Raw genomic sequence first — 72,089 nt, 5'->3', positions numbered from 1 at the left:
GTGTATCTGTGATCGGATGTGTGTATCTGTGATCGGCTGTGTGTATCTGTGATCGGCTGTGTGTGTCTGTGATCGGCTGTGTGTGTCTGTGATCGGCTGTGTGTATCTGTGATCGGATGTGTGTGTCTGTGATCGGCTGTGTGTATCTGTGATCGGCTGTGTGTGTCTGTGATCGGATGTGTGTGTCTGTGATCGGCTGTGTGTGTCTGTGATCGGCTGTGTGTATCTGTGATCGGCTGTGTGTATCTGTGATCGGATGTGTGTATCTGTGATCGGATGTGTGTATCTGTGATTGGCTGTGTGTGTCTGTGATCGGCTGTGTGTGTCTGTGATCGGCTGTGTGTATCTGTGATCGGCTGTGTGTGTCTGTGATCGGCTGTGTGTGTCTGTGATCGGCTGTGTGTGTCTGTGATCGGCTGTGTGTATCTGTGATCGGCTGTGTGTGTCTGTGATCGGCTGTGTGTATCTGTGATCGGATGTGTGTATCTGTGATCGGATGTGTGTATCTGTGATCGGATGTGTGTGTCTGTGATCGGCTGTGTGTATCTGTGATCGGATGTGTGTGCCTGCGATCTGCTGTGTATATCTGTGATCGGCTGTGTGTGATCTGCTGTGTATATCTGTGATCTGCTGTGTGTGATCTGCTGTGTATATCTGTGATCTGCTGTGTGTGTATCTGTGATCGGCTGTGTGTGCCTGTGATCTGCTGTGTGTAATCTGCTGTGTGTATCTGTGATCTGCTGTGTGTGTGTATCTGTGATCGGCTGTGCGTGCCTGTGATCTGCTGTGTGTGATCTGCTGTGTATATCTGTGATCGGCTGTGTGTGATCTGCTGTGTGTGATCTGCTGTGTATATCTGTGATCGGCTGTGTGCCTGCGATCTGCTGTGTGTGATCTGCTGTGTATATCTGTGATCTGCTGTGTGTCTGTGTGTGATCTGCTGTGCGTGTCAGCTAGCAGCAGGGTAGGACGGCGTGCAGCACCGACTGGAGATCTCAGGAGGACCTTGGAACCACGCAGACGTCCAGGTCTGGTGAGTATGAGTCTCCTGGGAAGTGGGGGGGGTCTGCTTTTTTGGGGGGTAAACTTACCCCCAACCGTGCTTCTCCAAGAATAAGACCTCCTCCAAAAATAAGCCCTAGTGCTTTTTGGGGGGGACAAAAAAAATATAAGACAGTGTCTTATTTTTGGAAAAACACGGTATGCACATGTGAAAAACATGTATTTACACTGTTTTGTTTTTTCCTTCCTTGCAAATTGTGTTCCTTGTGTATGGGTTCTACCTTGTAGAAACTTGTGGCTATATTGTCCAGAACAGATATGTGTTACAACCCACACCCTACATACAAGGGAATGTCTGTCCTTCCTGAGATATTGCTCGGCCATGAATATAGACGACGCAGCAGAGTTCCTCTATCCAAAGTAAAGCACCATTCTCCAAATTCAGGCTGAGACCGCTCTCGGCCCCTCTCTGACTTATCTCACGATAAGTGAAGTCATAAGACACGTACAGTAAGTCATTTCACGCCTACCTGCATTGCATTTCAGGGGTGCGCAGATTTTATCCGGAACACAGGCAGAACTCATTATCCCGGGAAGACTATTATTTACAATGCACAAGTCACTCCGCTCCGGTATCTCTCCCTGCAGACCCTAGACATATATATTGTAAACGGTAATGGCTAATAAAGAGCCAACCTTCTCCCGAGATGGATCTCAAGATCAACGTGAAGAAGTTATGATTAATATACGTTCATGTGTCGAGAGAGAATACCGCAATCACATTATAATCTGCAGCCGACGAGCCAACACAACATTGGAAGAGGTCGCATTGGATATTTATGGAATGGTCTGTTGTCTCGTGTAAATATTAAATCCATCTATTACCTATTTTTTTGCTTCAAATAATTAATCTTGCTCCAAATTTAGTTCTTTAGGGGGAAACAGAATAACATTTCAAGACCAGGTCAAACCCGTAAGATCTCAGTCATATCAAAGGCAAAAATAAGGTCTAACTATACAGATGACAATTAACACATATGAGATGCATTTCTTTACATAAGGCTAAAGGCCGCTTTACACGCAACGACATCGCTAATGAGATGTTGTTGGGGGTCACGGAATTTGTGACGCACATCCGACCTACTTAGTGACGTCGTTGCGTGTGACACGTACGAGCGACCGCTGACCATCAAAAATACTCACCTAATTGTTGATCGGTGACACGCTGTCCAGTTCCCAAATATCGTTGCTGTTGCAGGACGCAGGTTGTTCTTCGTTCCTGCGGCAGCACACATCGCTACGTGTGACTCCCCAGGAACGAGGAACCTCTCCTTACCTGCGGCCGCGTGCAATGAGGAAGGAAGGAGGTGGACGGGATGTTTCATCCCGCTCATCTCCGCCACTCCGCTTCGATTGGGCGGCTGCTTAGTGACGTCGCTGTGACGCCGAACGTCCCTCCCCCTTAGAAAGGAGGCGGTTCGCTGGTCACAGCGACGACGCTAGGCAGGTAAGTAGTGTGACGGGTCCGAGCGATGTTGTGCGCAACGGGCAGCGATTTGCCCGTGACGCACAACCGACGGGGGCGGGTACACTCGCTAGCGAAATCGCTAGCAAGATCACAGCATGTAAAGCGGCCTTAAGACTCCCACCCTATGCATTTACATACACATACCTGTAACTTAAAGGGAATCTGCAATTAGGATCAACCCCCCTAAGCCGTCTATATGGGCATATAGGTCATAGAAAGTTGAATAAAATGAGACTTTGATATCTGTGATCCGATATCTTATTCCAGAGAAATCCACCTTTTTCCTAATATGTAAATGAGCTGTTAAGATCTTTGAGCCGGGCATAGATCACCCCAAGAGTCTGCCTAAAGAGCTTATTATAAATAGCGGATGTTAACAGTGTGAGACATGTGATGACTGACAGTCTGCTCTCCTGAACTCATTTCAGAGATATGTGTGATTACAACTAAAGCAGTACAGTAGAGCTGATCGTTATCTCATTACAAACACATCTGGACCTGCAGCTCTCCTATCGTAGTGCTGTCAGTTTAGCTCTGCTGACTCTCCTCTCACACTGACTGCTTGTGAGATGGAAGCTGAAGAAGTGTTGGTTGTAATCAGGCAGAGCTCTGACAGCACGAAGAGAGGAGAACTGCCGCGGCCGATGTGTTTGGGAGATCTGTGTTTGACCCAGAGACCTTATCAGCTCATTTACATATTACGAAGTATGTGGATTCCCCTGGAAGAAGACAATGGATCGCAGATACCGAGGCATCACTTTATTCAGCTTCCTATGACCTGCATGGCTATGTAGACGGTTTAGGAGGGTTTACAGATTCCATTTAGCTAAATCTGCACCCCTCCCAGTGTGTATATATACAGTACAGACCAAAAGTTTGGACACACCTTCTCATTCAAAGAGTTTTCTTTATTTTCATGACTCTGAAAATTGTAGATTCACATTGAAGGCATCAAAACTATGAATTAACACATGTGGAATGAAATACTTAACAAAACAGGGTGAAACAACTGAAAATATGTCTTATATTCTAGGTTCTTCAAAGTAGCCACCTTTTGCTTTGATTACTGCTTTGCAAGACTACCTCTTGAAGCTCATCAAGAGAATGCCAAGAGTGTGCAAAGCAGTAATCAAAGCAAAAGGCGCCTACTTTGAAGACCCTAGAATATAAGACATATTTTCAGTTGTTTCACACTTTTGTTGTTAAGTATTTCATTCCACATGTTTTCATTCATAGTTTTGATGCCTTCAATGTGAATCTACAATTTTCAGAGACATGAAAATAAAGAAAACTCTTTGTATGAGAAGGTGTGTCCAAACTTTTGGTCTGTACTGTGTGTGTGTGTGTATATATATATAATATATAATATATATATATATATATATATATATATATATATATATATATATATATATATATATATATCATAATATCATCAAAAAGTTGATTTATTTTAGTAATTCAATACAAAAAGGAAACACATATATTGTATAGGGTTATAACACAAAGAGGGATCTATTCCTCTATATTATATGGAGTCATTACACACAGAGGGATCTATTCCTTTATATTATATAGCGTCATTACACACAGAGGGATCTATTTCTATATATTATATACAGTCATAACCATTTTGAGAATGCTACAAATATTAATTTTTACAAAGTCTACTGCTTAAGTTTTTCTAATGGCAATTTGCATATACTCCAGAATGTCATAAAGAGTGATCAGCTTAACAGCAATTACTTGCAAAGTCAATATTGGCTAAGAAAATGAACTTTAACCCCCAAAACACATTTCAACATCATTGCATTCCTGCCTTAAAAGGAGCAGCTAACATTATTTTAGTGATTGTTCCATTAACACAGGTGTGGGTGTTGATGAGGACAGGGCTGGCGATCAATCAGTCATGATTAAGTAAGAATGACACCACTGGACACTTTAAAAGGAGGCTGGTGCTTGGTATCATTGTTTCTATTCAGTTAACCATGGTTATCTCTAAAGAAACACGTGCAGCCATCATTGCTCTGCACAAAAGTGGCCTAACAGGGAAGAGTATCGCAGCTACAAAGATTGTACTTCAGTCAACAATCTATCATATCATCAAGAACTTCAAGGAGAGAGCTTCCATTGTTGCCAAAAAGGCTCCAGGGCGCCCAAGAAGGACCAGCAAACGCCAGGACCGTATCTTAAAACTGTTTCAGCTGCGGGATGGGACTACCAGCAGTGCCGAGCTAGATCAGCAATGGCAGCAGGCTGGTGTGAGTGCTTCTGCACGCACTGTGAGGCGGAGACTGCTTGAGCAAGGCCTGGTTTCAAGGAGGGCAGCAAAGAAGCCACTTCTCTCCAGAAAAAACATCAGGGACCGACCGATATTCTGCAGAAGGTACAGGGAGTGGACTGCTGAGGACTGGGGTAAAGTCATTTTCTCAGATGAATCCCCTTTTCGATTGTTTGGGACATCTGGAAAACAGCTTATTAGGAGAAGAAGAGGTGAGCGCTACCACCAGTCTTGTCTCATGCCAACTGTTAAGCATCCTGAAACCATTCATGTGTGGGGTTGCTTCTCAGCCAAGGGAATCGCACCACTCACAGTCTTGCCTAAAAACACAGCCATGAATAAAGAATGGTACCAGAATGTCCTCCAACAGCAACTTCTCCCAACTGTCCAAGAGCAGTTTGGCGCCCAACAATGCCTTTTCCAGCATGATGGAGCACCTTGCCATAAAGCAAAGGTGATCACTAAATGGCTCATGGAACAAAACATAGAGATTTTGGGTATATGGCCTGGAAACTCCCCAGATCTTAATCCCATTGAGAACTTGTGGGCAATCATCAAGAGACGGGTGGACAAACAAAAACCAACAAATTCTGGCAAAATGCAAGCATTGCTTATGCAAGAATGGACAGCGATCAGTCAGGATTTGCTCCAGAAGATGATTGAGAGCATGCCAGGGAGAATTGCAGAGGTCCTGAAGATGAAGGGTCAACACTGCAAATATTCACTTGCTGCATTAACTCATTCTAACTGTCAATAGAACCTTCTGGTCTCATAATATGATTGCAATTATATTTCTGTATGTGATGTAAACATCAGACAAACACAATTAAAAACCAGAGGGCAACAGATCATGTGAAAATATAATTTTGGTGTCATTCTCAAAACTTTTGGCCATGACTGTAGAGTCATTACACACAGAGCGATCTATCTATTCCTATATATTTCATAGGGTCATTACACACAGAGGGAACTATTCCTATATATTATATAGAGTCATTACACACAGAGGGATCTATTTCATGTGTTTATTCCTGTTAATGTTGATGATTATACCTTACAGCCAATGAAAACCCAAAAGTCAACTGCAAAGGCTTCCTAAGCGTTTAAAATGGTCCCTTAGTCTGGTTCAGTAGGCTACACAATCATGGGGAAGACTGATGACTGGACAGATGTCCAGAAGGCAGTCATTGACACACTCCACAAGGAGGGTAAGCCACAAAAGGTCATTGCTAAACAAGCTGGCTGTTCACAGAGTGTTGTATCCAAGCATATTAATGGAAAGTTGAGTGGAAGGAAAAAGTGTGGTAGAAAAAGGTGCACAAGCAACCGGGATAACCGCAGCCTTGATAGGATTGTTACGAAAGGGCATTCAAAAATTTGGGGGAGATTCACAAGAAGTGGACGCTGCTGGAGTCAGTGCTTCAAGAGCCACCACGCACAGATGTATCCAGGACATGGGCTACAAGTGTCGCATTCCTTGTGTCAAGCCACTCATGACCAATAGACAAGGCCAGAAGCGTCTTACCTGGACCAAGGAGAAAAAGAACTGGACTGTTCTCAGTGTCCAAGGTGTTGTTTTCAGATAAAAGTAAATTTTGCATTTTATTTGGAAATCTCGGTCCCAGAATCTGGAGGAAGAGTGGAGAGGCCACAATCCAAGCTGCTGGAGGTCTAGTGTGAAGTTTCCACAATCAGTGATGGTTTGGGGAGCCATGTCATCTGCTGGTGTAGCTCTACTGTGTTTTATCAAGAACAAAGTCAGAGCAGCCGTCTACCGGGAAATTTTACAGCACTTCATGCTTCCCTCTGCCAACAAGCTTTTTGGAGATGGAAATGTGATTTTCCAGCAGCACTTGGCCCCTGTCCACACTGCAAAATGTACCAATACCTGGTTTACTAACCACAGTATCACTGAGTTTGATTGGCCAGCAAACTCATCTGACCTAAACCCCATAGAGAATCTATGAGAGACACCAGAGCCAACAATGCAGACGAGCTGAAGGCTGTTATCAAAGCAACCTGGGCTTCCATAACACCTCAGCAGTGGCACAGGCTGATCGCCTCCATGCCACATTGCCGCATTGATGCAGTGATTCATGTAAAAGGAGCCGCGACCAAGTATTGAGGCATTTACTGTACAGACTTTTCAGTAGGCGCCAACATTTCTGAGTGTAAAATCATCTTTTCAGTTGGTCTTATATAATATTCTAATTTTCTGAGATAATGACTTTTGGGTTTTCATTGGCTGTAAGCCATATTCATGAACATTAACAGACATAAAAACTGGAAATAGATCCCTCTGTGTGTAATGACTCTAAATAATATATAGAAATAGATCCCTCTGTGTGTAATGACTCTATATAATATATAGTAATAGATTCCTCTGTGTGTAATGACTCTATATATTATATAGGAATAGATCCCTCTGTGTGTAATGACTCTATATAATATATAGAAATAGATCCCTCTGTGTGTAATGACTCTATATAATATATAGTAATAGATCCCTCTGTGTGTAATGACTCTATATAATATATAGTAATAGATCCCTCTGTGTGTAATGACTATATAATATATAGGAATAGATCCCTCTGTGTGTAATTACTTTATATAGTGTATAGGAATAGATCCCTCTGTGCGTAATGGCTCTGTATAATATATAGGAATAGATCCCTCTGTGTGTACTGACTATATAATATATAGAAATAGATCACTCTGTGTGTAATGACTCTATATAATATATGAATAGATCCCTGTGTGTGTAATTACTCTATTAATATATAGGAATAGATCACTCTGTGTGTAATGACTTTATATAAGATATAGGAATTGATCCCTCTGTGTGTAATAATTCTATGTAATATATGGGAATAGATCCCTCTGTGTGTAATGACTCTATATAATATATAGGAATTGATCCCTCTGTGTGTAATAATTCTATATAATATATAGGAATAGATCCCTCTGTGTGTAATGACTCTATATAATATATAGGAATTGATCCCTCTGTGTGTAATAATTCTATATAATATATAGGAATAGATCCCTCTGTGTGTAATGACTCTATATAATATATATACGTTCGAGTCAATGCAACAGTAGCATCAATCTCCACCCTTAATATGGTACTTAAAATTATGTTTTAAATGCTAGTCAATCCCTTCAAGAGGTGGATTCTGACAACTATGAGATAATATAAAGAGGTCCATCCTCCTGGATTTTATTATGTTTGAACATTGGGTTAACAATTTATTCCATATTGTGTGGTTATAGGGGGGTTGTAGACCTACTCTAATAACCAGGTGTGAAGAACATTGAACCTTTTATGCTCCATTGTGCGGTCTACTACCTGGCAGACACTATACAATTTGTGGAATCAATGCTGACCATAGAGATCCCTTGGTGCAGCGTCTTAATGGTGCACAGCATTCCGGGTACGTCGAGACAGGAAGAGATTAAATGCTGCACATCTACAGAACATCACACACTGGGTTTATTGGATTTAGTTGTTTCGTAATATGCCGAAGCCTCCTGACAAACAAGGCTCTTTACTCCAAAGTTTAATTTCTTCTGAGTGAAGGTTTTCAAGACCAGTAAGGATTTTTGTAAATGATCTGGAACAGAGCCTCAAACGAGACTTATCTCTATAATCACAATGCTAATCCCCTGGACCATGGGAACGACGGGAGACATTAACCTTTAGGGAAAGGAGGAGAAAAAGCCAACTCGCGGCAAAGTCGGTGTTTGTCTTGTCTATTATATTGGAAGCAGATACTTTGCTGACTACATAGATGACTTATAAGATACAAAATAACCCATACTTCACTGATATTACCATCAGCAATGAGAATTATACTCTAAGGGGTACTTTGCACGTTGTGACATCGCTACTGCGATATCGTCGGGGTCAAATCGAAAGTGACGCACATCCGGCGCCGGTAACGACGTCGCAACGTGTAAAGCCTAGATGCGCCGATAAACGATCGCAAAAGTGTCGAAAATCGGTGATTTGTGTAGCGTCGGTCATTTTCATAATGTCGCACCAATAGAAGATACGGTGTTGTTCCTCGTTCCTGCGGCAGCACACATCGCTGTGTGTGAAGCCGCAGGAGCGAGGAACATCTCCTTACCTGCCTCCACCGGCTATGCGGAAGGAAAGACGTGGGTGGGATGTTTACGTCCCGCTCATCTCCGCCCTCCACTTCTATTGGCCGCCTGCTGTGTGACGTCGCTGTGACGCCAAATGACCCGCCCCCTTAGGAAGGAGGCGGGTCGCCGGCCAGAGCGACGTCGCAGGGCAGGTAAGTGCCTGTGAAGCTGCCGTAGCGATAATGTTCGCTACGGCAGCTATCACAAGATATCACATGTGCGACGGGGGCGGGTACTATCACGCTCGGCATCGCTAGCCGATGCTAGCGATGTCGCAACATGCAAAGTACCCCTAAGTATGGGGTATATGTTTCGCTCAGGGTTATGGGGTACTCGGTCCCGGGCGGTGTGTAACTGGGAGAATGTCACTTGGTGGCCGTTGCCCGGTTCCGTGCCATTGGTGCTTTTTAAAAGGGGAATATTTGCAGGGGAATTAAATGAAATTTTATCACATGACTCCACTTGCGGGTTGCGGCTATGTGGATGGAGCCTTCACTGCACAGTTCTCACTACTGGGGCTGGTGTTAGTGGCAGCCCAGAGGATAGGTGAGGTAGACGGGTGTTGAAAGAAAATAGGTCACACAAGGGGTTGCAGTTTAACTGGTTCCTTTACTCACGGCAAGATGTAAACTGGTCACCCGAGGAAGGCTGGTGCTGACCGCAGGTCCTCTTAGTCCCAGTGCCGGTTTAGTGACCTGGTGGCTTCTTTCCCCTGCACCTCTCTTTGGTTGTTGGGTCCCCGTGGCTTGGAGTGGCTGGGGGTCCCCTCCTGGTAGTCTCTTAACTGGCAGTCCATATGACGGTAGCGTGAACCCTGTGGGGTTGGAGTCTCTGGTCCTGTTGCTCGGTTCTCCCATGGCCACTGAGTCCAGATCTTCAAGGTCAGTGAGGTCCTTGATGGTCCCCTCACTGTGCAGATTTTATCAGGTCTGCTTGCAGCGTTTGCCTGACCTAGGATTCTGTACCCCGTCAGTGCTGTGGTTCCGGGAGTACTCCACCGTACTCCACCGGTAACCAACCGCCTGGGCCCTCAGGTCACTGTCACACTCCTGTCAGTACGTTCGCTCACTTCCTCTCTCTGTTACCGACTCCTGCAGACTGACTGTCTGACCGTCCATGTCTGCCCCTCCCACCTGGTTATCTAGTGGACTGGATCGGCTCCACATCTAAGTGGCCATCCATTGGTCCAACCCTAGTCTGATACCAGTCTTATGGGAAATTTGGGGAAAAACAGGGATGAAATGGAATGTTTTTGTTGTTACCGGCACTGGTCCTCTGGGTCCCTGAGGGTAGGCCCTGCATCCTGGTGGGGATGCAGCACCTTGTAGCTCCCTGATGGCTTTAGGGGTGCTACATATGCAACTCAACTTTCAAGGCCTGAAGACTGCCTCTCACATCCAACACTACCATTACAGGAGGATTCTCAACCACAAAAGTGTGATAGATGCTGGTCACCGAAACGAGAAATGTCCCCTGATCTATCTGGTAAGGTCGTCCACTGGCCTGAATTTGTCCATATAAAAGTGGGACCCGCATCTATCAGACATTCAGGGCATATTTTACGAATATGTAAGGGTGTAACGACCTCAGTCGCAGAGATCGCGACTACGACCAGGCCCGGGTATGCAGAGGGCCTGCCTGGCACAACAACTGTTTCAGCTGTATGTGTGTCTGAGTGCACGCATCCAGCTGAAATATATCGCAGGACAGAGACCCATTGGGTCCCTGCACAGCAATGTGTCAACCACCGAGTAAGGCCATGAATATTCATTGCTCCCCAGTCCCCACACACACAATCCTGGGCATGGGGAGCAGAGAATATGCTGACAGCGGCCGGTGCTCTAAGTGGCCGTGCATGACACTGAAGTAATGCGCTGTGTTGCTTACATGCTAGTCAGTTGCCAGCATGCCAGCTTTGCAGGAGGACGTTGGGGAAGTGCAGGGTAGGTGAGTACAATCGTTTATTATTATTTATTTTTTTATTGTGTGCAGTGCTGTGAGGAGCTATACACCAAGATAAGGGGCTATATATCAGGATAGGGACATGCTTGGGACATATACCAGGATGGGGCTATATACCAGGATGGGTACATTATCTAGCCATATAAACCAGGATAGGGACATGATGGGAGAATATATACCAGGATGGGGCCATATATACCAGGATGGGCCATCATGGGGCTATATATAGCAGGATGGGCCATTATGGGGACATATATATACACCAGGATGGGGTCATACATACCAGGATATAGGCAAGATAGGGGTCATACATCAGTATGGGGCCAAGATGGGACATATACCATGATGGAGTCATGATTGGGATATATTCCAGGATGGGGAACATATTTACCAGGAAGTGGCCTAGGATGGGGGACATTAGTACAGGATAGGGGACATTACTACACAATGAAGTCGGGGAGGGGCAACTTGTGCATTTTTATAGGATTTAAAATGCTATAATGACCCACAGATCTGACCAACATATGGGGGGCCCAGGCTCAAACTCTGCACTGAGGCCCATCAGACTCTAGGTACACCACTGTGAATATGCCATGAATATTGGAATATAAACACATCCACATATATTAAATGTAACCAAAGCTGCTGATTTTTGCTTTTTGAATGGTAGAAGATGAGAAAGAAGATAGGGCATGTTGTATTTTGACTAAAGATGAGTAAATTGGTTCAATGCAAACTGAATTTCAGTCAAATATTATGAAATTTGGACATTCTGATGAATTTGAACAATTTTCAATTTGATTTGTGCAAACTGTTAAATAATTAATGCCCACTTCCAGATTCCATTAGTCACAGAAGCCTCACATTACCTCAGGTGGGCTTCCTCATAAAGCCTGGCTGCTATCACATCACATGGTATAAAACAGCCAATCAGGATGGACTGACATAGCCTGTACAAAAGCCAAGGCAGGGAATGCAGCAGCCACTTTAGAGTGAATTATGATAGTGAGAAGATGTTAGAGCTCAGTAAAAGAGATAGAAAGAGAAAACCTTAAAACATTGGACAAATACTCCAGGCAGTAATGTGTTGTTTAGTTGCAGCAGTGAAAAATATGATTGTAGTATTCTGTGAATAATACAGAGATTCAATTGGTAGGGGGAGAGACATAGTATTGGTGCCAGCAGCAGTGCCAGACTCAGTATGATTGAACACTGATTGCCACAGCTGAGATTTGGGGCTATACCAGCCATATAGGACAACACAATGGAAGGGGGAAGGAATGCCTTATTGCTAGGGAAAGGGTGAAGTGGTGACCCCTGACAACAACCTGCAGCTCATCCTTACTGCTCTACCTGACCCTATACAAGTTCTGCACCTGTCGCTGAGCTGGATACCTAGAGGCCTGTCTTCCCCTGGCAATAAGGCCCTATGTAAGGATTTTGGGTATGAGCGTTAGTCAACAGCTTTATCACTGAAGGAAGACACAAGGAAACAATACAGCGGAAACATGTATGCTATTACCAGCCCCAGATAGCAAAAGTCAAACACTTATCTGAGGAGCAGTAACCATAGAAGTCTCTGGAGCAACAGGAGACAAACACTGCAGACCATAACAAGGAGCAAACTATAAACCGAGCCCAAACCACCCCAGGGTGAGGTTAATAAAAGAAGTCAGAGGATAGCAACTGAGATGAAGAACTGACAGTTTTCTAGGCTCATACATTTCACTGGCTGCAAAAACAGGAAACTGTCAGATAACAACACATGCCGCCAATCTCTGTGATCTTATAGCACTTGTTGCCATTGGATTGTCAGCCGGCAGAGATACCTTCGTGACAGGCCATGACACATCCGTGACAGTGATATGGTACAGCTGGCATCTGTTCTGCTACAATTGAATTACGATTACAATTTATTTTTTCTTCATTCTTGAAACACTTGAAAGCATAAGCAAAGAGCACAATATTTTCCATTAAAGACAGTTTGTTTTCTTGACATAAGCAACTGTAATGAGTTTTTGTATTTCTTTTGCCATCCTTTTTGTGAAAGGGGAAAATCCCCAAAATCCAGAAATGTTAAAGTTATCCTTTTTAACCCACAAAGTATGAATGTTGCAAACATTTTTTTTTTCACTTTTTTTTTAATTAAATTTTGCATCCATAGATATGTCTCATCCATACAACGCCTTATAGCAGGTGCTGGCTTTTTGGATGTGTGCTTACAAAGCATTTCTTACCAGGTAGTTTTTGGGAATGGGATTGAACTTTGTTAAACAGAAATGAAAAAAAGTAGACATTTAGCAGTGCACATCTGTTTTTGCACATCTATTATATTAGTCTAATTTGCAAACTGTACATGCTACACCTATGCTGTGACCTGCTGTCACATTTTACTTTCTGTATATATACCATCCTATCTAGCATTTCTTGTTCCTTTTTTGTAGGGGTTGAATAATTGGAGTTGAAAAGATTATCAAAACTTAATTATAGTGTACAAAATGTGTAAAAGTAGCAATGGCAATGGGTGAGGTAGTGTAAAGGAGAAAAATACAACAACCTACCACTAAAAAGAATGTGGGATCCACTAGCAGCAGCAGAAGTACCATCATCACCAGTGCTACAAAATGTATGTCAAAATTGGGCACCTTTGCCTTCAGCAAGTGTATCAGTGGGGAGAAAGAGAAGGACATTGTGGGAAATATGGCATATTACTCATCTTAGTCACAGCAGCATGTTACCTCTGACATCATTAATGATGAGAAAGTGAAGGAAATTCTAGAAAATATGGCACATTACTCATCTGGGTCACAGCAGCATGTTACCTCTGACAGTATTAGTGGAGAGAAAGTGAGGGACATAGTAGAAAATATGGCACATTACTCATCTGGGTCACAGCAGCATGTTACCTCTGACGGTACTAGTGGAGAGAAAGTGGAGGGCATAGTGGAAAATATGGCACATTGATCATCTGGGTCAGAGCAGCATGTTACCTCTGACAGTATTAATGATGAGAAAGTGAAGGAAATATGGAAAATATGGCACATTACTCATCTGGGTCACAGCAGCATGTTACCTCTGACAGTATTAGTGGCGATAAAGTGAAGGACATAGTAGAAAATATGGCACATTACTCATCTGGGTCACAGCAGCATGTTACCTCTGACAGTATTAGTGGAGAGAAAGTGAAGGACATATTGGAAAATATGGTACGTTACTTATCTGGGTCACAGCAGCATATTACCTCTGACAGTATTAGTGGAGAGAAAGTGAAGGACATAGTAGAAAATATGGCACATTACTCTTCTGGGTCACAGCAGCATGTTACCTCTGACAGTATTAGTGGCGATAAAGTGAAGGACATAGTAGAAAATATGGCACGTTACTTATCTGGGTCACAGCAGTATGTTACCTCTGACAGTATTAGTGGAGAGAAAGTGAAGGACATAGTAGAAAATATGGCACGTTACTTATCTGGGTCACAGCAGTATGTTACCTCTGACAGTATTAGTGGAGAGAAAGTGAAGGACATAGTAGAAAATATGGCACATTACTCATCTGGGTCACAGCAGCATGTTACTTCTGACAGTATTAATGATGAGAAAGTGAAGGAAATTATGGAAAATATGGCACATTACTCATCTGGGACACAGCAGTATGTTACCACTAACAGTATTAGTGGGGAGAAAGTGAAGGACATAGTAGAAAATATGGCACATTACTCATCTTAGTCTCAGCAGCATGTTACCTCTGACAGTATTAGCGGTGAGAAAATGAAGGACATATGGAAAATATGGCACGTTACTGATCTCAGTCACAGCAGCATGTTTCCTCTGACAGCATGATTCCTCTGACAGTGTCGCTGTCAGTTTTAGTGAGTGTTTTTCTGTTTTAAATAGAATTGTTTTGCATGGTGAAATATCTCATCAGTTTTAGTTGAGAAATCTTTATCTGTCACACTCAAGGGTGTATACAGTACAAGATTAAGTATCTTCATTAGTCATGAAGTGAAGATCTCCACTATGGAGTGGGACCTCCACCAGTTGCTGGAATTATGTGGCATTAACAGCGTGTTCCCTCAGCTTAATGCTATGTTTTGTGTAAAGCTGGTAATTCTATTACAGTAAATTGCAAAGTAACATTTCTGCATTACTGATTTATAAGGAAAGCAGAAAAATAGAAGGGCATTTCTTTGTGAATTATTGTGTGGGCAGATGGAGTGTGAAAAACGCAGTGTACCAATCTTAGATGGATGTGTAGGATTAGGCACAACACTAGGGAAGGATGTAGCTGGGGAAAAAACACCACCTAGGCAGTGTGGGCTGTTGCTCCCTATGGCTGTAAATCTTCACCATTTGAATAAGTTGGAATCTGGTGGAATCTTGGGATTAATGGAAGCTGAGAAAGAAAAGCCAAAGGTCGGGCACCAAACCGGAGCAAGAGCCTTCTCTCGATGTGCCAAGGCAGCTGAGCGTGTGTTCCTCAGCTTCCATTAAAAATACTTTCTTGAAAATAGATTTGCAAATGATCAGCACTGAACATTTGTGTGTTTTCTACTTGATGCTCAAATGCAGTAGACCAAAAACGTAAGGCTTTAAGCCACATCTGATAACTTTCCTGGAATGTGTGGGATACTCCCGGAAAAGGAGATCATCACACACAAGCCTTCTACAAGGAGGGCACATCCCAAGATTTACTTTGTTATAATGCTAGAAAGCTGGAGCGCAGAAGATTTTACCTGTTTACAAGGGTGGTACTCGTGCCAAAAAGACAATTAAGAGAAGAAAATTGTAAATTTTAGCAATTTTACTTAAAGGGAACCTGTCACCAGATTTGGCCCCTATAAATTGCGGCCACCACCTCTGAGCTCTTACATACAGGATTCTAGAATGCTGTATATAAGAGCCCAAGCTGCTCTGTATAATGTAAAAAAAACAGCTTTTATAATACTTACTTAAGGGGCGGTCTGGTCCGATGGGCGTCGCTGCTCTCCGATCCGGTGCTGCCCCTCTGCGGCGATTGCTGTCCTCTTTCTTTCCAGCCCAGTATGGGTGACGCATCTACGTCATCCACACTGGCCAATATTGCGGTCCTGCGCAGGCTTACTTTAATCTGCCCTGCACAGGCGTGAGGAAAAGTTAAAGGTTAAAGACTGCCCGCACATGCACACTACAATACTTTAATCTGCCCTGAGCAGGACCTCAATACCAGCCAGCATGTATGACACAGATGTTTTATGCACACAGGCCTCTGAAAAAGGAAGATGGCAATCGCAGAAGAGAGGAGGTGCCGGATTGGAGAGAAGAGGCACCGGACTGGAAAGAGGAGGCACCGGACTGGAGAGAAGAGGCACCGGACTGGAGAGAAGAGGCACCGGACTGGAGAAAAGAGACACCGGACTGGAGAGAAGAGACACCGGACTGGAGAGAAGAGGCACCGGACTGGAGAGAAGAGGCACCGGACTGGAGAGAAGAGGCACCGGACTGGAGAGAAGAGGCACCGGACTGGAGAGAAGAGGCACCAGACTGGAGAGCAGCAACGTCCATCGGACCAGACCATCCATTAGTTGAGTATTATAAAAGTGTTTTTTACATTCTACAGAACGGCCTGGGCTCTTATATACAGAATTCCAGAAGACTGTATATAAGAGCTCACTGGTGGTGGCCGCAGCTTATAGTTGCCAAATCTGCTGACAGATTCCCTTTAAGGCCAGTTTCATGCGAGCATCATAGGGGTTTATTGCTGTGACACTATTACAGCAGAGCATTCAAACCTACCTAGATCCATATGTTACTATCAGTTCAGGTGATTAAACCTGTGGTCAGGCCGGGTCACTCAGCTATAATACAGATACATATTACACTTACTGTATGTGAAACTATACATTAGTTATATGTATGTCTGCAAGCTCTATGGCGTCCATCATGAAGGGGGGCATTGCCCTTCTGAGGATATATGTTATGGGAACATAGCACGGTACTGTTATGCCCATAATTCCAACTCACTTTATTTAGTGCAAAGTCAGACTACAACATCCCTATGTGAGCAAAATACACTCCTTCTATGCTATTTGAACTCCAAATTAGTAAGATTTGTTTTACAAGCGCTTGGGAAATCATTGCAGCACACACACTTTGTGGTGTACTAAAAGTTTCTGCTTTATTACATCATGTGACCATTTTATATAGTATCCCAAACAAAGAAATAACTCTTCAGAACTATGCACCAATAGGAGGTGCAGGGGTGTGTATAGAAATGTAAAACTTCCCGCCCAGCAGTGTTAGCTGAACCCTATAACATCAGTTATAAGACAAGATGGTTTCTATAAGAACAAAATTGTATTCTCTCACACCTAAAAATTAAAAAAAATATTCAAATGTGTATTACCCCGGAGAAAGAGAAAATGCAAAGTCATTTTTTATAACAATGCCCAAATCTTGGTCATTCATTTTATTAGAATTGGATCCCTAAATATTTCCTTTATTTTATGATTACAATCTTTTACATAAAACTTTTTTTTAAGAGATTTTCTCAATAGGTTAGAGCTTTTTTTTGTAGGAAAATCATGGAGGGACCAGATCCCAACATAGACGAATAGATTATCATGTCTCATGTACTGGGACCTTCTAGTTTTGATGCTTTCAGCTCCATCTACAACATGTTCTCTTGTACTTTCATTGGAAGAGCAAAGTGCACTGTGCTTCATGTCTCCTCGATAAGTGGGACAAGTCTATCCATGATGGTTTAAGATTTTGGGGATATAATTTATTTTATTGACTTGTTTCATCCACTTAAAATAAAATCCCATGTATCTCCTATTTTAGATGTAAGTCTATGTCGCTTGATGTCCTTTTTGTCCAAAGGATAAAGCTACTTCTCGTTAACTTTTGTACTTTTTTGATAATACTCTTTTTCTTCCCATGGTTTTCGGTCGATAGCCTACTCCCAGTGAAAGTCTTGTCCAACAGTTTCATAGAATTTAATGTTATGGGGTCTATAGAATTCTCGTAACTGTTCTATATCCTCAGTGTTGATCTGTACATGAGACCGACCCTTAGATTTACCCAAACAACGTGGTGCTCCTCCACCACCCGGCTTTTTGAGACATGGAAAACCCTTTGTTTTGTTAAAGTAGAAATGTTTCTCTGTAACCAGACGTTTGAGACCAAGGAAGTCCTGTACTCTGGCCATTTCCCCGGATGGATCTGTGATCAGTCGTTCTCCACTTACAAAGTGCATTTGGGATATTGGAAAATGATTAAGCCAGGGCTGCAGATGTAAGGCATAGAGTCCAATTCGAATGGCATTCCAAGAAGTATCCACCTCCCCACTTGTCCTATTAAGGAAGGCCAATTCACTGAAACTGGGGATATCCGGCTTCTTAGATAGAGTCTGGGTGTAATCGGAGATTGCCCGAGTGACAGGATTACGGACAACCACAATCAGTTTGACTCTAGGTGACATGTGGGAAATTCGATGAGGGGCTTCCCTTGTTACAAAGTAGCTGGGGGTCTTCTCCACTGTAATCTGGTGATCCAATGATCGAGGCATCAAATTTCTGTAAGGAAAGAGAAAATCAATTAAAATATTAAAAATACAAATGGTCTCTTACAATTTAAACCCATGTTAGAAACACATTGAATGTATGAACTTAATTTATAGCGTTAAATACCCCAATTATGTTTAAATTTGTCCCAGAGACATTAAAGTTGAGAGATCTTGTGTCACACTAGGTATCGGGAAATAACGAGCGAACAGCAAAAAGGGAGGGGAGGGAAGAGGGAAACTCTGTGTCTAGAGGACCCCTGATAAAACCTTCTGCTGGCCCCTGGCTCTCCTGACGTCCCTAGATAGGTTCCACACCTATGCGCCGAGCAGGATACCTGGCCTTGGCTGACCCTGATTTGGACCTTAGGTAATGAACGAGAAGGATGAGTACTAGTCAACCCAACTAATTCCTAAATAACACACAGGGGAAAGCAAACAAACAACATGTCTCCAAGATGAGGTAGGGAGAAGAACAGCAACATACAACAATGGTTCTCCAGCTAACTACAAGCCGACTGCTTGCAATCAGGACTGTATAGAAACTATCACCAGCAGTATATCAATGGGGAAATGCAAGTACATAAAGACACAGAGGGTGAGTGATAATGATTAGCAGGTAAGAGGACAAGATCTCCGCAGGGTCCTAAAGTGAAAGAGTAAACCTTAACAGAAAAGACACACAAAACTACATTCACACCAAAGAGGAAAGGATGGAATATCAAGCAGCAGTTTGTGTACCTAAACGCAGCCACCTTCTACAGCCGGACACCACAGGGTTGTCTGTCAACTATGACACTCCCGTGACATTTTGGGTCTCTCTACCTTACATAGGAAATACCAATGGCAATTTCATTAGGGCTTCTTCATCTTTCAGTTGGGGTACAATAGTACCAGGTATAGAGTGCACCTTGATGGGTCTTCTTCCTTGGCATGACCAGAGAGACTGAATGTTCAGAATGACATTAGACCTTCACCTAAAATGATTTTGCTTTTATTTTATTTGACCTTATCACTTAAATAAATATTTTAATCTTGGCAAAGTTAGCGTGAGTGATGATTATTTAAAGATTTATTCCTAATTTGGCAAGTTATTAATTGTCCACATCTGTTTATTACTGGAGCCCTACCGGTGGGATGGAGCTCTCAGATGATATATCTCCATCAGCCAAAGAGACATTAAGTAGAGTGTTGTCATGCATGCTCTATTGTAATGGACATTTAAGAAACCCATTCTTGGGATCAATGGGGGTCCCAATGGTCAGAGCCATAATGGTCAGTAGGATAACTTGCACAATTGGGAATAACTCTGTCTGTAGACCGCCAGGTGCTGTCCCTATGGGTATTATTGTCAGAGAAGAGAAGACTGCAGAGCTTTGAAAGGTTCATGCATACGACAGAGTTCAGACCTGACCGGCAGTACATGGAGGCTTTCCAGCTACTACCGTAAGTACTTAACTGTAAGCTGCCATGTTCTGCTGTAGGGACTGTTGGGTATTACACCTAGCAAAATGAAAGGAAAACTTCTATGTAGAATCTAATGTAGGATATACACATAGAAAATACCCTCAAAATTATGTATATGAAATCGGTATGGTAGAGGCCACAGAGACTTTGAAAGAATCCCTATGACAGCTTAGTACAAAACCAGACCATAATATAGTTGAAACCTTACAGTGTTAGTATTAATTGGTGACCGGATTGGTTTTCCGATCACAAAACCTATCATCATCAATAGCTCTATTGTGTACCTGTCACAAGTGTGTCAAGGGTGACAGACAGTTATGTGGTATCTGGCCATAGAAGGTCACAGCGTTTGGGTGCGCAGAATGCTCCCTGACTTTCCATTATTCTTGCTGTCAGTATTCATTGTTATAGGTAACTTTCCTCATGGATTCATCTCTCCCCCTTTTGGACCCTGAAGGATCTCGCCTTCCACCCAGCTGATGATCATCAGCATTCTTTTGGTGCTTATATATCCCTTCCTTTGGACTGGTGCTAGTGATATTCTTTTGTTTATTCAAGGAAGCAGGTGGCTTGCACTCCTCTGTGGTATCGTTGTAGAAAGCTCTGCTGAACTTCTACCTGAATCATCTGTGGATAAGTAGTTCATGCATTTTCCCCCTATGTCCCCCTTGTGTCTATAGTGGTTAGTGGAGTTGACAAAGAGATCATCCTATCCTTTCCCTATTTAGGGCCCAGCACTAGGGATACCTAGGGTCAGGTATCCAGCCTCGGCGCATAGGTGCGTAACCTATCTAGGGTGATGAGGGACCCCAGGGGCCAGTAGTAGGTTTAGTCAGGGGTCACCATCTACCCCTTCCCAGGGCACAGGGTTTCCCTTCCCTTTTCCTGTGCACTTGGTACTTCCCCGTACCTAGCATGACAGGTAGACAAGTTAACGGTAAGCCCTGGGTTGGTCTTGGGTAACATCTTTAGGGAAAAAACATTTGTTGGACCTATCTGTAAGGTGTCAGCTCTGCTCACAAGAGATTTTAGCATTAGTATATTTTATATATTTCCCTTTCAACATGCACTTGGTATTTCCCCGTACCTGGCGGGACAGTACCCATACACCAGGGGCGGACATACCATTTGTGCAACTTGTGCTGCTATACAGGCGCCTAATAGTTAAGGGGGCCTATTTCTACCTCCAAAGCAAGTGGACTTGTCCATTATAATGACGGAAAAGCACCCATAAACTGTTCAAGGACATGGTCACTCTTTTTTTTCTGACCGCCCTTGACACACATGACATACAGTATACATTGAGAACGGCGGCAGCTATAGGCGTAGAAGTGGTGTCTAGGTATAGTAAAGTAGCCATGCGCTACGCAATGAAACCACCTATAGCGCCACCTGGTGGAAAACAACGGAGCTAGCATTTTTATCTCAAAAACGGAACGAGATAGAGAGAAAAAAGTGAATTACAAAGTTGTAGGGCATCATCAATTCAATACGAATCGACACCTTGCATACAGAAATGCTGTTATTAGAACGTGTAAAACTCACAAGGCTGCGGACGTGAAGCGATACCTCATGGAGACCTTCCTACAAGTCATTGGGTATGGTGGCTGTGTGGAGTGGCCTCCGCTCACCTGACCTGACCCCATTGGACTTCTTTCTGTGAGGTCGCATCAAACAGCAGGAGTATGCGACCCCTCCACCAACATTGCAGGACCCACGACGACGTATCACAGAGGCTTGTGCAAACGTGTCACCTACCATATGTAAGGGCCGGGGAGGACTGGTAGGCCCAAGAGGTGGATCCACTGGACCGAGCACCCCACCTGGAGGGCAGGGTACACGGTAGCTGGAGCACTAACGTGGCAGGAACGGGTGCAGGTATCAGGAAACAAAGACAGGACCAGGTCACAGCGTACTTTAAGGCAGTAATAGGAAACAGGAACAAAGACCTGAGCACCTCGCTCACAAGACAAGGCATAGAAACACAAGCGATGATCAGGCCCCGCCCACATGGAGAGGCCAGTCTTATATACTCAGCACAGCCTCAGGTCATTTCCTGTTGCAGCAGTGCTGGGGCTATAAGACCAGGTGAGTGGGCGCGGCCCGGTCCTATACAGAACATTAGTCAGAATCAGACTCCTGAGACAAGGAACAGGACTCTGGGGAGCATGAGCGGGAATGGCAGGCGTGACCGGTGGACGCATGGACTGGACCAGTGAGTAAGGAGTGGTGGTACGCTGGCGAGGCTGGATCAGTGGGTACAGAGTGGTGGCGTGACGCAGGTGTGACTGGCTCAGTGGTTACGAAGCGGTGCCTGGATGGTGAGACCAGCTTAGTAGGTAAGGAGCGCAGCTGGGACACCGGGAGCGTGACACCATATTGCACAACGTGCTGCAGATACAGTATGCTGTGCAGAGGCCAGATGTGCATTGCAGCTGACGGGGGCCACTTTGAGCATCAAAGTTAAATGAGCGCCATATGCGTGACCAGCATTCAATGTTTTTTGGGGGGGTCATGGGTTTCATATCATAGCATCTCTCTATGCAAGGTGTCGATTGTATTGAATTGATGATGCCGTACAACTTTGTAATTCACTTTTTTCTCTATCTCGTTACGTTTTTGAGATAAAAATGCTAACTCCGTTGTTTTCCACCAGGTGGCGCTACAGGTGGTTTCATTGTGTAGCGCATGGCTACTTTACTATACCTAGACACCACTTCTATGCCTATAGCTGCCGCCGTTCTCAAGTTAATGGCAGTGGACAGGATATGGGTGGACACACTGTATGTAGTACATTGCATAGTTCCTAGCAGGTTAATAGAAAGAATATTGTTCAGATTTTAAAGGGTCCAGATCCGCGTGCCTCTCAGACATAACATAGGACTGTCAAAGCTATTGTTCCCGGCAATGACAGCTGCTTCGCTCCCGTGACTTGGGCTAGTCCTAATTAATCAAAACACTGCCAGTCTGCCACCCGAGAAGCAGAATTTAAATACATAAAGCCCTCTCTGCACCCGACGGAGCTAGAAATCATTAAAACAGACAGAGTATGCACTATAGATGTATGTGCGCTGCCATCTACTACCCCGGCCTCTGCTTTACGTAGACAGGCATTTATGTGCAGTTAATTTGACTCAAAGTAATTAATCTGAGGTGAAATTCCAACCTAGATAAAGCAAGCTACATTCATTAAAAAACCTCATAATAAGCTACAGCTGCTGCAATTATTTCCTAATCAAAAGCTTGTCGGGATGAAGATTTATCCGTGTATTGCGCATCCGCACTGTGCAAGAAGCAGAATGGAAATTACTGCAGCCGCTCATGTGAAGCCATCAGTTAGGGCGATATTTGCTTTCTCCGCTTGAGTGGCACAATAAACAGGGATTCTTCTTCAGCAATGAGGGGGTGGACTAAATCAGCCCGATAGCCCTTTACTCCTTCCCCGTGGACTATCGGCCAATACCGTATATTAAAACCACTGCAATAAAGCTCGTCAAAGTCAATGGTCAGCGAGGGTTTCATAACAAAATCTCTGCATAACAAATATTGGAATGGCTCTCTGGTACTCTTAAAGAGGATGTGCTGTCAGGTCAAAAGTGTTCAATGTTTGCTCTTATTTTATTCTTTTCGTTCCCCTTAGTATCCTTTTTTATTATTTAAATTTGGCACTCAGTTCCAGAGATAAGGTCCTCTTTATTTACTAACTTTTTATGGTCTTTATAATAAAGGTGTGGTTAACAGGATCCTCAGGGGCGGGTCTTTAGACTGCTCAGCATTATTAACTTTTCAGCCCCACCCAGTTGATAAATGACATCACAATTTCCAGAAATTATTATAGGGAACCTGTCACCAGGTTTTTCCCTTATAAGTTGTGGTCACTACTATTGAACCCTTATATACAGCATTCCGGAATACTGTATATAAGAGCCCTGGCTGCGCTGTATAATATAAAAAACACCTTTATAATACTCACCTAGGGGGCGGTCCGGTCCGATGGCTGTCTCAGCTCTTGGTCTGGTGTCTCCTACATCTTGTGGGATCACCGGCCTCCTGCCAAGCCCCGTCAGCATGACACATCCTGCGTCATTCACAGAGAGACTTCCATTGCGCTCCTGCACATGCGCAATTCTCTCTGCTCAGCTGAGGGCAGAGCAAATAACTGTAACGCTCAGACGCTAGAAAAGGTCAAAGACTGCCCGCACATGCGCACTACAGTACTTTGATCTGCCCTCAGCCGGGCAGATCAAAGTACACATGCGCAGGAGCACAATGGCGGTCTCTGTGTGAATAACGCAGGATGGGTCATGCACATGGGGCTGTGCCGGAGAGTGGTGATCCCATAAGATGGAGGAGGTGCCGGACCGAGACCAGCGACACCCATCGGATTGGATCACCCTCTCTAGCACAGCAGAAAATCCCAGCCCATTTTTAGGCAAAATAAAGAAAAATAAAAAAATAAAGATAAAGTAAAAAAGAGAAAGTAGAGCTCATCCTGAAATCTTCTATCTGACTTGTTTGCTGTAGAGATATTAGCAATTGAAATATTTGGCAGCTAAAGTGTTAACTTTTGTTAATTCCAAGTAGGTGTTATCAAATAGTTTTCACTGGGGGCGTGTCCTTCTTCTCCCTGAATGACATCGCCCAATCATAAGCAGGCAGCAACACAGGAGAAAAAGAACACGCCCCCACCATAGCTGAGAGCAGCTTCTCAGTGTGTGAGATGTATGACAGACAGTGCTGATCTCAAGGTCTAACCTCCTGCATGATTAGAAGGTGCTGGGAGTAGAGCACAGATAAGGCACAGCAGTCAGCGTGGGCAGAGGGCAATGCAGCTGAGTTTAGCAGTGTCATATTGCAAAGCTTTCCTCCTCTCATATTCGTCACCTTTGCTGTACTGACCCTCCCCTCACAATGGCTGTCCACAGCTGAGAACACAGAGGTGTGATTATCAGGTACGTCTGCAATTGATCACCCATGAGATCTGTCAGTACATCTCACAACAGAGAAATCTGCTAGTTCCGGGCTTCTCCTATGTGCGATATAATGACAGCCTGCTCTGATCTCACTGTCGAGAGAGTACAAGTTGCTGTGAGCACAACAGAGATAAATGTGATTATTGACAGGCTGTATAGGGGGTGGGGGGGCAGTACAGATGAGGTGACAGTGCTACTGTACAGGGGGAGTGAGCTGTGACATCACCTATTATGCATGGTGGCTCCTATGTTATCTACTGTATATAGAGGTTTTATCAGTCAGTGTACAGGAGGAGGTGAGCTGTGATATCACCTATTGTGAATGGTGGATCCTATGTTATCTACTGTATATAGAGATGTTATCAGTCAGTGTATAGGAGGAGGAGGAGGTGAGCTATGACATCACCTATTGTGATTGGTGGATTCTTTGTTATATACTGTACATAGAGGTGTTATCAGTGATTGTACAGGAGGAGGAGGTGAGCTGGGATATCACCTATTGTGAATGGTGTATCTTGTGTTATCTACTGTATATAGAGGTGTTATCAGTGTACAGGAGGAGGAGAAAGTGAGCTTTGTCATCACATACTGTGACTGATGGATTCCTTGTTTTTTACTGTATATACAGTGTGTCCACCCATATCCTGTCCACCGCCATTAACTTGAGAACAGCGGCAGCTATAAGCATAGAAGTGGTGTCTAGGTATAGTAAAGTAGCCATGTGCTACGCAATGAAACCACTTATAGCGCCACCTGGTGGAAAACAATGGCGTTAGCATTTTTATCTCGAAAATGGAACGAGATAGAGAAAAAACGTGAATTAAAAAATTGTAGGGCATCATCAATTCAATACGAATCGACACCTTGCATACAGAAATGCTATGATTAGAACGTGTAAAACTCACAAGGCTGCGGACGTGAAGCGATACTGTAGTGGCCCGGTCCAGATTGTGTCTGTTTATTTAAGTACATTTACTTATATGTAATATTATGCTATATGTTATAAGTAAAGCATTTTTCATTTGCTGTGTTCTAGCACCATCTACTGGTGAAAACTGTAAGAATCTGAAGTGTTCATTGGGTGTTATCCTATTGGCTAGTTCTTGGTCACATGGCTCAATAGGTGGAGCTATTCTCCAGCCTCTGTCTAGAAACAACTGGAATGTTCTGGTTCTGGCTGAGTCTCCTCTGAGGGAAGACATTATGTGGAGAATCTCTTCACCACAAGACTCCTGCTAGGCCCGAGGCCTAGAATTTCATCATTTCCTGATTTTTACAGCCAATATGCTGAAGGCTTCCTATCCTGACATTGTGCATCTCTTCAGACAGTAGGGCATACTGACTATATACCAGACCCTACTGCACGCAGATTGGGGAAGTTTGAGGGTCTCCCACCCCACTGCAATATTAGTGGCTTTCATGCCACTGTCCACGCACCAGCCGTCCGCTCCCCGTAGCACGCTGGGCAACTGTCTTCATTTGCTTACAAGTACTGCACGTGTCTGAACTAGCAGTGAAATTAACCCCAGGACTCCAGGTCTGTACAATCTTATCATATCTACCCTCTAAACTCAAGAGACTATGAACCTAAAGCATACCAGTATTAATTCTGAAACAAATCGTGCACTTAAAGCTCCAGTACCCTAATTGCACTTCAGCATTCAACTCCAAGCTGTATTTGCCGTGGCCTACCCACGAGAGACTGTGAAACATATATTCCGTATTGATTTGCTTTGTTCCTGCTATATTAAAGCAACTGTTATCCCCAAGACCGTGTCTGTGGACTGTCCATCAGCTGTGGATACTGTGTGGGGGTGGATAGCAGGGAACATCTGGGCCCTTACAATACCTCATGGAGACCTTCCTACAAGTCATTGGGTATGGTGGCTGTGTGGAGTGGCCTCCGCTCACCTGACCTGACCCCATTGGACTTCTTTCTGTGAGGTCACATCAAACAGCAGGTGTATGCGACCCCTCCACCAACATTGCAGGACCTACGACGACGTATCACAGATGCTTGTGCAAACGTGTTACCTACCATATTGCACAGCGTGCAGCAAGATACAGTATGCTGTGCAGAGTCCAGATGTGCATGCAGCTGACGGGGGCCACTTTGAGCATCAAAGTTACATGAGCGCCATATGCGTGACCAGCATTCAATGTTTTGGGGGGTCATGGGTTTCATATCATAGCATTTCTGTATGCAAGGTGTCAATTCGTATTTAATTGATGAGGCCCTACAATTTTTTAATTCACTTTTTTTCTCTATCTCGTTCAATTTTCGAGATAAAAATGCTAACTCCGTTGTTTTCCACCAGGTGGCGCTATAGGTGGTTTCATTGCGCAGCAAATGGCTACTTTACTATACCTAGACACCACTTCTATGCCTATAGCTGCCGCCGTTCTCAAGTTAATGGTGGTGGACAGGATATGGGTGGGCACACTGTAGAGGTGTTATCAGTTATTGTACAAGAAGGGGAAAAGGTGAACTGTGGCATCACCTATTGTGAATGGTGGATTCTTTGTTATCTACTGTACATAGCAGTATTATCAGTCATTGTACAGGAGGAGGAGAAGGTGAGCTGTGACATCACCTCTTATGAAAGGTGGATCTGTCATATCTACTAAATACAGAGGTACAGTATTATCAGTTACTGTAAACATGATGAGATTATTGAAAATACTTCTGTACCAAACAGGGCTCATTCAGACGTCGGTGTCAATCAATCCGAGCATGGAACGCTAAAGCACAGAAGTCCGCAGCTCTCCCAACTGGAGTGTGACAGCTTCATATATTCTATGAGGCTGTCCTGCTCGGGTTGGGAGACCGGTGGATAGTCCGTGTATTGTGATCAGAGATCGGACCGAAATCCATTGACATCTGAATCCCCAAGTGTGCGTCTAACATTAGACTTAAGGGGGCTTTACACGCTGCGACATCGGCAACGAGATATCGTCGGGGTCACGTCATTAGTGACGCACATCCGGCGCCGTTACCGACATCGCAGCGTGTAACGCAAATGAGCGACGATCAACAAGCACAAAAACGTCAAAAATCGTTGCTCGTTGTCACGCCGCTCATTTCCATAATATCGCTGCAGCGACAGGTACGATGTTGTTTGTCGTTCCTGCGGCAGCACACATCACTATGTGTGACACCGCTGGACCGACAAACATCTCCTACCTGCGTCCAACGGAAAAGGAGGAAGGAAGGAGGTGGGCGGCATGTTCCGGCCGCTCATCTCCACCCCTCCTTTTCTATTGGGCGGCGGTTCAGTGACGCTGCTGTGACGTCGCTTTGACGCCGCACGACCTGCCCCCTTAAGGGAGGTGGATCGCCGGTCACAGCAACATCGCAGAGCAGGTATGTACGTGTGACGCTGCCGTAGCGATAATGTTCGCTACGGCAGCGATCACAACATATCGCATGAGCGACAGGGGGCGGGGACTATCGCGCTCGGCATCACTAGCATCGGCTAGCGATGTCGCAGCATGTAAAGCACCCTTTAGAGGCCAGTGTGAAAATGATTACGATTATTCATTATTTTTTTAGGTATAATCATAACTAAAACTAAAATATTGAAATGTTTTAAAAAAATACATTTAACTTAAAACCTGATTTGAACAATGGTTATTTTTTGCTGACACTCCATTTAAAAAAGCTAAAAAAAGACACTGAAACAATGGAATACATTTGTGATATCCAGTTGCATTTTACGTCTCTCCCTTCTTCCTACATAGCCGTGCATGGAGCAAGCTCTGGGGAATGGATGTGTTTGAGCAGTGGATCTTCTAATTATATAAACCACATTGTTACTGTAAATGAGGAAACAAGAGGATGACCCAAGGGAGAGCGTCTTATATTGTTTCCAAAAATATTTATCTGACTCCCAGACAGCGAGTGGTATAATACCAATGGCGGCAAGGCCGGTACTGCTGTGGGGGCCGTAGGTGTGAGGTAGCCTGATGCTGAATGTTCCACAGCCTGGCATCTGCCCACTTCTCCCAACAGGGACCAAAAGACATACCCCCCAACCGTCCTGGATTAAACGGGACTGTTCCGATTTGAGGGCTCTCTCCCACAGTCCTGCTGTTCACTACTTTTGTCCCGGCTCCTCCTCTCGGTTTAGTGAATAAATTAACTCAAGAAGAGCAGTGCATAAATTAAATTCTCATCTGCTCTGGTTTATCACAATGGGACCTCTTTCTCCACAGACAATAGCACTACCATACTGAGGGGCATAAGAGGATTTGGTAATCTTGACCTGTATTGTAGGCACAGAAGCCAGAAGAAGACTATTCAGCTACATAGAGATAGAGATAGATATATACTGTATTTCTATGTAGGTAAAGAAGTCATATTATTTTGGTCTTATAGAACTACTATAAAAAAAATAGAAAAACAAGACAAAAATATAATTTTATCTTTCACCCCCTCTTGGGATCAAACCAGCATCTTTCAAACACAGCTCAGCAACCCTAGCTGTTAAGCCACATGCTCTGTTAACACAAGACAGAGGATTTTACATAGACGAACCTGCATTGCAGCCTCTGACTCCACAGCAGATCACACAGGACACAGAGATCCATTATACAGAGCAGCAACTCTATGTGCCGTATTCTAGAGGGAGAGTATAAGATTTTTTTTCTTCTAATAAAATGACTACAAATAATAAAAAAATGATTTTTTTTTGCGCTTTTTTTTTAAATAATAAATATCACAAATCAGAAAATAACCTGGACATATTTGGTGTCTTTGTAATCGTAACAACCAGGACAACACAGCAATCAGATTATTCATGATGATCAGTAAATAGAGGAAAAAATGGCTCAATTGATTATTTTTCTCTATTAACACCCATAAAAATGTTCTGTCTGTAAGGCCATCTTCTTTCCTCAGCTTCTCTGGTATTTCCTGTATTGCGTCATATACACAGTGAGGATAGCAGCATGAGCAGCCTCTTCTTACCTCAGCACTCCTGATATCTCAAGTATTAGATTGGCTAGACATGATGGACAGCAGTGTGAACAGCTTCTTCTTTCCTCAGCCTCTCTGGTATTTCCTGTATTGCGTCATATACACAGTGAGGATAGCAGTGTGAGCAGTCTCCTCTTACCCCTGCTACCCCGTGTGAGCACATCTTCCACTTGAAGGGTTGTGGAGCTTCCTACTACATATACTAACATTCTAGGACAGCTTACTGCCATGTAACAAAACAAAAAACATTTTAGTTCCATATTGATTAGCTCCCTAGGATAAATATGTATTTAGGTATTTATTTAGAATGACATTTATTTGAGTTTTAATTTTTTTCTGTCCCCGGAGAACCCCTTTAAGCATCCAGGGAAATGTTGGAACCTATGAAACCCTCAAATCCCTAGTGGCCAAGTAGGAAAGTATCTTTTCTGTGGTGACCTAGTGGTGCATTGTCTTGTCCCTGGTGGCCAAGTGTTTCAGTTCTTCCAAGTCTCATATTAAGTTGGTTATGAAAAAAAATCTCTTAAAGCTTCTTGTAATTAATTTTACTCCTACAAAAATGTCTTTTGTTTAACAAATATATTTCTTTAAAATGTTCATTCATTATATTGCACTCGTGAATGCAGAATGTGATGGCATCAGGGACTTTGAGAGCTATTAAAACTACTATGCAATGCGATATGTACCGGAAATGGACTGCACAGAGGGAATATTTCCATTCAGGTGCCGCACAATTCATGTTTACCAGAAGAGAACCGTATGCCGAAGAAATGAGATCCCTTTCCTATATATTCCCTGCCAGTATATACAGACCTACAAGAAAATGCCAAGGAATGAATAATGGTGAAGTCTCCTGTGGACCGGGTTGACTTTTAGTTAATTATTTATAAGGTACATCTTGACTAGTAAATGTGCATGACGTGCCACCGAAACTCAAAAATTTGCAGATACATCCTAAATTAGGCTCCCCTGGCAAAACCATCCTCCCAGACAAAGCTTTGGATGGCACAAGCATTGCGGAGAAAATACAACTTAGCTCGGAGACATAACAAGTATGCCCAGAAAGGGTTCTCCTAGCATAGGTTGTCCTGCCTATTTGAGCCGTAAGATGTTCGGTAAAACATCTCAAACCAAGTACAATGGATGAACCTCAGGGTTAAAAGTGTTCTGTAGACTCCATAGCTTCCAAAATATTGATAAACCTAGTCTCGTCTTTAAAGCGTACTTAGAACTGGTCATAATCTAATTCTAAAGAAGAGGAGGTAGACGTTCACAAGAACCTTCAAAGCTTTTCGATACAAGATCGTGGTCAAGAGAAGATCCTACACCATTAAGATTTGTTTCTAACTAAGCAAGTGCAATACTTGGACCTGAGGCCTAAAATCTCTCTATATATCATTTTAGCTTCCAAAATATTACTAAATTTAGGCTTGTCTTTATTTAGAACTAGAAATATCCATTATAACCTTAGGTGAGGAGGTTGGAAAGCCTACAAATTTTTCATTGCCAAATGGACATTCTACAAGACAACTCTCTAATGTACTTTGCCCTGGTTGACAGTGTGATACCAATACAAGGATCTTCGTGATGATCATATCTTTTATATACCCCTGGGACATCACATTTTGTCAAATCCCTTCTAAATATTGTACTATTGAAGCCTAAATTTATGAGTTGTTAAAGGGGTCACCACCACATCACATAATAAGCTTGTGTCACGCTAGGTATGGAGAAGTACCAAGCACACGATGAAAGGGAAGGGAAAGGGAAGGTGGTGACCCCTGACCGAACCTACTGCTGGGCCCTGGGGACCCTCACCACCCTAGGGAGCCGGATACCTGGCCCTAGCTATCCCTAGTGCTGGGCCCCAAATAGGGAATGGATGGGATGAGCTCTTCGTCAACCCCATTAAACAGCTATAGAAGACACAAGGAGGACACAGAGGGAAAATACATGAACTACTTATCTACAGATGACTCAAGCAGACGTTCAGCAGAGATTTCAGCAACAATACAACAGAGGAGTACAAGCCACCTGCTTGCAACCAAGGCTTGAAGGAATTGAAAATATCACCAGCACTAGTCCAAAGAAGGAAGGAGTATTTAAACACCAAGGAAATACTGATGATCAGCAGCTGGGTGGAAGGCGAGCTCCTGCTGAGTCCAAAAGGGAGAGAGATGAACCCAGCAGGAAAGCTACCTATACCAATGAATACTGACAGCAGGAACAATGGAAAGTCAGGGAGCATTCTGCGCAGCCAGACACTGTGACCTTCTATGGCCAGAAACCACATGACTGCTGGTCACATATGACACACAACTTTAACAGCTTTTAGGGTATTTCTGTCCTATAATGTTACTGGGAAGAGCCACGTCAGTGCTGGGTCCACTCAGCCCCAATTTCCATAGACAACATCCCCTAGAAATGTAGATGTTCAAATTACAACCATTGAGCGAGCTCAAGAACAATATTATAGGACTTGCACCAAGTCTAACAGCTAGGATCAGAGCTGGCTCCAATCACTAAAGCTTTACACCTTATCAGTTGTGGATGGGAACAATTGTGAGCGTTGCCTTCTGACTCCCTTTGTCCCCCGTGGGGTGCTGATGTCATTGTGGCAGATGGGGACCTTCAATGCCTACCATGTTTGTAGACCTCTAAAGCCCAGCCACAAGCAGGGCACCCTAGAAAATTGGTAATTGTTGCCATACATTGATGTATTACAGCATTACAGTGTACTGTACAAGCGAACAATCCCCTACAGGAACCTCCAAAAAATTGTAAACAGAAATTAAAAGTATTTTGGAAAGATAAGAAATATATAATTTCATATCATTACTCTTTTTCCCAAAATGTAGATACCGTATATACTCATGTATAAGCCGACTTTTTCAACACATTTGTTATGCTGAAAAAGCACCTCTCGGCTTATACTCGAGTAAGGGTTTTACCCATGGCCGACCACCAGACTGGATGGGGCACATTGCTACAGGGCACAAGGATGGGAGAAATTACTACAGGGCACAAGGATGGGAGACATTACTACAGGGCACAAAGATGGGGCACATTACTACAGGGCACAAGGATGGGAGACATTACTACAGGGCACAAGGATGGGAGACATTACTACAGGGCACAAAGATGGGGCACATTACTACAGGGCACAAGGATGGGAGACATTACTACAGGGCCCAAAGATGGGGCACATTACTACAGGGCACAAGGATGTGGGACATTACTACAGGGCACAAGGATGGGGAACATTACTACAGGGCACAAGGATGGGGACATTACTACATTGCACAAGGATGGGGCACATTACTACAGGGCACAAGGATGGGGCACATTACTACAGGGCACAAGCATGGGGCACATTACTACAGGACACAAAGATGGGGCACATTACTACATGGCGCAAGGATGGGGCACATTATTACAGGACACAAAGATGGGGCACATTACTACATGGCACAAGGATGCGGCACATTACTACATGGCACAAGGATGGGACACATTGCTACAGAGCACAAGGATGGGAGACATTACTACAGGGCACAAGGATGGGGACATTACTATATTGCACAAGGATGGGGACATTACTACAGGGCACAAGGATGGGGACATTACTATATTGCACAAGGATGGGGCACATTACTACAGGGCACAAGGATGGGGCACATTACTACAGGGCACAAGCATGGGGCACATTACTACAGGACACAAAGATGGGGCACATTACTACATGGCACAAGGATGGGGCACATTACTACATGGCACAAGGATGGGACACATTACTACAGGATACAAGGATGGGGCACATTACGACAGGGCGCAAGCATGGGGCACATTACTACAGGACACAAAGATGGGGCACATTACTACAGGGCACAAGGATGGGGCACATTACAGTTTATTAGTATCTATTTTTATTTTGGAAATTTACCAGTAGCTGCTGCATTTCCCACCCTAGGCTCATACTCGAGTCAATAAGGTTTTTTTGGGTTTTTTTGTGGTAAAATTAGGGGTCTCGGCTTATACTTGAGTATTTATGGTACATTTTTTTCTTAAGAAAAGTTAGATAAATTGCTCTTGGCACATGTGCATCCCACTAAACTAATGAAATAGCAGACATTTATCCTATACACAACGCTAAATTAGAAAAAAACAGTTTGTACAATCGCTGTTTTTTTGTCACTTTGCCTCCTGAAAAATTGTAACAGTAAGAGAAGAGAAAGTCATATGGACCCTACAATGGTAATGATAAAAAATAAGCTTGTGTAACATAAAACAAGTCATACAATTTTAATGAACAAATATAAAAAGGTTCTAGCTCTTTGCAATGAGGAAAAATCAGAACCATAGCGGGGCTCAAAGGGACTCTGTTGACCTAGGCCAGTGATGGCGAACCTATGGCACGCGTGCCACCAGGGGCATGCAGAGCCCATTCTGCTGGCACGCGTGCTGTCGCCTGATCCTGCCGGTTTGATCTGCTGGTGCAGTCGCGCCGGCAGATCAAAGCTGTGTTGGAGCGGAGGAGACATTTCTCCTCGCTCTGACACTCCTCCTCCCCCGGCTGCAGGTGTGTTGCCTAGGAGACGGAGGAGCGTCAGTGAGCAGCGCCGGCGTAATGAGGTCTTCTGGCCGCGTGGGAACTGAGGACCCAGCGGCGCGCAGCGGTGGAGCGTGTCCAGGAAGGTAAGTTGTATGTTGTGTTGTTTTTTTTATATAACTCGTGTGCGGCTGTGCCAAGGTGGGGATGGGGGGGCCAGTGCCAGAACCAGCATGGGGTGGGGGAGAACACACATGCCAGCATGGGGTGGGGGAGGGGGAACACATATGCCAGCATGAGGTGGGGAACACACATGCCAGCATGGGGGGGAAACATGCCTGCCAGCATGGGGGGGGGGCATGCCAGCATGGGGGGGAAATATACATGCCAGGATGGGGAACAATGGATGCCAGGATGGGGAACAATGCATGCCAGGATGGAGGAAACATGCATGCCAAGATGGAGGAAACATGCATGCCAGGATGGAGGAAACATGCATGCCAGGATGGAGGAAACATGCATGCCAGGATGGAGGAAACATGCATGCCAGGATGGAGGAAACATGCATGCCAGGATGGAGGAAACATGCATGCCAGGATGGAGGAAACATACATGCCAGGATGGAGGAAACATGCATGCCAGGATGGAGGAAACATACATGCCAGGATGGAGGAAACATGCATGCCAGGATGGAGGAAACATACATGCCAGGATGAAGGAAACATACATGCCAGGATGGAGGAAACATGCATGCCAGGATGGAGGAAACATACATGCCAGGATGGAGGAAACATGCATGTCAGGATGGAGGAAACATGCATGCCAGGATGGAGGAAACATGCATGCCAGGATGGAGGAAACATACATGCCAGGATGGAGGAAACATACATGCCAGGATGGAGGAAACATGCATGTCAGGATGGAGGAAACATGCATGCCAGGATGGAGGAAACATGCATGCCAGGATGGAGGAAACATACATGCCAGGATGGAGGAAGCATACATGCCAGGATGGAGGAAACATACATGCCAAGATGGAGGAAACATACATGCCAGGATGGAGGAAACATGCATGCCGAGATGGAGGAAACATGCCACGATGGGGTACATTTACCAGGAAGGGGTACATGCTAGGAAGGGGGACATTTACCTGGATGGGGGTAAATTAACCAGGATTGGGAACATTTACCAGTATGGAGGACATTTACCAGGAATGGGGTACATGCCGGGATGGGGGAACATTTACAAGGATGGGCAATATGTCAGGATGGGGTACATTTACCAGCATGGGGGAATATGCCAGAATGGGGTACATTTACCAGGATGGAGGACATTTACCAGAATGAGGTATATTTACCGGGATGGGGCCATGATGGGGACAAATATACCAGAATGTAGGAAATATATATCAGGATGGGGGACATGTTTACCAAGAAGTGGCCCAGGAAGGGGACATAACTACACAATGAAGGGGGAGGGGAGCAACTTGTACGTCTTTATGGGATTTCAAGATGTTCAGACTTTGAAATGTAGATGTGGATTACAGGTGACATCTGAATCCATTCCAGGCTAACATCTCTGTCTAATATGCTGCAATTTTTTCCAGAAAGATCAACTGCTGTGTCTGGAAAGGGCTCAGCTTCAATGTGTGGTAAGCATGCATGAGCGTGATGCCCCCTGCTGAAGAGAAGATGGCAAAGGTAAGATTACAATCAATTATTTACATAATAGGATTGGTTGGCACTTCGGAAAAAGAATTGGGTTTAGGGCTACAGTTTGGCCACTTGGCCTGTAAAAGGTTCGCCATGACTGACCTAGGCCCAAAATAAACTTTGACCACTGTTAGCATTGATGGGACCTTGACCTTTGGCACTTAGAGAGAGAAAAGGTTAAGTTCTCCTTGGTATTTCACAAATGCAATGGTGCCACGGGTCATCTATTTTTGTCATGAGTGTGTCCCATCTAGGGATATTATGGAGTGCAGGATTCAGCCTCAGGTGAGTGTTAGGAGGTGACCCCGTTTCCCCTCCCTAACACCAGGGCCCACCATTGTATAATTTCCCTGGTGTACCCTCTGTGTTGCGTCGCTCGCCGGGGGTCCTCCCCTTCCCTAGCATTACATTACCCTAATGTTCTCACTGTCTTGTGCCGCTTGGTGGGAGACCCCTTGTTCCTGGCTTGACACCTGTAGTCACATCGTGACAATTGTCAATTGACACTAGGCAAGTAAAGGGGTTGTTGTCACACTGTACTAAAGGAGACTCTGAAGCTACAGTGTTGTTTCAGAGTGTAGTTAGCAGGTAAACCACCAGAGGACAGAAGAGTAGTCAGTAAACCAGGTCAGCAGCAGGAGGTCTCATCAATAGCACACGGATAATCAAATCGTGGTCAGGTGATAGCTGAGGGTCAGAAGCAAGGAAGTCACATATGCAACAGAAGGTAGAGACGGTGCCGAAGTTAGGAACGAGGATACAGGTCAGATGCTGGGAAGTGCAAGTACAAACAAAGGAGGAAGATAAACAGGTCTGGATCGGGATAAGACAGACAGGGAAGAGTACACAGTAGACAGGAGCGCGTAGTCACGGACCGGGACAGATGGACGAATGAGGAGCGTACAGGTCAGAACAAGGTAGTTGGGAGACAGGACAGATTAGGTAACTCACCAGAGCCAGTAACACACGCTGCAAAGCATAAACTATCACTGGCACTGAACCGGAGGTGCAGCACCAGGATATAGTGAGTGAAGCAGGGAGGAGTTAACCCCTGACCAGGCCGGAGCTGGGGGAAAAATCAAACCACAGCAGCCAATACAGACCTGGATCATGACAGTTGTGTTGTATTTCTCTGCATACCAGAGGCTCGGTGTGTGCAATTCAGGGATAATCACACATCTAACTTTCTGGAACCCACTGAACCCACCTTTCTAAGGTCACATTTCAACACAAATAGAAGTGCGCCTAGATTAACCAAATTATTGGCAAGGTGGATTTTCAAAGCTTCGCTCCACTTTAATAAGAAGCTATTCCCATTGATGGTGCCAATCTACTGGAAGGAGCATTTGGCAGGAATATTCTGAACGCTGCACAGATATTAATCAGTGTCACATTAGTCAGGAAGCCTGAGGACAGCACAAATGAGACCCAGCGCTGACAGTATACTCTCCCCGAGCTATGCTAATGTGCTGCTCTTCAGAGGCCTAAGTCAGCGTATTCCCACACTAAGAGTACCTTTCAAATACCGCCGTCTTGGCTGATGCAGTTCCCAGTTGACCCATTCCGTATATCCTAGGTCCGTCAGCACCTATCCACCACATCAAAAATATAAATCATCGGACAAACCTAGGAGTCAGAGAAATCCTCGCTGCTGCCAGAATCTAATCACATCCCATCATAGATTTTCCCATTATACCTGATCAGAATTTATTGATCCGTTTGGAAGACAGTCTATTAATTACCATCCAGATAGATTTGTTTCCATAGTCTTAATTTTACTACTGATCAACTCATGTCTTCAACGAGCAAGAAGAAATTGCCCTTGTTGGATCTAAGGAGAAGGAAACGTCTTGGATATTAAGAGGAAAGAACGGAAATGACCGCGACGGGCAAAAATTGTAAAAATTATGAATTTGAAAATGAGAAATCGGCACCTAAGATTTGTACACTTTTTACAATGCCTGTTCAAAATGAAGAATCGCCTGAAAATAAGCCGATTAATGGTTTTCCTGCTGTTGGGATCTAAGAAAACCAAGTAGTAAATCTTCAATTTCTCTACAGCTCCTCCGCAGGAGAAATAAAGCATTACACAAAATCGGAAATCAATGAGTTGTCTCTGTTATGCATGGACATGTCAGGTCCTCCAGAATAGGAAATGAAGTGGGGGACCTCTAGTAATGCAATAACCCCTTTATATTATTTAGGGACCTTTCCGAATTCCCCAAAATGTGGATAAATGCTGCCACCTTTAAGGAAAACTAACTGTATATGCATTTCTAAAGTTAATATGGAACTCCACAGGACTTCCATACACAAGACTGCAGTGAGCTCAACCTATTGGTGACTTCAGGAAGCCACTAAGATAATGGAACTGGTTTAGGACTTATGGGCCCTCAATGGAGCTGTGTGTCTCATGGGCCCCCAATGGAGTTCTGTGTATCATGGGCCCTAATGAAGCTGTGTGTCTCATGGGCCCCCAATGGAGTTCTGTATATCATGGGTCCTTATGGAGCTGTGTGCCTCATGGACCCCAATGGAGTTGTGTGTATCATGGGCCCTAATGGAGCTGTGTGTATCATGGGCCCCCAATGGAGTTGTGTGTATCATGGGTCCTAATGGAGCCGAGTGTCTCATGGGCCCCCAATGGAGTTCTGTGTATCATGGGCCCTAATGGAGATGTGTGTCTCATGGGCCTCCAATGGAGTTGTGTGTCTCATGGGCACTAATGGAGCTGTGTGTCTGATGAGCCTTAATGGAGTTGTGTGTCTGATAGGCCTTAATGGAGTTGTGTGTCTCATGGGCCTCCAATGGAGTTGTGTGTCTGATGGGCCCTCATGGAACTGTGTGTCTTATGGGCCCCCAATGGAGTTGTGTATCATGGGCCCTAATGGAGCAGCGTGTCTCATGGGCCCCCAATGGAGTTGTGTGTCTCATGGGCCCTAATGGAGTTGTGTGTCTCATGGGCCCCTAATGGAGCTGTGCTGTGTGTCTGATGAGCCCTAATGGAGTTGTGTGTCTTATGGGCCCTAATGGAACTGTGTGTCTCATAGCCCCCAATGGAGTTGTGTGCCTCATGGGCCTTAATGGAGTTATGTGTATCATTGGCCCCCAATGGAGTTGTGTGTCTTTCAACTTTGATATTTATGCTATTAAGAATATTGGAAAATGTTTCCTCTAAGCCAACATCCAATAGATTTGCTGTTGCCTGCTTTTCCATAAATGAATATATTGGCTGCCAGGTAGGGGCCCATTCCGAGTTTGCTATGAGCCCCATAATTTTAGTGATGTCTCTAGTAGTAATGCAGCAATAACCTGCATTTCAAAACATTTTGCTGTGACTCAGAGTTTAGCTGTCATGTTATTACTCATATGAGTCCAAGTCCTCATGTGCCCTCCCTGCCTCGCTCTTTACAACAGAATTTGGGAGGCAGCCAAGATTCCTGCTTCTGATTCTACGTAGAAATCCATACTTTTATATATTGTTTTTATCTTGAAAGGTAGTCAAAAAATGAATTTGAGTCTTCAAAGGAGGTTGCATAATAAAAAGGTATAGGAAAAGCTTCAGTGTATAGACACGTGACACTTCATACTAGGGAATTGCATCATCAGCAGTTTCTTAATATATAATGCTTCAAATATCCCTACACTGGAAAATCTGTACCTAGTTTGCTTCGCATGGTGTTGCTGGAACCTGCTACTTCCTCTCTTTTCTGGATTTTGAGCCTTTATTAAAGAGGACTTATCACTTGCGACACATTTGTAATTTTTTTTACCTGATGTAATTGCTGTTTCTCTTGAACTTAAAGGGGAACATCACTTGCCATAAATATGTAATTAATTTTACCTGGTGTAAATACCACTGTTCTCCTGAATCCGGCGTTGTTTTTCTTTTGTTCCTGCGCCTCTGCGTTCCTGAGATATAGTCCCTTCCTCCCTATATGTAAATGTAGTATTTTAGAGACTTGGGCGTGGTCATCAAAAGGACACACCCAGAGAAGAATTGTTGACCACTCCCACTCCCAAAGACTTGAATTATATACCTGGAAGAGAAGGTCATATCTCAGGAACGGAGAGCCGCAGGAACAAAAAAAAACCAGCGCCGGATTCAGGAGAACAGCGGCATTTACACCAGATAAAAAATAATTACACATTTATGGCAAGTGATGTTCCCCTTTAAGTTCAAGAGAAGTTGCTGAGTTCATATGTGAACTATATAGAATTTGCTGTGAATGAAGACTGGATCAGAGACCAGGAGAGTGCGCGTCTTCTCCAGGAGATACCCCAATACTAGAAGTTATACTTTCCTCACAACTTCTAATACAAGAAGGAATCATGCCCCATCTCATTATTCAGTAGGGTGTTTAGTTTACCACACTGATTTCAAAGTTCATCTCCCGTTCGACTGGGTGATTTTTTTTATTTTTTTATTTCCGAGCTTTAGTTTTTTCCTATCCTTCTTTCAAGAGCAATTACTCATTTATCTTTTTGGCAACACACTTATTTGAGGGCTTATTTTTGCGGGACAAGTAATAGTTTTGAATGACACCCTTAATGTTGCCAAATAATGTACTTAAAATTGTGAAAAAAAATCGAAATGTAGCGAGAGGGTAAAAAAAGTCTAAAATATTTCCTTGTTTTTGGGGGTTTTGTTCTTATAACCTTATAATGTGGAAGAATAATAAGGCACCAGAATTCTTCAGGTCAGTATGATTACAGTGGAAGAAAACTTGCATAGTTACTGTTACATTTTTATAGCATATATATCTTCATATATACAGTATATATATATATATATATATATATATATATATATATATATATATATATATATATATATATATATACACATACATACAGTACAGACCAAAAGTAACGAAACACCTCATTCAAAGAGTTTTCTTTATTTTCAGGACTATGAAAATGGTAGATTCACATTGAAGGCATCAAAACTATGAATTAACACATGTGAAATGAAATACTTAAAAAAGTGTGAAACAACTGAAAATATGTCTTATATTCTAGGTTCTTCAAAGTAGCCACCTTCTGCTTTGATTACTGCTTTGCACACTCTTGGCATTCTATTTCTGAGCTTCAAGAGGTAGTCACCGGAAATGGTTTTCCAACAGCCTTGAAGGAATTCCCAGAGATGCTTAGCACTTGTTGGTCCTTTTGCCTTCACTCTGCGGTCCAGCTCACCCCAAACCATCTCGATTGGGTTCAGGTCTGGTGACTGTGGAGGCCAGGTCATCTGGTGTAGCACCCCATCACTCTCCTTCTTGGTTAAATAGCCCTTACACAGCCTGGAGGTGTGTTTGGGGTCATTGTCCTGTTGAGAAATAAATGATGGTCCAACTAAATGCAAACCGGATGGAATAGCATGCCGCTGCAAGATGCTGTGGTAGCCATGCTGGTTCTGTATGCCTTCAATTTTGAATAAATCCCGAACAGTGTCACCAGCAAAGCCCCCCCACACCATCACACCTCCTCCTCCATGCTTCACGGTGGGAACCAGCCATGTAGAGTCCATCCGTTCACCTTTTCTATGAAGAAGCGGTGGTTGAATACAAAGATCTCAAATTTGGACTCATCAGACCAAAGCACAGATTTCCACTGGTCTAATGTCCATTCCTTGTGTTCTTTAGCCCAAACAAGTCTCTTCTGCTTGCTGCCTGTCCTTAGCAGTGGTTTCCTAGCAGCTATTTTACCATGAAGGTCTGCTGCACAAAGTCTCCTCTTAACAGTTGTTCTGGAGATGAGAAGGTGTGTCCAAACTTTTCGTCTGCACTATATATCTGCACTATATATATTTGTGGTGAAAAAAATTAAAAACTTTAAAAATATAATTTGTTTTACTGTTACCATATTTTCTGTATCATTTTTATTTTTCTATCAATGTATCTTCTTTGGGCGTGTTTTTTCGTGTATTTTTTATTTGTCAACTGTTGTTTTCATTGCTATCATTTTGTAGTGTATAAAATGTTTTGATTGCTCTTTCCTCAGTTTTTGAGGGGAAGTGTGACCACCGAAAAATGTTAACTTTGGCATTTGTTTTATTTGTTTTATAGTGTTTACCTTCCATAGTTAAATATTTTTCTATTTTGAGAAGTCGGGCTTTGTGGATGTAACATTTCAAAATATGTTTTTTTTGTTCCTCTATTTTTTGTATTGAGAAAAGAACAATATACCCGCCCCGGGCATGTCCAGTATATAAACAATGAATGTCGGGAAGAGGGTCACAAGTGATATGGAATACACCTAGGCATTTCTATGAATAGTAATCACACTCATTTATTTGGCTTGTACACAGTTCCCCTTCACCAGACCTGACTGTACCCCATTAATCCAATATGCCTGATTATTAAATTTGTGACTTTTTTTATAGTTTTTGTTGGTTTTCAATGTTTTTTTATTTGCACCATATTTTTCTTATACAGTCATATGAAAAAGTTTGGGCACCCCTATTAATGTTAACCTTTTTTCTTTATAACAATATGGGTTTTTGCAACAGCTATTTCAGTTTCATATATCTAATAACTGATGGACTGAGTAATATTTCTGGATTGAAATGAGGTTTATTGTACTAACAGAAAATGTGCAATCTGCATTTAAACAAAATTTGACCGGTGCAAAAATATGTGCACCTCAACATAAAAGTGACATTAATATTTTGTAGATCCTCCTTTTGCAGAAATAACAGCCTCTAGTCTCTTCCTGTAGCTTTTAATGAGTTCCTGGATCCTGGATGAAGGTATATTTGACCATTCCTGTTTACAAAACAATTCCAGTTCTGTTAAGTTTGATGGTCGCCGAGCATGGACAGCACGCTTCAAATCATCCCACAGATTTTCAATGATATTCAGGTCTGGGGACTGGGATGGCCATTCCAGAACATTGTAATTGTTCCTCTGCATGAATGCCTGAGTAGATTTGGAGCGGTGTTTTGGATCATTGTCTTGCTGAAATATCCATCCCCTGCGTAAATTCAACTTCATCACTGATGCTTGCACATTATTGTCAAGAATCTGCTGATTGCTGATACTGAGTTGAATCCATGCGACCTTCAACTTTAACAAGATTCCCGGTGCCGGCATTGGCCACACAGCCCCAAAGCATGATGGAACCTCCACCAAATTTTACTGTGGGTAGCAAGTGCTTTTCTTGGAATGCCGTGTTTTTTTGCCTCCATGCATAACGCCTTTTTGTATGACCAAGCAACTCAATCTTTGTTTCATCAGTCCACAGGACCTTCTTCCAAAATGTAACTGGCTTGTCCAAATGTGCTTTTGCATACCTCAGGCGACTCTGTTTGTGGCGTGCTTGCAGAAACGGCTTCTTTCGCATCACTCTCCCATACAGCTTCTCCTTGACCAATTCACATTGACACCATCTGCAGCAAGATGATGCTGCAGGTCTTTGGAGGTGGTCTGTGGATTGTCCTTGACTGTTCTCACCATTCTTCTCTGCCTTTCTGATATTTTTCTTGGCCTGCCACTTCTGGGCTTAACAAGAACTGTTCCTGTGTTCTTCCATTTCCTTACTATGTTCCTCACAGTGGAAACTGACAGTTTAAATCTCTGAGACAACTTTTTGTACCTTCCCCTGAACAACTATGTTGAATAATCTTTGTTTTCAGATCATTTGAGAGTTGTTTTGAGCAGCCCATGATGCCACTCTTCATAGGGGATTCAAATAGGAGAACAACTTGCAAGTGGCCACCTTAAATACCTTTTCTCATGATTGGATACACCTGCCTATGAAGTTCAAGGCTCAATGAGGTTACAAAACCAATTTAGTGCTTTAGTAAGTCAGTAAAAAGTAGTTAGGAGTGTTCACATCAAGAAAATGATAAGGGTGCACATACTTTTGCACCGGTCAAATTTTGTTTAAATGTGGATTGCACATTTTCTGTTAGTACAATAAACCTCATTCCAATCCAGAAATATTACTCAGTCCATCAGTTATTAGATATATGAAACTGAAATAGCTGCTGCAAAACCCCAAATTATTATAAAGTAAAAAGGTTAACATTAATAGGGGTGCCCAAACCTTTTCATATGACTGGAAATAAAACCTGTAAAAAGATGCAAATTATATATGTTCACCTGCTTTCTTTATGTTCGGCATTGTAGTAGGACTTTGGGGTTTCTAGTTGTTTTTCATCAATTGTGACTTTTTAAAAAGCCACAATATTGTTGCACAAATGTACTCTAATCCCCCTTGGAATGATTTTACGTATTTCTGAAATTTTTGCCCATAACATGCTCCTTTAATCACATGTTGTGAGGAGGCCTATCACATCTGCTCCCCTCCTGTTTATGCTGGTGGAATCCTTCTAACCATACCAGCTATAGTTTATTCTGTATTGGTCTGTGAGGTGTGGTGTCCCAGACTCTCTGGTGAAAGTTGATCTTTTGAAGCTTTTGATGTTTTTTGCTTGGTGCGGTTGTGGAGTTTACACTTGTTGTTTTATACTTCTTTCTCCTCTTCTTTATTTCTCCTAAATCTCTTATTGTTTTATCCTGGGTGAATGTTGGGGGGAGGGGGAGGACTTATCAGATCAGGACTAGTAGGAGCAGGGCCAAGAAGCAGACTCAGGCCTGTCCACCATTAAGAGTATTCCTGAGATTTGGATTATCATAGGATCCCCTAGCTTGAGGGACAGATTAGGTGCACTGATTCCCCGCTATCCCAAAGTCATCATGACAGATGCTCTGTTGTACAAATGATTATACCATAAAGTGGAATCAGGGGAATCAGATCAGGACTGGTCAGGATCAGGGCCAGGAAGGAGACTCAGGCCTCTCCACCATTAGGAGTATCCCTGAGATTAGCTTGAGAGACAACTAATAAATAAATAAATAAATAAATAATAATAATAAACTAATAATAATAAACTAATAAATAATAATAATAATAACTTAGGTGCACCGGTTCCCCACTATCCCAAAGTCATCATGACAGATACTCTGTTGTAGAAATAATGGTACTATATAGTGGAATCAGGGGAATCCGATCAGGACTGGTCAGGAATAGGGCCGGGAAGGAGACTCAGGCCTCTCCACCATTAGGAGTATCCCTGAGATTAGGGATAGCGTAGGGTCCCTTAGCTTGAGGGGCAGCTTAGGAGCTCTCTTTCGCCGCTATCCCAAAGTCAGCATGACAGATGCTCTGTTGTACAAATAATGATACCATACAGTGGAATCAGATCAGGACTGGTCAGGATTAGGGCCAGGAAGAAGACTCAGGCCTCTCCACCATTAGGAGTATCCCTGAGATTAGGGATAGCGTCGGGTCCCCTAGCTTGAGAGACAGCTTAGGAGCCCTAGTTCTCTGCTATCCCAAAGTCATTGTGACAATATCAAAGGCAAAAATAAAAAGCATTTTTGATTTTGCACCAAATTCATTTTTGATTTTTGGCACAAAAAACATAAACTTATAAAAAAAACCAAATATTTAAAGCAAATAGGTTCAGGAAAACGTGACTGACATGCTCCATGGACCTAAAGGGTAAATAACAGAATTACGACCCATATCATGGCATCTTCAGAACTGGACTAATTCTGGTCTTCTTGGCACAAAGATCCTTCTAGGGATACTTCATCAGTCCTGTAGACGTTTGAGGGGTAGTCTGTTTTTAGGAATCTATCTTCAATAAATGGGTTCCCCCAAAACAACAAAGCTTCTTTTCCTCTGTGGGACCTGCAGTGATCAGCTATAATTTTGGGGAGAACCTTGTTGCAACTGGTCAATTTTCCTACAGTGCCTCCACAGGGGAAATGAAGTATTACATAGTGCTCATCATTATGGGCTATGCATGGACATGGTGGGTCCTCCAGAGCAGGAGACCCTGATCTCAGTTCTAGCTAATAGATGAAGGTTTTAGAAGCGATGCCCCTTTAAAAGGAAAAATACTGAAATATTCATGACTATTGAAATACTTGTTTAAATAGAAGCTGCCTCTGAAGGACATTATTGTAGACGGCTCACTCATACTGAATTGATCTGGCGACGTGTCCCGCAGTGCTGTTCAGAGTCAGGATTACGCGGGGTAATTATTATAATTACATCATTAATGAAATCATTTAAACAAACAAGATACAATGGGCACAAGAGCCCTGCGAAAAATGAGTTTATAATCTACAGGAATAAGAATGTGGAATCAAGTTGTGAAGGGACCTGGAAGGTGACAGGACACGCATTTTAAGTCAGCAGAGAGACGTGATCCAATCTTTTGGGCTATGGACCATAGCTCTTCTTAAAGGGGTAACCCGGTTCCGCTCACTTCCATATCGGGAGGAGAGAGGGGCCGCTACCTTCACAGCATTATCGGCAGGTATCACGCACCTGTTCTGTTCATTATAAAACAGGTTTATGATACATGTTAGATGGCAGATATCTGTACACATGAAGTTATCAGCTCCGCTCTCCTCCTGATGGGGAAGGGAACAGAGCAAGATTATTTCTTTACAGAGTTGTAATGAACCAGCAGGGGGAGCTGGAACACCAGGAGAGTGGTAGGTAGGGATTCCTCACTAGATGGCACTAGACTTAACAAACCAGCAGGGGGAGCTGGAGCACCAGGAGAGTGGTAGGTAGGGATTCCTCACTAGATGGCACTAGACTTAACAAACCAGCAGGGGGAGCTGGAGCACCAGGAGAGTGGTAGGTAGGGATTCCTCACTAGATGGCACTAGACTTAACAAACCAGCAGGGGGAGCTGGAGCAACAGGAGAGTGGTAGGTAGGGATTCCTCACTAGATGGCACTAGACTTAACAAACCAGCAGGGGGAGCTGGAGCACCAGGAGAGTGGTAGGTAGGGATTCCTTACTAGATGGCACTAGACTTACCGAACCAGCAGGGGGAGCTGGAGCAACAGGAGAGTGTTAGGTAGAGATTCCTTACTAGATGGCACTAGACTTACCAAACCAGCAGGGGGAGCTGGAGCAACAGGAGAGTGGTAGGTAGGGATTCCTCACTAGATGGCACTAGACTTAAACCAGCAGGGGGAGCTGGAGCACCAGGAGAGTGGTAGGTAGGGATTCCTCACTAGATGGCACTAGACTTAAACCAGCAGGGGGAGCTGGAGCACCAGGAGAGTGGTAGGTAGGGATTCCTCACTAGATGACACTAGACTTAACAGACCAGCAGGGGGAGCTGGAACAACAGGAGAGTGGTAGGTAGGGATTCCTCACTAGATGGCACTAGACTTAACAGACCAGCAGGGGGAGCTGGAGCAACAGGAGAGTGGTAGGTAGGGATTCCTCACTAGATGACACTAGACTTAACAGACCAGCAGGGGGAGCTGGAGCAACAGGAGAGTGGTAGGTAGGGATTCCTCACTAGATGGCACTAGACTTAACAGACCAGCAGGGGGAGCTGGAGCACCAGGAGAGTGGTAGGTAGGGATTCCTCACTAGATGACACTAGACTTAACAGACCAGCAGGGGGAGCTGGAGCACCAGGAGAGTGGTAGGTAGGGATTCCTCACTAGATGGCACTAGACTTAAACCAGCAGGGGGAGCTGGAGCACCAGGAGAGTGGTAGGTAGGGATTCCTCACTAGATGGCACTAGACTTAAACCAGCAGGGGGAGCTGGAGCACCAGGAGAGTGGTAGGTAGGGATTCCTCACTAGATGACACTAGACTTAACAGACCAGCAGGGGGAGCTGGAGCACCAGGAGAGTGGTAGGTAGGGATTTCTCACTAGATGGCACTAGACTTAACAGACCAGCAGGGGGAGCTGGAGCACCAGGAGAGTGGTAGGTAGGGATTCCTCACTAGATGACACTAGACTTAACAAACCAGCAGGGGGAGCTGGAGCACCAGGAGAGTGGTAGGTAGGGATTCCTTACTAGATGGCACTAGACTTAAACCAGCAGGGGGAGCTGGAGCACCAGGAGAGTGGTAGGTAGGGATTCCTTACTAGATGGCACTTGACTTAACAAACCAGCAGGGGGAGCTGGAGCACCAGGAGAGTGCTGACAGCAATCCTCCACTAGAGGGCACAAGTCGCCCCAATGGAAGAAGTGGATGGTTGTACGGGTCAGGGTCGGAACCAGGATGTCTACGAGGTACAAAGGGTAAAACGGGGACAGAGTCTAGGGAAAACCGAGTCAGGAACCGAGAGGGAACGTCAAAGACCTGGGGTAGCGCGGAAACCAGAGAAAGTAGACAAGCCGAAGTTGGGAGCCGGGAGAACAGGTAATAGCAGGGAGAACAGAGGCGGGAGGATGGGAGTCAGAGAGGAACTGAGACGGTCAGGATGGGAGACAGCAGGGAGAATGTACACAGGCAGGGCAGGAGGTGAGGGAACGGACACAGCCATGACGGGAGCAAGGGATGACGAATGTAAACAGGACGGGAGACAAGATCAGGACTCACAAGGGACCAGCGGGACACTGCAGAACAGAATTATATCTAGCACCGACTGAACGGAAGTGCCCAGAAGATAAAGGCACCGTGATCCCGGAAATGAAGCATGGATGGGGGCCCCTCCCGGCCACGCTCCAGGAAACACTGACAGCCGGGGTCATGACAGGAGTCCTGTCATAAATATAGACTAAGAAGGTGCCTCTTACCTAAGGTTCTGCTGGTCAGTCCACTAGATGCTGGGAGTTCCAGTTTTATAGCTGCTGGGTAGCCAAAGGATGGAGAGTTGGAGACCATTTGTCATGGCTGTCTCTTTGCATTTGAGACTTGTGACATATTCACAGCTAGAAAGCCATTGCTATGCTCACTCCTGTATTTAAATGTATTTTTCCTTTCCTTTGGGAGGAGAAGGTTAATGTTAAAAATGCTTGCTGGCAAGGAATACTATTACCTTCATAGGCGTTTCTGGTTTGGACCATGCCCGCTCCCTATATATACCCTTTGCTCCCAGTAAGGGGTGCCAGTTATTCACTCTCATTTGAATTCTTGGCCTAGAGTTGGAAGGAGCTGGTGAAACCCTCTCTGCAAGTTGCTGTGTAGGCTGCAGTCTTGGTGTTGACTGCGGCAGTCTGTTGGTGTGTTTACCCCAGTCTGTCTTTCTCTTGTGTGTTGTTTTAGTGCAGTGGTGTGGCTAGCATCCCTTACCTGTCCACTCACTAGCCAGGATTATTATAGGATCACTCAAGGCTTTAGGTTCCTGCTTGGTGACAGGTGAGGAACCTATGTAGGGACTGGCTAGGAGTGCAGGGCACAGTTGCAGCTAAGTGAAAGAGGTGTCCATCTTCCCTCTCACTAGCAACAGAGCCCACCATTGTTAAAGTGTCCCCGATATGCCCCTTGTTTTGTTGTGTGTTGTGTCATACGCCGGACTTCCCATAGTCGCTACCATTACACCATTGGATTACAAAGTCTTCAAGGATGCCCCACAGCTATATATTAAGACATTGGTCTTCAATCTGCTGCTCTGCAATAGTTGATTAACTACAATTTTCAACATGTTTACTCATACAGTGCCTTGTGAAAGTATTCACCCCCCTATCCGTCCCCCTGCCCCTTGGCATTTTTCATGTTTTGCTACCTCATAACCTGGAATTTCACAGGGTTTTTTTAGGTTTTGTGTCAGTTCATGTAAAGAGCCTTCCTACAACTGTGGACATTTCATTTTCATTTTATTGTAAAGCAAACAACAAACAGGACAAAATAATTGAAAACTTAAGTGTGCAGAACTATTCACCCCCCCCTAAAGTCAGTACTCTGTGGAGCCTCCTTTTGCAGAAATTACAGCTGCAAGTTGCTTTGGATAAGTCTCTATGAGTTCTCCACATTTTGCCACTGTGATTTTTGCCCATTCCTTAGGGCAAAACTGTTCCGTCTCCTTCCGGGTAGATGGTTTCCTCTGGGGAACAGCAATCTTTAAGTCTGACCGTTAAGGTCTGGGCTGTGACATGACCACTTCAATACATTTACACGTTTCCCCTTAAATTCGTCGAGTGTTGCTTTAGCAGTAGCTTTGGGTCATTGTCTTGTTGAAAGGTGAACCTCCGTCCCATTCTCAAATTACAGACAAACAGGTTTTTCTCAAGAATATCTCTGTTTTGCACCATCCATCTTCCCCTCGACTTGGATCATTTTCCCTGTCCCTGCTGCCGTAAAAACACCCCACCAGCATGATGTGGCCACCACCAAGTTTCACTGTGGGAATGGTGTTCTTTAGGTGATGGGCTATGTTGGATTAGTACCAGACATTGCTTTTACCTTGGTAGACAAAAAGTTCAATTTTGGTCTCATCGGACCACAGCACCTTTCTCCGTACATTTGGGGGAGTCTCCCATGTCTTTTGGCTGTAAGTAAAGACGTTTTCTGGGCCACTCTTCCATAAAGGCCAACTTTATGGAGTGTATGGCTTATTGTGCCCATACGGATAGATAATCCAGTCTTTGCTTGCAAGCTCCTTCAGGGATACCTTTGATCTTTGAGGTGCCTCTCTGATTAATGTTCTACTTGCCCAGGCTGAGAGTTTTGGTGGGTGACTCTCTCTTGGCAGGTTTGTTGTGGTACTATATTCTCTCCATTTGAAGATTATGGATTTGATGGTGCTGCGGGAGATCAGAGAATGGGGAACATTTTTTTAAAAACTAACCCTGACTTGTTCTTCTCAACAACTTTGTTTCTGACTTGTTTGGAGATCTCCTTGGTCTTCATGGTGTTGTGTGGAGATCTCCTTGGTCTTCATGGTGTTGTTTGGAGATCTCCTTGATCTTCATGATGTTGTTTGGAGATCTCCTTGATCTTCATGATGTTGTTTGGAGATCTCCTTGGTCTTCATGGTGTTGTTTGGAGATCTCTTTGGTCTTCATGGTGTTGTTTGGAGATCTCCTTGGTCTTCATGGTATTTTGAGATCGCCTTGGTCTTTATTATGTTGTTTGGAGATCTCCATGCTCTTCATGGTGTTGTTTGGAGATCTCCTTGGTCTTCATGGTATTGAGATCGCCTTGGTCTTTATTATGTTGTTTGGAGATCGCCATGCTCTTCGTGGTGTTGTTTGGAGATCTCCTTGGTCTTTATGGTGTTGTTTAGTAAGTGGTGCCTCTTGTTAATAATGTTGCAGCCTCTGTGGCCTTTCATAAAAGGTGAGTAAATATTGACAGACCCAAATAGAGTAAGGAGTACTTTGCACACTACGACATCACAGCTGCGATGTCGGTTGGGTCAAATCGAAAGTGACGCACATCCGGCGTCGCTGTTGATATCGTAGTGTGTAAATCCTTTTTAATACTATTAACGAGCACAAATGCGTCGTAATCGTATCATCGGTGTAGTGTCCGACATTTTCATAATTTCCCTGCAGCGACGGTATGATGTTGTTCCTCGTTCCCCTGTGGCAGCACATATCGCTGTGTGAGAAGCCGCAGGAGCGAGGAACATCTCCTACCTGCGTGACCGCGGCTCACGCCGGCTATGTGGAAGGAAGGAGGTGGGCGGGATGTTTACGTCCCACTCATCTCCGCCCCTCCGCTTCAATTGGCCGCCTGCCGTGTGACGTCGCTGTGACGCCGCACGACCCGCCCCCTTAGGAAGGAGGCGGGTCGCCGGGCAGAGCGACGTCGCAGGGGCAGGTGAGTGCATGTGAAGCTGCCGTAGCGATAATGTTCGCTACGGCAGCGATCACAAGATATCGCATGTGCGACGGGGGCGGGGACTATCGCGCTCGGCATCGCAAGCATCGGCTTGCGATGTCGTAGTGTGCAAAGTACCCCTTAGACTGCACACAGGTAGACTTTCTGTCATTAAGCTTGGGACTTATGAAGTTAATTGCTTGCACCAGAAATTTTTAGCGGCTTCGGGGTGAAAACATATGCACATGGAAATCTTTATTTATGCTATCCCATAAATGTAATTTACTATATTTTTTGCATTTCACTTCCTCAACTTACACAAATCAGATTACAAAAATATTTAAACACAGGATGAAATGTAACAAAATAGCTAAAAAGCCAAGGTGAGTGAATATTTTTGCAAGTCACAAATTTGTGGGATTTTCTTGATTTTTTTTTTTAAGCAATACCAGGAGATTTGGAGATGTATCTGGGGTAAAAAGAGATCTGCATTACACATCCACTACACAGTTTGCGGTATTCTCGGTTGGGATAAAGAGAAGATAGGGCTTGGACTTAATGTTTGCTGGAAGATATAGTTTTGCAAAAAATATAGATTGGAGGCCACTGGTAGAAGATATCTAGTAGGAGCAGCTGCGGCCCAGTCAGGCTATAGATGGGGGCAGCGATTAAAGTTAACATAACTGTGCCCTACACCCATCCCATTGCGCTAAGAGCTTTCATAGTCATTGCAGGGCCACGTGAGCCCACGTGTCATGCATCCTTTTTATGGATCAGATATATCTCTGCTTCTCCAGACTATGTGAACTAGAAAAATTTGATGTTGTCTTCTTTACCCTTCAGTATACAATTTATAAGATTTGAAAATAAGTCAGCACAAGTTGAGCCTATTTCTTCAGCCTTCAATAGAAATCTGGAACATTAAAAGGGCTTTTCACAACTTGTAAACTATGAATAAAGTCATTGGGCAGTCCTAGAGGGAAGGTGCAGCTCAAGAGAAAACTAGGCTTTCTTGAAGTCATGAAAACAAAGATAATCAACAACTAAGGATAAATACTTAAAGGGTTATTCACATCAACATTGTCTGATAGTGCTTGTAAATACATTCAATTTTGCAATTTACTAAAATGTGCAGCCATTCTTCAGATAGTAAAAGGGAACTAGACAGATCCCCAATTGTTACAGTTTGTGGTTTCTGGCCATAGAAGGTCATAGTGTTTGACTGCGCAGAATGCTCCTTGACTTTCCATTGTTCCTGCTGTCAGTATTCATTGGTATAGGTAGATTTCCTGCGGGATTCATCTCTCCTCCTTTTTGACCCAGCCGGAGCTTCCACCCAGCTGCTGGTCATCAGTATTCTCTTGGTGTTTATATACTCCTTCCTTCCTTGGACTGGTGCTGGTGATATTTTTCAGTTCATTGATGCCTTGGTTGCAAGCCGGTGGCTTGTACTCATGATTACTGAAAACTTTGCTGAACTTCTACCTATGTCATCTGTACATAAGTACTTCATGCATTTTTCCCGTGTGTCCTTCTTGTGATGTCTATAGTGTTTAGTGGGGTTGACGAAGAGCTCATCCCATCTGTTCCCTATTTAAGGCCCAGCACTAGGGATACCTAGGGTCAGGTATCCGGCTTGGCGCATAGTTGCGGAACTTATCTAGGGTGGTGAGGGACCCCAGGGACCAGCAGTAGCAATACGTAGGGTCAGGTATCCGGCTCGGCGCCTGGGTGTGGAACGTATCTAGGGTGGTGAGGGACCCCAGGGACCAGCACTAGGGATACCTAGGGTCAGGTATCCGCATAGGTGTGGAACCTATCTAAGGTGGTAAGGGACCCCAGGGACCAGCAGTAGGGATACATAGGATCAGGTATCCGGCGCTGTGCATAGGTCCCGAACGACCCCAGAGACCCACAGCAGGTATACCTAAGGTCAGGTATCTGGCTCGGCGCATAGGTCCAGAACCTATCTAGGGTGGTGAGGGACCACAGGGACCAGCAATAAGTTTGGTCAGGGGTCACCATCTTCTCCTTCTCTAGGCATAGGGCTTTCCTTCCCTTCGCTTTCGCTTGGTACTTCCTTGTACCTATCGTGACAACCATGCCACCAAACCAGAAGCAATTGTATCCTCCTGTCCAAATTCCCTGACTATCAGTCCCTTTATTACTTGGACACAAAAACAGTTCGTTAGAAAAAATATATTTCTATAGTGTGGTGATCATATGCAAATGAATCCTTTGACTAGTGGATGGGGTGATATTTTCCCCAGACTAGTGGTCCCCCTCAGTATGTTGTCATGCCCCTGTGGGGGTGATAACAAAATCTGCAAGAGCTGGCATCATTGCAAGTTCTCTGTCAATCTTGCGCATGCGCACAAATTTATTCCCAGCTTCAGAAGTATCCTGTGCATGAATGGAAGTGCAGTAGACGGCTCACGTACACAGGCAAGCCGAAAAACAGCCATCTTCTGCACTTCCGGTCATGCGCAGTGTGCCTCCTAAACTGGGAAGCTTACACCCATCATCAAATGCGCAATGACGTGAAATGTGAGCGCATGCGCAAGATTTGCATACAACTGACAATGATGCCAGCTCTTGCAAATCATGTTATCACACCCACAAGATCTGTTTATGTGCACAATTTAGACACAATCTGACAATATCCATCTATGAAGATGGAATAATCCTTTCACATCTCTCCTTCCTGCTAATTATAAAATCTCTCAGCGAATTTTCTCAAATCTTCTTTCCTTTCTTACTATTTTGTCTCACATTAAATCTGAGAAATATATAAAGAAAATCTTTTCTGTGTGCCCCAGGATTTCTGCCATATTCCTTCTACTCTTTTGTGCTTATAATGCAAGTGGCTGCAGCAGGAGCCTCCCCCCTTTTATCTGTTTCCAGTTAAATTACTAAACCTTGCCACCATAGCTAAGGGTTTGTGTATTCAATCAGTGGTTATACACATTAGATTGGTATTGGTTGAACAATGGCTTGGCCGACAGCCATCTCAGCCGTCACTCCCATGCACAGGAGTGCTCACTCAGCCAAGCTCTCCTGTGTAAAGATGGGGATTGAACCCACAGATATTCGGGTTCGACGAGTCCGGCCGAACTTAAAGAAAAAAGTCTGGTTCAGAACCAGACTTGACCCGAATGCCGAACACCATATACGTCTATCAGACCCAAATTTAAGTGTTATAAAATGGTGCTAGTAAGCGCTAGGGGGCTGCAAAAGGAAGCAAAATGGGGATTAAAGCAGGACAATTATACTTACCGAGATTCCACACTGCTTCTGGGTCCGCTCATTAAAGCTTATGAATATTCACCGAGTCCCCGCCCACCTTCTGTGAAAACATCTGTGATTGGTTGCAAATAGACTGCTGATGTGCCAGCGTCTGCGATTGGTTGCCCCCACACTAGCTGTCTCGGTCCCCGAAGTAGAGTGTAAAAATGAATAAACAATTGGAAAAAATAGCATAGGATCCTCCGTATTTTGATACCTAGTGCAGATAAAGCAGACAGCTGTGTGCATTATCTTGGCTGTGTATCAAAATATAAGGGACTCCATGCAGGTTTTTTTTAACTATTTAAATAATTTAAAAAATGGCGTGCGTTCTCCCCAAATTTTGTTAACCAGCCAAGATAAAGCTGACAGCCGGGGGCTGTTAGTCTCAGACTGGGGAGGCCCATGGTTATTGGGCCCTCCCTAGCCTAAAAATAGCAGCCCACAGCCATCCCAGAATTGATGCAACCATTAGATGCACCAATCCTAGCGCTTACCAGGCTCATCTCGATTGTCCTGGTGCAGTGGCAATTGGAGTAAAAGGTTAATGACAGTTGTGATTTGTAAAAAAAAAAAATCAAAAACGCAATGCGTTTTTGGTACATTTTTCTGCCATGAGATGCAGATTTAGTGCAAAAAAGTCAGTAACCAAATACTCGACATGCACACATAGCCTAATCCAGTAATTCGAATCATTGAGTTCAATAATTTCACCTGAGGTCAAAGCTGGGGGTACCGTTGGAACCCAAGCCCGTGACCTAAGGTGAACTCATTGCGCTCAATCCTGGATCACCAGAATGTGTGCGCATGCTGATAATCCAGCACTGAGTTCCATGCTGCCAGATTACCAGATTATTGACGTCAATGATGTTGATTAATCAGGTAAGTCAGAACCATTGAAGTCAATAATCCAGTAATCCACGAGCATTAAACTCAATGCCAGATTACAGATTGGAGTTCAATGAGTTTATCTCAGGCGAGTTCACCTGAGGTCACAGCTGAGCTACCGTGGGAACCACCAGCTGTGACCTCAGGTGAAGTCACCACTTTCACAGCTGTGGCTCAGTCAGTGCGTTCTGCAGCCCCACAGTGATCAGTGACGTTTAGTAATTTGACCGCACACTGCGACTTCAGGATGTAGCAGAGCTGATATTGTCGTGGAACATCGTGGTATAGATATGTTGGACCTGCTGGGGTGGTTTGGGGGTTAATAAATTGGAGAAAGAGGGTGTTTTGGTTTTTAAAAAGGATTTTTCTCTGTGTTAGTAATGGGGTCTCATAGATGCCTACACATTTCTAACATTGAGCTTGATGACCAAAAAGTCATTGCGTTTTTTATTCTTTTGACAAATCACAGCTGTCATTAGCCACTTGTATAACCCCTATTGTCACTACTCCAGGCCAATCTGGATGAGCAGGGTAAAGCAGAAACACTGGCACATCTAATTGTATTACCCCTATTGCCACTACTCCAGGCCAATAGGGATGAGCAGGGTAAAGCAGAAACACTGGCACATCTAATGAATGCGCCAATTCTTCGGTGGCTGTAGGCTGTTATTTTTAGGCTGGGGAGGGCCCAAAAACCATGGGCCTCCCCAACCTAAGAATACCAGCCCCCAGCTGTATGTTTTATCTTGGCTGGGTATCAAAATTAGGGAGACCACACGCTGGCTTTTTAAATTATTTAAGTCATTTTAAAAAGGTGCATGGGGTCCCTCATATTTTGATACACAACCAATATAGCACACATTGCTTGGGGCTGCACCCTATAGTTGTCTGCTATACCTGCACTTGGTATCAAAATACGTGGGACGGCACTACATTTTTTCAAATAATTGATATATTTTTACACTCCACTTTGGGGACCCAAACAGCTAGTTGAGGGCAACCAACCAGAGAAGCCAACACGCCAGCAGTCTGACTGCAACCAATAAAAGACTCTGTCACAGAGGGTGGGAGGGGGATCAGTGAATATTCATGAGATTTAATAAGCAGATCCGGAAGCAGTGTGACAGCCGTGCGGAAAGTCAGTAAGTATACTGTCCTGCTTTACTCCCCATTTTGTTTCCTTTTCATTTTTAGCCAAGTGGCCAAACCCAAACAGTAACATGGACGTCCCTGAGAAGTCAGTGTTCGGGGTCCATGCATGGACGCTACGTGTCTGGTCCAGACCCCGGACTTTACAGTTCAGGTTTGTCCATCACTACTCTTATGTTCTCTAGGAGAAAGCCACCAATTGACACGTTGGTTGGCGGTTTATCTCAGGGAGAGCAATGCGATTGGTAGTCTGTACCATGTCATGTGTGATTGACATCTCTATCGACCACCGGTCGATCGGTACCCCCATACACATTAGACCGTTGACGAAACCTGCTGGTATCTGCAAGCTAAGTCGGCCTAAGTTTAATGTGTACAGTGTCTTTAAAATGGAATCAATCAGCAGGAAATCATCTCAGCTGGATTTCTACACGACTTACTGGGAATTAGGCCTCATTCACACTTCAGTGCTTCTGGTACATATGTGCTAGGTTTTATATGTACCAGAATCACTGATATACGCAGACCCATTATAATCAATGTGTCTGCACACACATCAGTGATTTTTTTTGGATTTTTTTTATACTGACTATGTCTCCATGCTTTGTACACATGTGTCTGTGATTGTCGCACGGAGACATGTCAGTTTTTTTCTGGCATCACTGATGTCCTACGGACCACACTATGGTGTGATCTATGACACATGTACCAGAAAAACACGGACATCAAAAATAAAAAGGTTTTTAAACTCACCTTCTCCTGTGACGCTGTGTTCGTCCTCTGCTCTCCGCAGCTTCCTGCCCGGTCAATTAATGTCATGCATATTCATTTATGCAGGCACAGCCGACCCGGAAGTTGCTGCAGAGGTGAGACAGCGGCGGCCGGATGCTCCATCGCGGGAGACTTCAGCACCACAGACAGCAGGAGCGGGGACAGGTGAGTTTATCTCCATGTGCAATTACATACCACGGAGTATGGAGTACATATGGATAACCCACGTGTGTGAATCACGGCACACGGAGGGACATATGCGTTTTTAACACCTCAATCAAAAACGTCAGTGTTTTTCACTGACGTGTGAAACAGGCCTTATGCAAAGAATTCTGCTAACAAACAGTGATGGCAACTATATTTCTTGTGTAATGTATTAATTCATTTCTAGGTTTAGTGTTCCTGTAAAGAAGACAGGGAAGGAGATTTTGGGAGGGAGAAAAAAAAGGAAGGCAGTAGGTAAAAATAAAGCTTATTTTGTTTCTACCCTTCCTGCCATAACTCCTTGTCATGGACACAAATTTAGCCTAACCAGGGTGAAATGTTGTGCAAAGGATTGATAATGAATTTGTGCGTATATTATGCTACAAATGATGGATAAAACCAAAGACCAATGGACTAAATGAGCAATACATTGACTATTACACCTGTTACTGCTGGGTGTGTGCTGTGTAAAACATCCGGTACCCACAAGGTATGGCTTAACGATACAAATCTTCAACAAATTGGCGGTATATACAGTACAGACCAAAAGTTTGGACACACCTTCTCATCTCTAGAACAACTGTTAAGAGGAGACTTTGTGCAGAAGGCCTTCATGGTAAAATAGCTGCTAGGAAACCACTGCTAAGGACAGGCAACAAGCAGAAGAGACTTGTTTGGGCTAAAGAATACAAGGAATGGACATTAGACCAGTGGAAATCTGTGCTTTGGTCTGATGAGTCCAAATTTGAGATCTTTCGATCCAACCACCGTGTCTTTGTAGAAAAGGTGAATGGATGGACTCTACATGCCTGGTTCCCACCGTGAAGCATGGAGGAGGAGGTGTGATGGTGTGGGGGTGCTTTGCTGGTGACACTGTTGGGGATTTATTCAAAATTGAAGTCATACTGAACCAGCATGGCTACCACAGCATCTTACAGCGGCGTGCTATTCCATCCGGTTTGCATTTAGTTGGACCGTCATTTATTTTTCAACAGGACAATGACCCCAAACACACCTCCAGGCTGTGTAAGGACTATTTGACTAAGAAGGAGAGTGATGGGGTGCTACGCCAGATGACCTCGTCTCCACAGTCACTAGACCTGAACCCAATCGAGATGGTTTGGGGTGAACTGGACCGCAGAGTGAAGGCAAAAGGGCCAACAAGTGCTAAACCTCTCTGCGAACTTCTTCAAGACTGTTGGAAAACCATTTCCGGTGACTACCTCTTGAAGCTCATCAAGAGAATGCCAAGAGTGTGCAAATCAGTAATCAAAGCAAAAGGTGGCTACTTTGAAGAACCTAGAATATAAGACATATTTTCAGTTGTTTCACACTTTTTTAAGTATTTCATTCCACGTTTTAATTCATAGTTTTGATGCCTTCAATGTGAATCTACAATTTTCAGAGTCCTGATAATAAAAAAAACTCTTTGAATGAGAAGGTGTGTCCAAACTTTTGGTCTGTACTGTATATATGACGGATGTAAAGAGAACTGGTAGAATGCCAGTGAAGGTATACGGCTGCTGGGCACCAGGACCCTCCGTCTCCTCCACTGCTGCCATTTGCCCAATGGTCGTGAAATCTAGTCAGTTGTCTATACATTAGTCAATCTGAAAAGGTTCCTGGAGACTCAATAAAGGGGTATTCTCATGTCCAGGATCCCATGCCAATATGTAGTAGGTGTAATATTAGCAAATACTTCCAATTAGAAATGTAGTATAGTTCTTCTGATTAGCAATGTCTCTTACCTCATGTGCAAGGCATTGAAGTAGCTTAGGTCTCCATGGTTATGACCAGGCATATAGTGACAGGTAGTTAGTTGCTAGTGGTCATAACCATGGATAACTAAGCTGCTATAATGCCCTGCACATGAGGTAAGAGACGTAGCTAATCAGGAAAACTCTGTCTCTTACCTCATGTGCAGGGCATTATAGCAGCTTAGGTATCCATGGTAATGACTACTAGCAACTAACTACCTGTCACATAACCATGGATACCTAAGCTACTGCAATGCCCTGCACATGAGGTAAGAGACATAGATAATCAGGAGAACTATACTACATTTCTAATAGGAGGCATTTGCTAATATTATTATTACATCTACTGCATATTGGGACAGGATCTTGAAGATTGGAATACCCTTTTATGTGTATTACATTACAAGTTGGTTCCATTTCTGCAAAAAAATCTATGAAGCCTGTACAAATATGGGTCTGCAGTTAAAGGGGATTCCCAGATTAAAAATTAAGCCAACAGCAGGGGATATGTAAAAGAAAAACTTTTATACTCACCAGTTTAATCTACTGTTAGTAAATCCTAGCTATTTCCTTCCTGTGATCACGTGATTTTTGTTGTGGCACGTGATTGGCTGCAGTGATCATGTGATATATTTGATGTATGACATGTATTGCTGCAGATAATAGGCAGGAACCTTGGGGGCGAGGGGAGCAGCAGAGGATAAAAACTGGGAGAATATATATTTTATTTATTTACCTATTTATTGCTGATAGACATCTAATATATAAAGCTGAGTGTATGTATTTGTGTGTATGTGTATATGTATGTGTGTGTGTGTATTTTCGCTAAAGGAATCTGCCATGTTGCATTTACAATCATGACATTTTGCATAGCCACCTAATTTGACTCAGGGAACGTTATAGACTATGTTTTGAGGGGAACATGTAACCCCGCGCTTTACAGTTATTCACCAAAAAACCTGCTTACATTAAAGTCAAAGGAGCTGGGAGCTACAGGTCATTAATAGGAGCTGTGATGCTGTGATTGGTTGCTATAGGCAATGGAGGACATTCTTAGTATAAGAAGCTTATGTGTGAGGTAATATGATATCGGTGTAGATAGAGACAGAAAGACACAGACAGATATAGAGAGAGAGACAGAGAGAGATGGATAGAGAGAGAGACCGAGAGACAGAACCAGAAAGAGGCAGAAAGGGAAAAAGACAGACGGGGAAAGAGGCAGACGGGGAAAGAGGCAGACGGGGAAAGAGACAGACGGGGAAAGAGGCAGACGGGGAAAGAGGCAGACGGGGAAAGAGGCAGACGGGGAAAGAGGCAGACGGGGAAAGAGGCAGACGGGGAAAGAGGCAGACGGGGAAAGAGGCAGACGGGGAAAGAGGCAGACGGGGAAAGAGGCAGACGGGGAAAGAGGCAGACGGGGAAAGAGGCAGACGGGGAAAGAGGCAGACGGGGAAAGAGGCAGACGGGGAAAGAGACAGACGGGGAAAGAGACAGACGGGGAAAGAGACAGACGGTGAAAGAGGCAGACGGTGAAAGAGGCAGACGGTGAAAGAGGCAGACGGGGAAAGAGGCAGACGGGGAAAGAGGCAGACGGTGAAAGAGGCAGACGGGGAAAGAGGCAGACGGGGAAAGAGGCAGACAGACAGGGAAAGAGACAGACAGGGAAAGAGGCAGACAGACAGGGAAAGAGACAGACAGGGAAAGAGGCAGACAGGGATAGATAGCGAGACGGAACGACAGACAAACACAGACGGAGAGAAAGACAGAGAAACGGATAAACAGAGAGGCAAACAGAGAGAGACGGATAAACAGAGACAGAGAGAGACCGAGAGAGATGGAGAGAGATGGACAGAGAGTCGGACAGACAGATAGAGAGACAGTGACAAACTGACAGACAGAGCAAGAAACAGAGATAGACAGAGACAGACAAACAGGCAGACAGAAAGAGAGAGTAACAGACAGACAGAGAGGGATAATGGGAGTTAGACAGAAAGACACTTAGTTACTATCCTGGGCAACGCTGGGTACTACAGCTAATATTTTGATAAATCCAAGAAAACCCCTTTAATTATCTAAAAATATTGGATTTGGGTAAAAAAAAAATCACAGGGTCCTTGGAAAAAAATGTATAAACTAATGGGATTATTATTAGCTCCAATTGAATTATGTCCACTGTAGAAAAACATGCCTGCTTCTTTATACAAACAGCACCACCCTTAGGTTATCTCCGGTATTGCAGCTTAACTCCAATCAAATGAACACTGTAATACCAGACACAACCTATGGACAGGAGTGGCGCTATTTGGGGGAAGGAGTAGACCTTTCCGGCTAATCCCGGAAAGTCCATAGAAATAAGTCCACTAACCAATGTATAATCATTAAAAATTAAAGCAAAACATGAGTTTTTCTACGGAGTAGGGGATTTCTCCATGGTGCTATCGTGAATAGTAACCGGAATATAAATGACTCCACTTTTCCACTTGAGCTGTCTTCTACAGCATCTGCGTCTACATGATAAATATGACCACCGGCGGAGCCTGCGTCCCTCTCGTACCGTCTAACCTCTGCCTCCCTCTCTTTTGCCGTTGCTGAAAGGAAGTTTTTCCAGAAGAATGAGTCTTCATGGTATGTGATATCACCCATTATTAGGAGGCAGTGATCGCTGCCAACTCAAGACGGATCATGGAGAATCTCAGGTTCTAAGACTTTAGGATACTGTATGTCTAGATAAGGATTTAAGTGGTTGTCCACTTTTGTCAGAAAGATCCCTCAATAATAGATGATCAAGGAGGGTCCGCCTGCTGCGAGATCTGTGGTGGAGCCTGGTAGAATGTGATTCATTTCTCTGCAGCGCCACCTTAGGTCAAATGAAGCATTACACCATTCTCAATTAATGCACAAACATGCTGGGACCTCCAGTGATAGACCCTCTCTTTAGAATAGATGAGGAGCCTTAAAGAGGACCAACCACCAGATTTTGCTATATGAAGTAAAGGCAGTGCCATACAGGCAGTAAGATGCTGATTGCAGGCATAGCTGTTATAGAAAGATCGGATGCTTGGTTGATGAAATATCTTTAATCAAAGTTGCAGAAATGCATTGCAAATTGATTAACAGGTGCAACAGGTGCAAGACTTTTGGGTTGGGTTCTCACTGTAAAGTCCTCCTCCGATGTCCTCCTGGCTTGTTCCCTTTTCTTTATTTGAATACCGGGCTGCGCCGCCATTGCCATTGTTCGCGGCATGTGCGCATTAATTCTGTCTTCATTAAAATGGCGTTGAAGTCTACGCATGCGCATACCATGATCTCTGGTGCCATTTTACTGAAGACACTGCAGAGAAGACTGTGAGCGGCAATTTTATTTATTTACCACTGCTCATAGGTTAATTATACAGAGCAACCTATAGCCACGCCCCCAGGGAACTCTGGGAGCCACGCCCCCTTTAAAGACCATAAAAATGTCCATATCTCTGGGACCAAATGACAGATTTTTTTAAAAAAAAAAAAAGAAAACAAACAAATGCTCATAGGGCAGCAAAAGGACCCTTTTGATGATAGGTCCTCTTTAAAGCATAACCATAATTTTATTTCATACTTCAATAGCGCCCATGAAGATAAGCCACTTTGTAATATATATTATCAGACAAATATTTGCTTCTTTCTCCAGAATTGACCTGTCATTATCAGAATTACACATCCGGTTTTTGCTGTCAGGCACAATCAGGCGATTTGCGGAAAAAACGGATCCGGCTTCTGTTGTTGCTAGATCCGCTTTTTTCGTCATAGACTTGTATTGGTGCCGGATTGTGCCGCATGGCATCGCACTTCATCCGGTGTGCGCCGGGTCCGGCAAAATTTCTGTGTCCGGCTGCTGGAAAGGATGCACAAGGGAGCGTTTTTTGTCATCGGCAAAAAACCGCACCGCGCCGCATCCGGCGCTGTGCGGCGTGTTGTAAAATGAAAGCCTGTGGACGCCGGTTCCGTTGTAATGCAGCAAAAAACGCCATTCCACTGACGGATCCGTATTTTTTAACTGAGCATGCTCAGATGTGTAAATTCCTTTCTGGTTAGAAAATCTCTCTCTCTCTCTCTCTCTCTCTGTCGGTCTCTCACTCCCTCTCTCATACCCACCGATCACCAGCGCGGAGCTGCACAGCTGTCACACTGTTCCCGCGGCTTCTCCTGCTTTGAAAATGTCGACCACTCATTATTCCATCTCGTATTCCCTGCTTCCCCCGCCCACCGGCGGCTATGATTGGTTACAGTCAAACGAACCCCCACGCTGAGTGACAGCTGTCTCACTGCAACCAATCACAGCCGCCGGTGAGTGGTTCTATATCATGCAGTACAATAAATAAATAATTTTAAAAAAACGGCGTGTAGTCCCCCCCAATTTTGATACCAGCCAAGGTAAAGCCACATGGCTGTGGGCTGGTATTCTCAGGATGAGGAACCCCACGTTATGGGGAGCCCCCCAGCCTAAAAATATCAGCCAGCAGCTGCCCAGAATTGCTGCATCCATTAGATGCGACAGTCCGGCTCATCCCAAATTGCCCTGATGCGGTGGCAATCAGGGTAATAAGGAGTTAATGGCAGCCCATAGCTGGCACTAAGTCCTAGCTTAGTGATGTCAGGTGTCTATGAGACACCCCCCATCACTAAACTGTAGTGAAAGTAAATAAACGCAAACACTGAAAAATCCTTTATTTGAAATAAAAGACAAAAAAACAACGTCTTTCCCCACTTTATTAATCCCCAAATACCTCTCCAGGTCCAACGTAATCCACACGAGGTCCCACGACGCTTTCAGCTCTGCTACATCGGAAGCTGACAGGAGCGGCCGTAGAACACCGCTACTCACTGTGAGCTCCACGGAGCAACTGAAGTGAGTCGCGCGATCAGTGATGACGTCACTCAGGTTACCCGCGGCCACAGCTGGATTCTCGGTACGAACTGCTACAACGGATCCGTTTTTTTACTGCATCCGTTGCATCAGTTTTACCACAATCTGCGACGGATCCGTTGCATCAGGCACAAACCGGATTGTGCCTGACGGCAAAAACTGGATGTATGAAAGCAGCCTTATGTGGTAAAATCTGCATTTCCCATTACTGAGAGAGGAGATGACAGTTGGTGTTGATGAGATTCCATGTAGACAGAAGAGGAAGGAGGGGTAGAGGGGAAAATCTTCTCTGAACACAGATTTCACCTGAAAATTTAGACAATGAGTCACCAATTCTGAAGAAAAAAATTTGTCTTATAAGATAAATTACAAAGTTGCTTATTTTCATGTTTGCTATTGATTTATGAAGTAAAAATTGAAACGACAATTACCCTTTAAGGGGAGATCTGCTCTATTAACTTACCATTTGTAATGCTCACTGCCGATGCTGCTGAGGTGGCGAGAGGGAGTGGACCCACTGGACCACAGGGAGGACTGGACCTTACCCTTTAGTGGGAGGGGCTTAACTAAGTGACTGCCGCGAGGTGGACACCAGGTACCACTCCCAGGGCAGTGACCGGGACTGTGGCAGCTGACCCCAGGGCAGAAAACAGACTCGAGTATGGACTTAGGTGCAGGCGGGTACCGGCAGGATGGTTGAGGCAGACAGGATGGCAGGTCCGGACAGGAATTGTAGTCACGGCAGGGTAGATAGGTATTAGATAGGTACAGTTGTTGGATACAGTGATAACAGGACCTGACAACTAGCTAGCAGATTGGTAGACTAACTAACTAGGAGCATTGCGCAGGCACCTTCCCTAATGGGAAGATGCCTTAAATACATAGTGCCTCTCAGCACTATCAGGGAGGACGCAACCCGGCTGGGGTGGTGAGTAAAGCCGGTGCTACACCACACCATATCAGTATACTGGAAATGGCTTTGTCAAACCAAAAAGATCCCTTTCATATATTACTCAACTCAAGTTACATCAATGCTACTATGACTCAAAATAATTGTAAAAGTGTTGTCCAGGATTGAAAAATATATTGCTGCTTATTAATAAAAATAGCGCCACAACTGTTGAAAGGTTGTGAATGGTATTACAGGTTAGTTCTTTTAAAATGAATCTAGCTAATAATAATTTTATTCATAAAGCACCAACATATTCCGCAGCACTTTACGATTAAAATGGGACATGTACAGACAATAGCAGACATTACAGTAACATATAATTTGTCAGTTACAGGAGGAGGGTTCTGCTCACAATCTATAAAGAAATGGGGGGGAGGGGTAGGCAAAACAAGTAAAAAGTGGTGGTTGTGGATGGTCCATAATAATGATTATAATAAATAGGGTTTCTCAAATAAAGTTGCATGAACCAATCATCAAGTAGTTACCAAGTACTAATAGGTACATGAAGGATATGGAGAGAAATTAATTGGAGGGACCATATTCTGAGGAAAATTTAGAAAGTGGGAAAAGGAAAGTAATTACAGAAGTGAGTTTATAGCTTGTCTTAAGAAATCTATTTTTAGAGCACACTTAAAAATGTGGAGTTTATTGTATTTATTAATCGGAGGGTCCAGGTAATGCCTTCCAGAGAAGTGGAGCAGCACGAGAGAAATCAGAGACAAAAGTGGGACATACAGATTATGGAGGATGTTAGTCGTAGATCAGTTGCAGAACAGATAGACAGAGTTGAGGGAAGAGATGTATTGTGATGTAGAACCGTAGAGAGCTTTATGGGCAAGAGTAAAAAGCTTATATTGTATTCTGTAGTGGATGGGTAACCAGTGCAATGGCTGGCACAATGTGGAGGCATTAGTGTAGCGGCTGGAAAGTAATATGACCCTGATTTCTGCATTCAGGATGGATTTGAGTGGAAACAGTTTAGTAAGAAGGAGACCGATCAGTAGACAGAAGTGGGAAATATGGATTACGGAGGATGTTAGTCGTAGATCAGTTGCAGAACAAAGAACACAGGTAAGCTGACAGACAGAGATGAGGGAAGAGCTGTATTATGGTGTAGAACTGTAGAGAGCTTTCTGGGTGAGAGTAAAAAGCTTATATTGAATTCTGTAGTGGATGAGTAACCAGTGCAATGGCTGGCACTGTGGAGGCATTAGTGCAATGGCTGGCACTGTGGAGGCATTAGTGCAATGGCTGGCAATGTAGAGCAATTAGTGTAGTGGCTGATCAGATAATTATTATTATTATTATTATTATAGTGCCATTTATTCCATGACACTTTACATGTGAAAAGGGGACAAGTACAATATTTATAAACAATACAAGTACAGGAGGAGAGAGAACCCTGCCTGCGAAGGCTCAGTCTACAAGGGATGGATGAGGATACAGTAGGTGATGACCGTGGTTTTTGCATTAAGGATGGATTTGAGTGGATAGAGTTTAGTAAGAGGGAGATTGATCAGTAGAGGGTTACAGCAAATGGAGACAAGGATGGATAAAAGCAACATAGTTTTTGCAGTTTCAAAAGGAGAGAAAAGGTCGGATTCTGGAGATGTTATTAAGATGCAGGTGACATGAGCAAGCGGCAGTATATAAGAAATTAAGGAAGCTCTGTGTGAAACTTTCATCTATCTATCCCTCTATCTATCTATCTATCTATCCATCCCTCTATCTATCCCTCTATCTATCCCTCTATCTATCTATCTATCTATCTATCTATCTATCTATCCCTTTATCTATCTATCCATCTATCTATACCTCTATCTATCCCTTTATCTATCTATCCATCTATCTATCTATCTATCCATCCATCCATCCATCCATCCATCTATCTATCTATCTATCTATCTATCTATCTATCCCTCTATCTATCTATCTATCTATCTATCCCTCTATCTATCTATATCTTTATCCATTTAATATTTTTTCTAAAAAAGTCAGCACTTCCATTCAAAAAAAGTATTATTTATTCAAGCCCATGTACACAATGGTTGGATTAAACATTACTTTTTCACCTTCACCTTTTCCACCTCTTTTGAGTTTTCTACACAGCAGGATAGTGATCTAGATTTTGTGACTTGCACCCATGCTGTGCTTGGCTGGTGCTGCTTTGTCTTTTTGGAATCTATCTATTCTATCCATTTTTGGAATTTCTCTATCCATCCATCCATCCATCTATTTATCTCTCTCTCTCTATCTATGATTCTATCTATCTATCCATCTATCTATCCATCTATCCCTCTATCTATCTATCTATCTATCTATCCATCCATCTATCTATCCATCCCTCTATCCATCTATCCCTCTATCTATCCATCTATCTATCTATCCATCTATCTATCCATCCATCTATCTATCCATCCATCTATCCATCCCTCTATCCATCTATCCCTCTATCTATCTATCTATCTATCCCTCTATCTATCCATCTATCTATCCCTCTATCCATCTATCCATCCATCTATCCATCTATCCATCTATCCATCTATCCATCTATCTATCCCTCTATCTCTCTATCTTCTATCTATGTGAGGTCTTAGCCCAGCATTCTGCGCCTCTGCACATCGCTCATGACATCCCAGCAGTATATTTTAGCTGCACTATGTTTAGAGTCAGGAAACTATTGCCAAAACCCATAAACCCTCGCCATAATGTGACTGACGCATATCATAAAAATGAAGTCAATGGTCTACAGATGACTGACTGACAAGCAGGCTCATGACAGCGACGGGCAATTACTACTTGGTAAATCCCAGGAATGGAGAGGGTTAATGCGCTGCTGTGGAGCAGGGAAGGTAATTAATGTATGGTCACTCCAGTGTTGGAACCAATCTGTGTCCCCCGGGATCCCACTGAGTGTCTCTATATTTTCCTTCTACATTGATTTAATTATCCAAGAAATTGCTTCTCTGTGTCCATGAGGAGCCCTGACGTGATCCCGGCTCCATGGCCAGACGGGGTGCCGGGATACACCAATGTGCTGGAATGTTGGGGTGATGCTCTCCACTGCACATTATACAATATTGGAAGCCATCTGTCATGGTCACCTTGCTGGCAGTATTTGTGCAGTCCTTGCAATGCTTCTAGGTAACTGCGCTCAATCATTCTCAATGACTCCAGCTTCAGATGTAAGTTTCAAGAATTAGGAATGGTGTGACTCGTAAGATGGTGACAATGGCAGCGCCATGTGACACCGCAGACACACGCACAACTACTGCTAACTTTATCTGTGCCACTGGAAACGGATTTAAAGGGGAAATGTATGTAAATAAAATACCCTCTCTTTGGAGAGTCAATAAAATTGATGGGGGAGGGAGGAATCTTATATTTTCTTTTATACACATATGGATATTTTTGACATGAGAACTCTGGTTTATTTTTTACTTATTTTTAATCTTTGAAAGTATTTTATTAGTTTTGATTTCTTCTAAGAAAGAACAGCTGCAAGTGCTAACCCTATAGATAGGGGGAATGTAGATGTGGTGACAGGTAGTGATTACTTTTACTGGCTGTTTGACAATACATCAGAGTTATATAGGATTTTTGATAAACCAGGACCATTCCACCCCCCCCCCCTTCCCTTTCTCCCTTACCATCCTTTTCACTCCCTGCCATTCCCCCTTCTCCCTCTTTTCCCCCTCTCCCCTACATCCCCTCTTTTCCGCTCTCCCTTTCCCCGCTTCCCCCTTCCTTTCCCCGCTTCCCCCCTTTTTCACTCTCCCTTTCCCCGCTTCACCCTTCCTTCCCCGCTTCCCCCCTTTTTCCACTCTCCCTTTCCCCGCTTCACCCTTCCTTTCCCCGCTTCCCCCCTTTTTCCACTCTCCCTTTCCCCCTTCCCCCTTCCTTTCTTCGCTTCCCCCCTTTTTCCACTCTCCCTTTCCCCACTTCCCCCTTCCTTTCCCCGCTTCCCCCCTTTTTCCACTCTCCCTTTCCCCACTTCCCCCGCTTCCCCCCTTTTCCACTCACCCTTTCCCCACTCCCCGTCTTTTCCAGTCTCCTTTACCCAGCTTCTCCCCTCTCCCTTTCCCAGCTTCCCCTTTTTCCCCATTTCCACCCTTATTTTCCACTCTTGCTTTCCCCACTCCCCCTTTTCCACTCTCCCTTTAACTGGTTCTCCCTTTTTCAGTCTCCCTTTCCCCACTTCCCCCCTTTTCCAGTCTCCCTTTCCCCGCTTCCCCTTTTCCCCGCTTCACCCTTCCTTTCCCCACTCCCCCCCCCTTTTCCAGTCTCCCTTTCCCCGCTTCTCCCCTTTTCCACTCTCCCTTTTCCAACTTCTTCCCTCCCCCCCCCCTTCCTTTAGCTGATTCCCCCCTTTTCCCCCTCCCTTTCCCAATTCCCCCCTTCCTTTTCCTGACTCCCCCTTTTCGCCCTCCCTTTCCCAACTTCCCCCTTCCTTTTCCCCCTTCCCCCCCTCCCCCTTCTCCCTCATCCCCCTCCCTTTTACCCCCTTTTCCTCCACCCCCCCTCCCTTTCACCCCTTTCCACCCTTCCTCCTATTTCCTCCCCCATCATAGTGTGAAAACTCAAACTCTCTACTAAGGTTATATTAATTGCAATAAAATCAGTAAAATTATCAAGTTTATACACATCTCATAATATAATGCAGTATTAGAATGCCTCTGATATAAGACACTTGCGAATATTTAATAATGGAAAGATACATATTTTGCTTTAGATTATTTATAAACAAAATATCCTGACGACCGGTGTGACGATCGTTACATTCCTCCCCAGCCTTTTAAATAATCGTGCCAGTGTGAAATCACTTACCTGTACCAGTCCAACCCCAGCTCATAGTTCCTATCAAAGAAGTGGGGTTCGGTGCCCATAGCTCTGACTTCTGGATGCACCCTAATAAATTCCAGCACTGCTCTGGTGCCCCCCTTCTTGACCCCCACAATGATAGCCTGGGGGAGCCTCTTGTGCCCATATCTGAATACAGCGGTGCTATTCCCAGTGGGGTGTGCCTGGTGCTCAGTAGGTTTTTCGGGGACCCCCACTATTTCAGGGGGCTCAGTTTGATTTTTGCTACTCCACTCGGTGTAAGAAGATAGGTCCGTGTTGGAGAAAGCGAGTGCAGCTCCGGAGTGCGGGCACAGGAGGACCTTCTGCAGGAGTTTCTTGCCCCCCAGTACTGGGGGGCAGCTGAGGTGCTGGTACCCTCGGATGTGCATGTTGGGGTGCCCTCCGCGCAGGATGAGGTTGTAGCAGAGCAGGGTGCAGGATAGGCACAGTGTGCACAGGAAGAAATACCTGCGGGCATTGCGGGGGCTCAGTCTGGGTGCCATGGCTCCATGCACAGGGGCCACATTGTGGCCCCCTGGGCTCCAGCATGTGTGACTGTCCCGGTAAAACTGCACACAGCTGTCGGCACTGGTGGCTGCACACACCCCCTGTCTGAGATCAGCTGCTGAAGGAGGGCTCACAGCTTCTCCCACCCTTCTGAACCCACCCTGTGCTAAAACAGGGCAGAGAAGCATTGCACAACGCTTAACCCTTCCCGTGCCCCCCTCCTGTACCACACATGCAGCTGCCGATATCCAGCGCTAGATAAGACTGGAGTGTGCTGGGAACACTGGGAATCTGCCATCACTCGTCACAGGTAGATCAGGGTTGTCTCCCCGCACACTTCACAATGTTCCTCTCATACCACAGAAGATTTGCATTTGGAATTCTCATTCAGAAAGTGACAAACAAGAGAATATTTCCCTGAAAAATCATTTTCTACTGTAAATATATAGAAAAACATTGAATGTAAAAAGCACATTGTCTTGTGGAATAGAGGGGAGGGTTTCCCAGGCAGACTGTTCAGGCTGAGTTCACATCACCTATGTGTTTAGGCTGTGTTCTCATATCTGCTTCTATTCAGGCTGTTTTCACCTCTCCTCTGTTTAGACTATATCCACATTTACTCTATTTAGGCTTTGTTTACATGTTAACCTCTGCTTAGACTGTGTTCACATGTCTCCATTTATTTAGGCTATGTTCACTTCTCTGATTAGGCTATGTTCACATGGCCACGTTTATTTAGGCTATCATCACATCTCTGATTAGGCTGTGTTCACATATCCACATTTATTTAGGCTATGTGCACACCTCCTCCGATTATACTGTGTTCACCTTTTCTCATCTGTTTAAGCTTTATTTACATTTCCTCTGATTAGTCTGTGTTCATATGTTCTCTCTCTCATCTGTTTAGGCTGTGTTCACATCTCCCCCTATGTTCAGGTATATATCCACATTTTCTAATTAACTAGTCTGTGTTCACATCTATCTTTGTATTTAGGGTGTGTTCCTATCTCCTCTAATTAGGCTGAGTTCACATCTTCCCCTCTATTTAAGCTGTGTTCACATCTCCTCATCTAATTAGGCTGTGCTCACATCCCTTCCCCTGATTAGGCTGTGTTCACCTTTTCTCATCTATTTAGGCTTT

General features: G+C 44.1%; 1 protein-coding gene across 1 annotated transcript; it reads right to left on the bottom strand.

The window, feature by feature from the left end:
• Positions 1-17,093: 17,093 nt before the first annotated feature.
• LOC142246189 (heparan sulfate glucosamine 3-O-sulfotransferase 2-like) lies at positions 17,094-71,062 on the bottom strand. The gene is made up of 2 exons (XM_075319219.1): positions 70,427-71,062; positions 17,094-18,477 (listed from the first exon to the last, which is right to left on the bottom strand). The coding sequence occupies exons 1-2, from the start codon at positions 70,942-70,944 to the stop codon at positions 17,859-17,861; spliced, it is 1,137 nt and encodes a 378-aa protein (XP_075175334.1). The 5' UTR covers positions 70,945-71,062; the 3' UTR covers positions 17,094-17,858.
• Between the last annotated feature and the right edge of the window lie 1,027 nt (positions 71,063-72,089).

The sequence above is a fragment of the Anomaloglossus baeobatrachus genome, chromosome 7 (genome assembly GCF_048569485.1).
Source record: "Anomaloglossus baeobatrachus isolate aAnoBae1 chromosome 7, aAnoBae1.hap1, whole genome shotgun sequence".
Taxonomy (NCBI): Eukaryota; Metazoa; Chordata; class Amphibia; order Anura; family Aromobatidae; genus Anomaloglossus; species Anomaloglossus baeobatrachus.
This window is presented reverse-complemented; position numbering and strand designations above follow the sequence as displayed.

Bases quoted from the DNA above. Each gene is read 5' to 3' on its own strand.
- LOC142246189 (XM_075319219.1), bottom strand. From the start codon at position 70,944: ATGGCACCCAGACTGAGCCCCCGCAATGCCCGCAGGTATTTCTTCCTG. The intron at 18,478-70,426 runs GTAAGTGATTTC...CTTTCCTTACAG, and splicing joins CTGGGGTTGGACTGGTACAG to AAATTTGATGCCTCGATCAT.